The 72089-nt window shown below is 34.8% G+C and overlaps 3 protein-coding genes and 1 pseudogene across 3 annotated transcripts; all 4 read left to right on the top strand.

The window, feature by feature from the left end:
- Positions 1–10122: 10122 nt before the first annotated feature.
- On the top strand, positions 10123–13854 carry LOC120115737 (annotated as a pseudogene).
- A 16026-nt stretch (positions 13855–29880) lies between these two features.
- Positions 29881–31525, top strand: LOC120115747 (probable disease resistance protein At5g63020). Its single transcript, XM_039136360.1, has 2 exons — positions 29881–31432; positions 31509–31525. Exons 1-2 carry the CDS (start codon positions 29881–29883, stop codon positions 31523–31525), a joined length of 1569 nt encoding a protein of 522 aa, XP_038992291.1.
- A 19-nt stretch (positions 31526–31544) lies between these two features.
- LOC120115774 lies at positions 31545–34472 on the top strand. Its single transcript, XM_039136388.1, has 4 exons — positions 31545–32405; positions 32475–32954; positions 33300–33848; positions 33966–34472. The coding sequence occupies exons 1-4, from the start codon at positions 31584–31586 to the stop codon at positions 34263–34265; spliced, it is 2151 nt and encodes a 716-aa protein (XP_038992319.1). The 5' UTR covers positions 31545–31583; the 3' UTR covers positions 34266–34472.
- LOC120115748 lies at positions 34333–52145 on the top strand. The gene is made up of 5 exons (XM_039136361.1): positions 34333–34635; positions 50976–51137; positions 51240–51671; positions 51952–51980; positions 52067–52145. The coding sequence occupies exons 1-5, from the start codon at positions 34357–34359 to the stop codon at positions 52143–52145; spliced, it is 981 nt and encodes a 326-aa protein (XP_038992292.1). The 5' UTR covers positions 34333–34356.
- Positions 52146–72089: the final 19944 nt, after the last annotated feature.

Genomic DNA, 72089 nt, shown 5'->3' on the forward strand with positions numbered 1-72089 from the left:
TGGTTGCTGATGGTTATTACGAGTTGTTCAACAATAACGGGAAACCGTTTCTACTTTCTGAGGATGCACGAGGGAGGGCCTTTTAGCGACGTCGACAGAGACGTTCACCGACACAGCACCATCATCCCCCGACTTGTGGACGGAGAGTAGGTGCTTTCGGTTAATCTTCAGCTGCACCAGCAGGACCTTCACAGAAGCCACCGTTTACAGCGACTTACCTTCTGCAGCCATATGTGATGCCGCCATCGCCGTTCCCTTACCCGATGTCGTCGCCGCCACTGTCACCTGGTTTTATGACCCCGCCGCCGTCACAGAGTTTTATGACCCCTCCTAGAGGATATTATGGGTCTATGTTTGTAGATTCGACTTGGGGTTCATATGCCCATATTTTGGCGGGTTCAACCTCATCACCAATGGCCGCAGCACAGACGCCTCTTATACAGTTTTCATACTCAGCGATGTCTGGGTTTTATGAGTTTTCCCAGTTTTCGTAGGCCAGTGGGATAGTCAGTCATACACCTCCAGGGTCCTTATTCTATGGAGGTGCTTCATCGTCATCAGCTCATCATCAACCTAATGTAGCTGCTCACGACGACGACGACGACAACGATGGTGATGATGATGACAACGATGAGTCACAACCACTGATACAAAGAAATCCTCCTCGACATCGACAGCCACCGCCTTGCGGAACACATTCGTGTTGCAGGCATCTATAGATTTTATTATTTTATTATATTTGTATTTAGTTGTTTATTGGACTTTTTTATTGTAATTTTTTTATTATTTATCATTTAATACTTACTTTATTTCATTAATTTTGTTGGATTTATTTTAATTTATTTTGTTAAATTTGTTGAACTTTTTGTTAATGTATTTTGGTTAATTTTGTTTATTACTATTTAATATCATTTATTGTAATTTTGTTTATCATTTATCATTTAATACTCATTGTAAGTTTTTTGTATTTAAAATTATATTCAAATGCCAAATTGTTATTGTTATGATAAAACTTAATAATTGTGTTCGATAACTTTCTTTAGTTTGTCACTTATTGTAAGATCGAATGAAATTAACTTGAAGTAAATGCAAATTAAAGTACAAGAATTTTTATTTGATAAACAACTACATCAGTTCCTCATCAATTGTTACTTGATGACATCAGAAGTGGACATGTTTTTCTAGTGTGTCCTGGGTTTCTACAATGCCCACATCTTCTATCTTGTCTAGATTTTTCTCGAATATCCATATCACAATGAATTCGATTAGATTTTGGACGACCACGCTACCTCAATAAAGTTGGATTTGGTACAATCGGAAGCTAATCCTGAACCTCATCAGGGTCTTTGTCATTACCTATAGGGGGAACTCAAATTCGTATACCTTAAAAACTTCAAATAGTAGGCATACGAGATCCACAAAACAATTATAGTCTTGACGTGTATGCGAGCAAGCTGCTATCATATGAGAGCATGGATACTTCAGAGCTTGAAAAAACCCGTAGTCGCACGTTCTGTCCCGTAGATTTACTCTTAATGACATAACTTCAATCCCTTGAAGAGGTCGCGACAACTCTGTGACACGAAACATTTCATGTCTTCTAGAGAAGCTTGTTACAGACATTCCATTTGATGCATCAATTTTTTTTTGTAGATCTGCAACTAATCTAGGGTGATAGACATGACCGCCTTGCATCCAGGTTTGAGATTGTCCCCCGAGCTTCGCAAAAAGCACCCCCAAACGAAAATATGTAGTTAGCCACTACAGGTAAGTGGCATGCACCCTTTAAGGTTGAATTGATTGCCTCAGCCAAGTTGGTCGTCATATGTCCATATCGATATCCACCATCATATGCGTTCGTCAACATTTCTTTATCGATGAGGCTGATGTAATCGTATCGTTCCTCATTTTTCACCCACAAATCTTGAAGTATTGATTCAAACGTTTGAGGAAGTAGTTCATAACCTGATCAAAAAATGTATAACTTACTAACTATCTTTCTTTGCAAAATTAAAATGATCGAAAGAAAACAAACTACATCAGTTTCACTTACCCATGCGCACAATTAATTGACGTTCATCATTCTTCTTGTACCTTCCATGGTAGTTCGCAGCAATGTTTCAAAGATAATACCTATGTTGGATAAAGGGTGGTTGCCACATTGGACCCAAAGACTTCATTACTGCTTTGATCCCAGCTCCGCGATCTGAAATGACACAGATATTTCCCTCGTGATAGCATGTGCACGTAAGTTTCGGAGGAAAAAGCCCAAGAATCTATATCTTCTCCTTCAACAAAAGCAAAAGCAACTGGAAGAATGTTACAATTGCCATCTTGGACAACTGCCAATAATAATACTTTCTTGTATTTTCCATAAAAGAAAGTTCGTCGATCTGGACCATAAGCTTGCAATATTTGACAACATTAACGCACTGTGGGCAAGTCCAAAAAACCCGGTAGAATTGGCATCGATCGCGAAGAACTCGATCATTATGGTATGCATAGGAGTGTTTCGAAGTCCACAATTATCCCAAGATTCAAACTCCGCACCAGCCTAAACCAGCGTGGAAGTTCGTTGTAAGATGCATCCCATTCGCCATGAAGTTTGACGATGGCATTTTGTTTTGCCAACCAAGCTTTTTTATAGGAGATAGTGCACCCATACTGCGATTGAATAGTTGAAATCAACACAACAACAGCTATATGAGAGCTTGTTTTTACCATGGGCATGATGGCTTGGCATATCACTTCAGAGTCCAAGTTGGGACGATCTTGGTTGACCCCTCCAGCATAACATGTGTGAGGACCATTGTATATTGTTAGTTCTCATATGTTGTTTTTTTTCTTCCTCTTCGATACGCGAACCATCCAATTACATCCGTTTTTGCGTTGGGCACAGTAGCATACATATTTTTTTGTCGTGGAGCGGTCGACTCTCGATTGAACAAAATTACGAATGTTATAATTTTTATAGCCATCGTCGCTTTTTCTTTGTTTGAAAACTCCATACCTAAAGATAACTCACAATTATTTATTGATGAGTAATATCCATAGTTACCGAGATGAGGCATATCCGCAAATTCTAGCCTGTACATTACACTATAATCAGCTTCATACATGTGTGTTGGAGGGTCAGCTTGTTCCACATTTGAGGGAACTTCATTTACATCATCATCGGAGTTGAATTGCGGTGATTCTGGGTGAATGAATAGTCCAATCTCAGCACCATCCGCACTAGGCTCACGAAGCGGTTCTTCTGGTGGAGATGATGGTTCCTCTATGCTCTCCACATTTAGGTCGAAGAACCTACTACTTGCACGTCTTCCCCTTGAACTAGAAGGCATATCGACTTTGAGATCGAAAAAGCTCGCAGTGGAATGCCTCCCCCTCGAGCTTGAAGCCATCGTGTCAAATGAAAACTGCACAGATTGTTGCGTCAATGGCATCTCCATATTAAGGTCAAAGAAATTTGCAAATGAATGCCTTCCCCTTGAACTGGATGCGATGTTGCCATACGGATTGTTCGTGAACCCACCTCGGTACATATCGTAAGGAGTTACGGATGAATGTCTCCCCATTAAAGATGATGTGACGGAACCATGATGCGGATTTCCCATTATGGCATTAAAATCATTACACATTACTGTAGTCGGGCTGTCAACTTGGACTTGTTCAGCCAGCCCATAGTGGGAGCTTAATGAATGACCCCGAACAACACACACTTGAAGAAACTTTGCATACATCTCAATATTGACGTCTGAATAATTACTTTGAGAATCAGCCATCATTTCAACATCATCATTGTTTGATAGTTCGAACGTTGTATAAGTTAATGGAAACAATGATGTTGGAAATTTGTACTGCAACGAAAACATTCTTCTACTACTTCCAACATGAACCTTCCTCGAAATCTTCGTTATCAGCTCCTCAAGAGTTATGTTTCTCTTGAATGATATTTTAACACGCTCATTTGATACGAAAACAACGCCGGTTTCATCTTCTCGAATTTCTCCATCATAATAAACAATAGCTGAAAGTCGCGCCATTCTTAGAGTTTAAAAGTACGACAATATTATATCTACAAAAAAACAACTGAAACAAACCTGATTAAATAAATAATATATGAACGAAAATATAACACAATAAAATTTTTACACATGAACGTAAATAATTTAAATAATATAATTTTATATTATTACCTGCACCGCAAAAATATTTCGACGTATGCTCTCGCTTTCCAATTTTACAAACATAAAAATTAATTGAAAACAATTAGTATAATATTTTTTTTCAAATAATCATATATAATTATAAAAAAATAATATAACAAAATTACCTTATAACGAAAGATCGAACGAACTTTTGAATCAAATATAAGAGGATTGTTGGGGGTTATTTACTGGTTGAAAGGATTGTTGGTGAGAGAGTTTATGGGGATAGTGCTATTTATAGCCGAGAGAGGATGCTTTAAAGCCGATAAGTTCGGGTAAATTATGCACCGCGCCTTGCATTATACATGTCTGATAATTGAGCATGTGATAATTGAAAAGCGCGGCCCCTGCACCGCGCTATAGCCCTACGTGGAGCAAGGCGCGCCTAGGGGCCGCACTATAGCTACGTGTATCCAACTTAGCATAAAGTGCGCTGCTGGGGGCGCGCCTTACCCCACGTGGCACCATATTAGCGTAAAGCGCGCTGCAGGGGGCGCCTTACTGCAAAGGGTGTTAGATCGGGAAAAATAGTCTGAAGGGTGCATGATAGGGAAATATATAATATATAGGTGAAATATCGGGAAAAAAGCCATATTTTTATAAATAAATTTTCATTTATTTTCTTGTCATCCTTTTTAAAGATAATTACTTGTATAATATGAACAATGATATTCGTGAGGATCTTGATTCTTGAATGGTATGATAAAAAAAATCTTTGAAATAACATCTACTCATTTTCATCAATAAATTATAGTTTAACAATAAATAAAGTTTTTATGTCAACAAGATTCTTTAACAAAAATAAATTGTTTTAACGGACGAGGTTAGTTCAAGTGCAGGGGCGGAGTTAAAAAAATTATTTTAGGTGTCAAAATTAAAAAAATATATTTTCAGTGTCAAATTTATAAATTGTATGAATAATATTTTAAGTGGATGAAAATGATTAATGAATGTTCAAGTAGTAAGAATTTGATATCGTTTAAGCAATGTTCTAAGTTTGAGTTCTTATGTATGTGGAAAATTTTCATAGGAAGACTTACCCACCTACAAAAGTTAGATATGCGACACAAGTTGATTTAGATTAATTAAGATAAAACCCTGAAAGTCCAAAAGGTAAAAAACTATTTTAATATTTTATTATCTCAATAATTAGCATTGGGATAGTTTTGACATTATGTTGGATTAGATCTTGGAAAGGATTTGCTGAATAATTTATCCAAAAATATATTTATTAACGTAGTGTTATGAAAAATCAAGCTCAAAAGATCAAAGTGAGTGGTTCCATCTCATAATTATTTATTAACCCTATGCTTATATATACACAATTGTTATATTCAAGCAAACTATTTAAAACCAAAATAAGATAAACTACATCAATTATCACCTAATTATAATAGATTTATATAATTCAATGATCATATATAATTATTAATTTAAGATTTTTTTCATTTAACTAATATCGACATCGTTTTTTGTCCGGGCGGGGAAAAGACTGATACCGACTTGCGGCTTTTCCTTTGAAAAGAATTTTCGAGATGTGAGGAGTCACCACTAATCATTTAAGGTGCGATTGAGACATCATGAAAATCTGGTGATTTTAATAAAACATTTTATTTTTATTAAAATATCGAGTTTTAAGGTATGTAAAAATCAAGAAAACGGATTCGGGAGTCAGTTACGCGTGGGGAAGGATTAGCACCCCTACAAGCACCCAAAAATTGGTACCTAGCTGATTACCCTATATTTAAAATCAGAAATTTTGAGTTCGATCTTTATTTAATTTGAAAATCATTATGAATGCAAAGTTGAAAAGGTTATTCGTTTATTGAAACCGATTACATTCACTCCCAAGCGTAAATGTGGGAGATCAGCTATTGTGTCTAATAACCGAATATTGCCTCATTTTTAGAAATCATGATGCGGTCTTTGAAAAGAATGTCGACCTATTTCGGGAATCACAGGTAGTCACCCCATGAGAAATACTTGCGGGAGCTATACCATTAATTCTCTAATACGTGAACATTGCCATAGGTTTAAAAAAACAATGCAATCAAACAAAATATATTAATCCTAATTAAGCTAAGGTAAATTAAAGGCTTTTTATAGCTTAATGTGTCAAATTATGAAAATTAAGGAACCTAGGGAACGAAACCTAAATGTAGGCTCTAATATTTACCCTATTTGATTTTTAAATCAGTTATTGAATCGAATAACCGAGATGGTCCCTCGAGCATTTAGGCGAGGGCCAACTCGAATTATTCCCTAAATTTAAAGGACTAGATCTAAAAATACCGATTTTTAAAAGATCTAAAAGTTTAGGGACCTAAATCGATAATTATTAAGGTTGAAGACTAATTAATAACCCAAAAAAAACTAATTATCTAAATTACTAAAACTAAAGTATTTTTTAGACAATATTAATTATTAATAAATTTTAAAATTCGAGCAATCGATTCGAGTAATCAAGCATCTTATGAGAAAACTCAAGTCGAATTGCTCTCTAATTAAACTAGAGTGTCATCCTAATTTCTAGGTTTGATTCGAGTGTTAATCTAATTTAAAAATAAATCTAAAAATTAAACTATGAAAAATGAAACATTTGATAATAAACTTAAATTTAAAAAAATTAAAAAAATAAATAAAAAAACAAAACAAAATAAAAATAAAATAAACCTAAAATATGAGGACCTAATTGCATAAATATAAAATTACTAAATTAAAAGAGAATAAATTAAATATGAGGCTAAATCAAAATAAAGTAAAAAAATAGATTAGGGACTAAAATATAAAACATGCATAAACTATAGGGACCTAAATGAAATTATTCTATTTATTTAAGCCTAAAAATAAACTGTTAAATTAAAAGGGCAAAATTAAAAAATTAGTCCACACAATTTAAAAAAACTAAAGGTCACTACACATGACTAAAATGAAAAAACATAGGTAAATATAGGGGACTAAAAAGACATTTTACCAAAAATTATAAATCATGCTTAAAAGTGGGAAAATAATAAAATCGGTCCCTTTCGTGACCAAAATGCAAAAACACACTAAAGTTAGGGGGATTCAAACAGTGAATTTACCAAAAACATAAAACATACACGAGAAAGGGGAAAATAGCAGTTTTGGTCCCCTTAGGAACCAAACTGCAAAAACATGGCAAACCTGTATGGGGCTAAACACAATTAACCCATAAAGTTTGTCTATATATACCAAGTTTTGGTTTTTTTTTTCATTTGAGCCAAAACAGAAAAAAAAATTGGGAGAGTTCTCTCAACGCTCCCTCGACCGGCCCACTACCAACCGCTATGCCCCACCTTCGACCGTCGTCTGGAAAACCCAAAACGACCCAAAACTTCCCCGAGCCTAGATGTAGTCCCCTTAGACATATTTTAGGGCTAAAACCACCGAAAAACGCCTTAAAACTACACGAAAAACTCCCAAACCTTTCGGTTTCCCGGATTCCGGTAACCTCCGACGAGGCCACCTTCGGCTCAGGTAAGCCTCGATCTCTCCCCTTTTATTTTTTTGAACGCATTTTTACTGTAAATATCTTGGGATCATTGGTTGATTAGGCTAGATTATTATATTTTAAAAAAACCTATTTTATTTTATATTCGAGCTTGCCACTGTTTTTTTAGAAAAATTTTGTATATATTTTATGAAAACAAAAAAGATTGGGGTTTGATTCGAACTAAAAAATACTAATGCGTTTCGAAATGAATAGATCAGGAACATGTAAAAAAACATAAATAAACTTGGAACTAAGGAAAAGGAAAAAAAACATTCAGTAGTTTATTGATTTGGATTGGAGTACAATATCCTTTTTTTGGAGGGGTTGTTTTCCATCTCCACTACAGTTTCATTGCTTGGGTTAAATACCCATTTTTTACAAAAAAAAACATTGAAATCTTTGTTTTATCTTGCTTGTTTTTTGCAGGAGTGTGGAGTGTGAGTATGGTGGTGGCCTTATTCGGGTATTAAGGCAGAGAAAGGTGGTATCTGATTGGGAGGGGAAATGGTGGGATTTGATTGGGTATAGCGGGCGGTTGCCTAGCTGGGTTGGATTAGATTTTCGAGTCGGGTTTAGTTTGTCCCGGGTTGGGTTTTTGGTAGTTAGGTAGTTGGGCTTTGGGTATGGGTTTAATTTGGGGTTTGGTTTTGTTTAAGTTTTGGTGTTTGGGCTTGAGGTCTTTTTTTGTTTTGGGTCTTTAAGAAAAATGGTGCTCACAACTAATAATTATAATTTTTAATAAAAATTAAATGTATGATTTATTTATAGTTTAATTAATTTTATTGGATTGTGAAGTTTAAAATGTGTAATTTAAATTATAACATAATTAAGATTCAAATTATAAATATATCTTACTATTAATATGTACTTATGCTCGTAAGTTTGTGTTGTTAAATTTATTTTTAATATATAATCATAAATAATAAAATAATTTTATTTTAAAAATATAAAAATGTTAAACTTATTTTTCCTTTTTTGTATTACATTAACAACAATTTAAACATATATATGATATATCCAATTATAAACCAACAATTAAAATTGTTTTAGTGATTTAGGTACTCTCAAACTCTTTAGTTGTTGAGTTTGAAAATACTTTTTGCCACTTTTATTTTTTTCTTTTTCTAACCTTAACTATAATATAAGATATATGCATATAATGTTGTAATTCATATCACATTATGTCACTAGTGACATATGTTATGATTTAATTAGATGATTAAATTTATAGAATTAAATTAAAATTAAAATAAAATCGATAGATTGTATAAGTAATGAAATCAAAATGTATAATTATACCAATTTGATTAACCTCATGTCAGTTTCCACCAAATGTTAATACTTAATAGTAAGTAACTTGATTCACGTCATCTAATTAGTTAAGTGATATGATTAACTAGATTAAAGATCGATTATCAAATTAAAATCATCATGATTAATTGGTTGTGGTTTAGCTAATAAAATTTATGGATATGTTAGAATTTAGGCTGATGAAAAATTTAATGGTAAAGTACACAAATGGTATATTGACTATAGGATATTACTTTGTTGAGTCCCCTGATTATTAAAAGTTAGAAAATGGTCTTCCAACTATAGGGAGTTGCTTTGTTGAGTCCCTTGACTATTAAAAGTTACAAAATGATTACTCGACTTTTCATTATGTTCCAAACTCGTCCTTTTCCATTAAAAAATTAACGATCGTCTGAGTTAGACGTTAACATGCTGACTGAGATACGATAGTTGTTCGATATTTTAAGATCATATTTTATTATATTTTAATCAGCGTGTTAACGTCTAGCTCAGACGATTGTTAATTTTTTAACGGAAAAGGACGAGTTTGGAACATATTGAAAATTCGAGTAACTATTTTGTAATTTCTAATAGTTAAGGGGCTTAACAAAGTAACTCCTTATAATCAAGGGATCATTTTGTAACTTTTAGTAGTTGGAGGACTCAATAAAGGATTATCCTATAGTTGGGGGACCATTTGTGTACGTTACCCAAATTTTAAAACAAATTATTAACGTGTGTACAAGTAAGAAACGTGAATTCATATAAAAAGATATCCATTATTGTAATTATGGTCACTTTTGCAAATGTATACATAAAATATTGCTAAAAGAAATTAGGTGGGTATTTCTTTATTTATGTAGAAAAGGTTGAAAGTTCTATCATGGAAAAAAAAAGGCAGAGATATAGATTTAACGTTTGATTTGGTTCTTCAACAATTTCAGAAGTAGGAAAAATGGAGAGGGAAAGCCTGGAAGAAGGGCTGTTAATAGGCAGATATGGACCGCCAAAAGAAACAAAACCAAGCAGCAATGGCGCCGGCGATGACATGTCATCATCGCCGGCAGCTTCCTCGTTGACACCCGTTCTCGTCTTCAGTACGTTTGTTACTGTTTGTGGCTCTTTCTGTTATGGCTGCTCTGTAAGCTCTCCACTTTCATCTTCATATTTTCAACCTGATATAATATGTAAGTACTAAGTATTATGATTTTTTTTAACAAAAAGAACCTTAAATTTATGTTAATATGTAAGTATTATTAATTTATGATATAATGAAGATTGAATTGATTGAAGTAATGAACTAACTTTGAAAATGAAACCAGATGGGTTTTTCATCACCTGCGCAGAATGGGATCATGGAAGACTTGAGCCTCTCTATTTCAACAGTTTGTACTTTTTTTCCACTCAATTTTTACTTTCTTTAGAAACAGAAAAACACATGTATTGAATAAGCTTCTACTTACTTAAAGCACAAGAAAGCTGTAGGTGAGTTTATTTAACTATCTTACTCGGATTATGGTGAGTGATAAACACAGGTATACTTAATTTTTTCTAGGTTTATCTCATATTTATATTCGATTATGTATTGGACAGATATAGGTATAGTGCAGAAACAAAGAAGCCTAGTAATATAGATGTGTAATATTTGCTACCAATTTGCAGTACTCTGTTTTCGGTTCAATAATGACGATCGGAGGAAAGGTAGGAGCAATATTAACTGGGAAGGTATCAGATCTTATCGGTCGAAAACGGGTAAGTTATATTTGTTTGGTTAAGCCTTTACATATTCTTCTAAATGAATGTGTTAATATACTCTTGAGAAACAGAACGTGGTTCTCTGATGTCTTCTGCACTGCAGGGTGGCTATCAATAACATTCGCAAAGGTTAACTTCCACTTTCGATTATTTCCTTTCCGGTCAAGCTAAGCTTAGCTTTGAATTTTATAACGAAACAATTCGTAAGAAAGATCGTAAGAGGTTAATGTTCACTTTCTGTTGGAAGAATGCTTTGTGGCTGGACATAAGAAGGCTGTTGATCGGAATTGGGGTCGGCGTGATTTGTTATGTGGTAATGTACTAAAGTTTGCAGTTCATACATATTTCATCAGCTTGCAACAGTTTTGAAGTAACTTAACAATGATATATATAGCTGAACTTTCTATATGAAAACAGGCACCTGTTTACATAGCTGAAATAACACCTGAAAGTCACCGTGGATCATTTGCATCGGCAAATCAGGTAAACTATACTAAACCCATAATTGAAAATGAGATTTTTCAGCTTATCGTTATTTTGATTTAAGCTTCTTAATGGTGCAGTTGATGACTAGTTGTGGGTTTGTACTTATATTTTTCACTGGAACGATCATTTCGTGGCGCACACTGGCTATGATCGGTATATACTTCTATTTTCTTATTAACTTAAGCTAAAGGTAGTGTTAGTTTACTTTAATTTTTTATCCATTCCGTTTCCTTGTACAATCCCCTGTATAGTACAGATTATAGGCTTGTTTTTTATTCCGGAGTCCCCTAGATGGTTGATAAGCCTAACATAGTAGTCTGCCTGACAGGTCGTCGTTTAATTGTCAAAATAATTCCGGCTTCTCAAAAATAAATAAATAAAGTAGTGAAGAGAAGTAGGGTCGGTCCACAGGGACTGGAGTTTCTGATAGAGTGAAATTTTCTGATTTTGATGAGATGACATAAGATATAGTTTTGGATGAAGATAAGATTAAATAGGGGCTATAAAAATTGTTTTAAAATAAAAAGATGAGGATAAAATAAAAGATAAGGATAAAATAAATAAATAAATAAATAAATTTAAAGTAATTGAGATAAATAAAAACTTATGTTGAAATTTAAAGTGATTATTATTAGATAAAGCAAAAGATAGTGTTAGTTAAGTTTAGTGTTTCATTCCAGAGTCCCTAGATGGCTGTAAGTCTAACTCCATAGTATTCGGAAGCTTTTTAGGTCCGTAACATGTTAGAGAAAGATATAAGAGAAATTTTGCACTTGATTCTTTACTTTTGAGTTGACACAGTGTAAATGCAAGATTTGAGTGGCTTCTATAGGCAAAATATGGTCGAGAAAAAGAGTTTGAAGCTTCCTTGAAGCTTCTTAGGGGAGACTCGGATATTTCTGAAGAAGCAGCTATTATCAGAGTAGATTTTTGCTTCATATCTTTTAGTTTTTCCCCATGAAATTTGGGACGCTTATTTCCTCATGATATGTGCTATATTCTCTTGTAGGGTCATATGGAAACTCTTGAGCAACGGACAGGAGCAAGTATCCTTGAATTGTTCCCAAAGAGATATGCTAATTCACTCATTGTGAGCTGAGAATAAATATGCTAATTCGTTTTATTACTTGCCTGATCATTTTATAAATGGCTTCTTGGAATTTGCAGGCTGGAGTTGGCCTAATGTTATTGCAACAGCTTGTAGGAGCAGGTGCCATGGGATATTATGCTCGTAACATATTTGAAGAAGCAGGTAAATTTATATCTTCTATGTTTTGCCGCATAGATTATTTTTTGTTGTCGTACAAGTTTAAGACGGTATCGGAAAAAGAAAAAAAGAAGAAGATGAAGACACAAAGTTCTGTTTGCAACAGGCATATCAGGTAACCTTGGCCTTCAAGTTTTAGCTATTGTACAGGCACCTTCAAGTCTTCTTTTCTACTTGGACTTAAGGTAAAATTATGTTCCAAGCATTTCTGAGACATGCCTATTACATTGTTTTAGCAGATTCCAGTATCAATTTTAGGTTTAGTTTTAATGGATAGATCCCGTAGACGACCACTTCTATTGGTTAGTTTTGTAACCAATTCATTTTAAGATAGTAAAATTGTTGAACAAACAAGAAAAAAAGGCATTTCAATCAATTTTATGCAGCTTTCTGCAAGTGCAATGTGCTTCAGCTGCTTTCTCCAGGGACACTCATTCTGCTTTAAGGTATAACAAAGCTTAGTCTCTTCATCAAGAGGCTGTCATTTCTTATTTGGTTCTTTCCACTTATTTTCTTTATCCCACAATCAGGAAATCCCCAATCTGAAGGCACTTACTCCGTTTCTAGCACTTCCCGTCATTTTGGTACTTCAGTTTTACTGTCTTCTGCTTTGAAATGATTTTGCCAATGACCATAACCATGATTAGGATTAGACATCTCAAGAACACAATACACGGTTCTTTGTAGAATCTGCATGCATATTCACAACTATAAACTGGTTAATACATGATTAGGATTGAGCCAAACCTGTATAAACTGGTTAATACTGCAAACACAGATCGGTGGTACATCTTACACAATAGGCTTGGCAGGAATACCTTCGATTATAATGTAAGAGGTATGTGCCAATTCCGAGATCGAAATCTTCATCATTGCTTACATATCAAGCTTGCCCCAATAGTTGTAGGCAAGCGATTCATTTGAGTAAAACATGGGGCATATTCTTGGTCAGATAATTCCTATAAATGTTAAAGCTCAAGCTGGAAGCCTGGTGACTTCCGTCCACTGGTCAGCTGCTTGGATCGCTAGTTACAGTTTCAATTTTATGATGGAATGGAGCTCAGCAGGTCATCCTCATTTTCTTCTCTAACATAGTAAATTAACATTACATTTCTGAATTAAGAGGTATCGGCAAATATCATTGCAGGAATGCTTTTCGTTTTCACCGGAATCTCAGGCTTTGCTGTTGTATTCGTTGCAAGTTGGTTCCGGAGACAAAAGGGAGAACACCGGAGGAAATACAAGCTTCTATCACTCATTTTATGTAATATTAGATTTATTCCTGGCATGGCCATGTATGCACCAATATGTCTAAATAATATACGCCTATGCCTTACTTCCATTCTTATTTGTACTTACGATCATTTCCTGGGAGGAATGGTGCTGGTGTCTGGTGATCCCTTTTCCATTTACACCTATAGGTCTTAACAGACCCTATACACTCACAGGCGCACACAGACACACACACAGACACACACAGCCACGCACACGCATTTATCCAATACAAGCATTTAGATATCGAAGCACTTTATAATTACGGTTAAACATCTTAGTATTACACAAACAAATAACATTTAAAGGACTAAATATACACAGAAGAATTATAGCACACACAATCCTCCTGTTTCTCTGAATCTGCAATAGAAATGGGGCGTTTGAAACCTTCTAGAGTGTGTTCTTGTTGGTTTCCCCCACCCTGTGGTTGAGTCAAACTTATAATCACCATTTTCTACCCCTTTTTTTACAACCGGGCCTCAAGCCCAAATCAAACCAAACCCCAAAATAAAACCAAGGCCCATTACATTATAAAAACCAAAACCCAGACTAAGACCCAAAGCCAGACCCAAACCACACCTAACCAAATTCGACCCGGGGCCCCAAACTAGACCCGGCCCGGGTTTAACCCTAACGCTATGGTAGCCGCCCCATTCTCCCCATCCAATGACCACCTTTCTCTGACCCAATACCGACAAAATACCCCTGGCACGCCACCAAGCTCCACGCAACCCCTGCATCAGAGACAACCATCAAGCAAACAAAATAGCTATCATTTTAGTTTTCTTTGTAAATGAGTATAAAACCCGAACAAAAAACATGTAAAACTCTCTCGGGTTTTTATATAATCCAGAAGCAATAAACATCAATTTCAAAGTTATTTTTATTCTCTTTTTTTTATTTCGATTAGTAATTTTTTATCATTTCTTTAAGTTTCAAATCTCATTAGGATTTTTTTTTTAAAAATAAGAAACAAAAAAAAGTTCCCACTTTTCGAAAGCAATAAAAATAAAAAGGAACCCCATAATTTATAATAACGAGCAAACAAAGAAAAGGGAAACATTTTTTCAATTTCGGCATAAAGTAAAACCCGAGCCTTTTCTCAGTAAAAAGCATAAAATAAAAAGAAAATGTTAGATCCGATGTTTACCTGAGTCGGGGAGGCTTCATCGGAGTGAGTCGGAATCCGGGGAAACCAAAAGATTTAGAGGGATTTTCGAGGGGTTTAAGAGCGTTTTTATGTGGTTTTAGCCTTAAACGAGGACCTAGGCTAGTATATCTATATTTTGGGGTGTTTTGGGATATTTTGAGTTTTTTGATAACCGTGTGGGGCGGCCGAAGAGAGTTTGGGCTGACCGACAGTGGGCTGATCGAGGAGAGAGGGGAGAGCTTTTCCTTTTTTTGTGTGTTTTGGTTTAAAATGAAAAAAAATAAAGATGTGTTATTTATAGTGCTATTTTGGGGGGGAAATCACGTTGAGGTACCCCACTTTTAGCGTGTTTTTGCAAAGTGGTTACTTGTAGGGGTCGTTTATGTAATTTACCCATTTATATGTATGCTTTATAATTTTTGATATATTCATAGTTTAGTCCCTTTAACTTTAGCGTATTTTACATTTCAGTCATGTATAGGGACCAAAACTATTATTTTTCCTTTTTCTTTGCATGTTATGTATTTATTTTGGTAAATTTATTGTTTAATCCCTATAAGTTTAGCGTGTTTTTACACTTTGGTCATATATAGTGACCTTTTAAATTTTATTTTAATTTATCTGGATTAATTTTATAATTTTCCCATTTTGTTTAATAGGGTATTTTAGGCTTAAAATAATATGGATAATTAGTTTTTAGGTCCCCTAAACTTTGCCGAGTTTTACATTTTAGTCACCATGTACGCTCTTTTCATTTTTTTGATTTTGGTCCTCGATTTTTATTTTATTTTAATTTAATCAATGTTTTATTTTATCATTTATTTGAAATCGATCACTGGGTTTTATGCTTTTATATTTTAATCACTAATTAGTTTTTTTATCTTTATTTATTTTGGAATTAGATGTTATGCTTTCAATTTATGCATTTTGGTCACCGCCTATTTCCGATTTAGCTATTATTTTATTTTATTTTTATTACATTTTAGACCTTTACTCAATATTTTAATTTCAACCTTTCATTTTTGATTCGCTTTAATTTAGTCCTTTTAGATTCATTAATTATTTTTTCCTCCAATTTTAAATACCATTTAACTTAGTCCTTGTTAGATCATTTGTCTTTTAAATTAAACTTGTTTTGATTTATATTTTAATATTTTAGTCCCCATTTAGATTACTTTTATTTTAGGTTTAGTCCTTAATTTGAGAGAATTCTTAATTTGGTCATCACTTTTGCTCGAGGTTCTAATTTAATTATTCGAATCATAAAATTAATTTAAATTAATGTTAGAATCTCTACTTTAGTTACATATCAATCTAGTCCTTTTAATTTAGGGAATAATTCAAGTTGACCCTCGCTAAATGCTCAAGGGACCAACACAATTATTCAATTCAATTACTGATTTAAAAAACAAACAGGGTTAATATTAGAACCTACATTTCTAGTTTTGTGACTTTAGGTTCTTTAATTCTCATAATTCGACACTTTATGGTAGAGAGAGCCTTAAATCACACTTAGTTAATTAAGAAAAATAAAAATTTGTTTGATTACATTTTATTTTTAAACCTAAGGCAATGTTCACTTATAAGGGAATTGATGGTATATCTACCGCAAGTATGCTCAGGGGAGACTACTGGTGATTCCCGAAATAGGTCGACATCCTTTTCAAGACCGCACCATGATTTCTAAAATTAAGGCAATGTCTGGTTATTAGGCACAATAGTTGATATCCCGCATTTATACTAGGGGGAATGCTATCGACCTTAATAAACGAATATTCTTTTCAACTTTGCATCTGTAATGATTTTTAAATAAAATAAAGTTCGAACTCAAAATTTTTTATTCTAAATATAGGGTAATCAATTGGGTACCAATTTTTGGGCGCTTGTGGGGGTGCTAATCCTTCCCCACGCGTAACTGACTCCGGAACCTGATTTTTGGATTTTCTCAGACCTTAAAACTTGGTATTTCGATAAAAATAAAATGTTTTATTAAAATCACCCAGTTTTTAGGGTGTGCCAATCGCACCTTAAATTATTAGTAGCAATTCCTCAAATTTCAAAATTCTTTTCAAAGAAAAACTCCCCCAAGTTGGTACTGGTATTTCCTCGTCCGGGCGAAAAATGGTGTCAACAGCTTGGCGACTCCACTGGGGACATTTTGTTTTTTTAAACAACTTGAGAGTCGAGCCACGAGTTAGCTACCCTATATTTAGGATTCTAAAAATTATGAATTTGATCTTATTTAATTTACAGTTTGTCATGTTATGTCAAATAAAAAAAAATTCTCTCTAGTTAATGCTTACACTTTTATGAAGTTATTTAGGATTGTTGCATACCATAGCTCTAAACCCGAGCTCAATCCTGGTTTATCTAAGTTGGGAGAAACGTCACATCTCATGAGTAGCATTGGACTTCCTTGTGTGGATCTGACAAAGTACCTCTGGAAAGCAACCTAAGTTGCCTGTCCGGATATTAGTTCCGAGGCACGCTTTTAGCGGTAAGATCCCCTAAGTAGAATCTGATTCTCAAGTATGTAATGGGCCAGAGTTAGAGTCAACCTTAGCAGGTTATAAAGATGGCTTGGGAACCCTTTACTAGAATCCAACCTCATGTAGAGAATTTAGTAAACCTACCTCGCTAGAGCCATGAGGATAACCTAAGAGAACTAGAACGCACGCGGTTAGAACTCTTAATTACCTTTTTATGCTTATTTTTCATTCTCAACTTCGAGTTGTTTTTAATTTTTTTTTGCTAAGATTACTTTTCTTTGACTAACCATTTCAACTAACTTGATTCTTTTTTTCTTGTTTCTACTAACTTGATTTCCTTTTGTCTGGTATTGTGCTTTATTGCATTTTTGCATGAACATGACATATCTTTCAAAGGTATTAACTCCTGAAATAACTGATCTTTTAGAAGGTTCTTGAAAAACAATGCCTACAGCAATGCCTTTCATTGGGTTAGGTAGAATTTTGAAGATCCTCTATGTAGATCGAGTAGCGTCAGGAGAGAGTGTACCTACTAAGGAAACAAGCCAAACATCTACCTAGTGAGATAACAAGTTGGACTCAATAAGATTTGATGCTGAAGCCAACAGTTGAAGGTCACTAACCAACTCGAAAAATTTCTGAAAGTAGAAGATGAAGTAGAAGCTTTAAAGACGATGCAGTACCCAAACACTCGCAGGAGTTGGACAAGGTGAAGATGGACCATATTTGCACTTCCCAAATGTACCGAGACATTATCAATTTTTCAAGAATTATTTAAGGAACAATTGTTTTTGGGATCAATTCCTTTTACATTTACATGTTGTATTTTGCATTCTCATTTGCATATTTGCATTTTCATGTACATCTTTGCATCTTAGCATTAGTATCTATACATTTACATGATAATTTGTATCTCAACATGCATTAATCACATATCCTGGGAGTAACTCGCAGATAATCTTGTGATAGAATTTTTGAGATAAATTGAAGTTACCCCATTTGTACATAAAAAAGGATTGAGAGCTATGGACATAATGTTATTATTGTCTGAAGATTGAGGCACATCATTGAGATCTGTGGGGCACCAAAGAGCAAGGTCCAGAATTTGTTTGACCCAAGAGCATTGACCTTTAACGTGTAACGAGATATTATGGTGTCAACTAGGAAAAAAGAAGAAAAAGAAGAGAGAAAACAAATCAAGCACATTAAGATTGAAGATAAAAGACACATGAGGAATTTAAATCGAGAAAGACAAGATTGAAGATAGCAGAATGAATTAATCCTTGGTTCGATAACCCTTAAACACTTGTTTGGGCCTATTTATCCCTTTTTTTCATAACCGTGAGCTCCGACCTACATTACGTGCCTGAAAAATCCCTTTTAATCATAGATGGATTTCTAAGTGGAGAGACTATCTTTAGATTTCATTCTACCCCTCAGGGTTTTATTTACAGAAAAATGGTTTCTAAAATATTTAATGCATGATAGGAAAAATAATAAAAGGAGGGTTCAAGGCATAAAACTTTAGATGACGTCTTGAAACCAAAAGAGAATTCGAGTTGAAAACATGAAAATGCAGCTCGAATGTGAAGATTGTCAACCACTACATAGAAGATGATCTTATACAGTAATGCACAACCCAAAGGCGCCCGCGAGGGCTGGGAACCAGTGAACATTTTCAGAAGAGAAGCATAACGATTGCTTCATCAGATCAATGAACACCAGAATCAAGGACACAAGAAGGCAACCTGAAACACATTACCTCCACAAATGAACCTGCAACACATTACCTTCTCAAGTCATCCTAAGCTTTATATTAGCGTTAATTTTTATAATTTTCAAATGTATATAATTTTTTAATGATTAAAAGAAAATTTGACTTATTTGATATTCAATGAAATATTGTTTTACAATTTGTTTTGATTGTGAGCCGAAAGAAAATGACAACATTTTTGAAATTTTATTCAACAATTTTTTTTCATTTCTAAAATAGAAGGAAAAAAGCATTTTCAAACAGGACAATCTCTAGTGAAAAAAGGTCCTTGAAGTTGGTGAGGATCATTTTGCCTCTATCGGAGAAAAAAAACGATGTCAAAATAACGAAGCTTTTCTTGAAATCAAATAGTCCAAGAGATCAGAAAGACTGGAGTAAAGAACTTCTAACACTTCCTTGTGATGTTGTCAGTAATCCATTAAGAAGCATATGATCGCCTTGATTGAAAGTGACACATATCTCACCTCATTGCAAAGATTCAAGACATTTCTGTTAGAAGAATTGATCACGTCTTAAGTGTCTATCTAATTGAGGCATCATGAAGAGAAGCACTTAAACTATTCGATAACATTTATGTTGATGGCATATGATTGTTGATTGGTGACACTAGAGTGAAACCATTCGAGATCAAGATTTTGGCACGAAGAGAGCCATGAGTACCCACATTGGCGCATTACCAAAACCAGATCTCATTGAGATAACAAGATTCAAATCAAACAGACATGGTGAATGAGCCTCACCTTTTAGAGTGGCAAGGGAAAAAGATGAAAAAAAAAGAGCTTACATCAAGAAATAAATCATTCATTCTTCAATTGGAAGATCTATCCTAAGAAATAAATAGAGCGGCCGAGTCAGAGACAGAAGTGGCGTCAAGGCCATACACCTGGCCATAACAAGAGTTCGAGAGAGAAAACATTTCCTCCGAACTGAAAACAGAAAATAAATACCATAAGATGATCAGGCTGATCCTCAAAAGATTACAAAATAAGTTGGCAATTTGTTACCTTGATATTGAGGTATGATCTATTAAAAGATGATCAATTGAAAAAAGACTGAGATGTCCACATGACCAACTTTTCTGCATTCAAGAACCTCATGAATTACATATAGATACATATCTATTGCATTCATATTTCATGCATCAAGATAGATTTTACGGATTGCCTTAAGAGAGAAGAGAGCGAAGAAATAACATAATTCGAGCCTTGAATGGAGGGGATTTTATTTTAAGTGGCTAAGCCTTAAGGATCAAAGAGCCCAATCAAGAAGAATCATTACTTTGATGTGAGGCACGTTACCCAAACAATGTGATTTCTTTAAATGAATTTTGAAAAAAACTATGCCTGGTTTTCATGGGTTTCTTGATGTCTCCAAATGAATGTTTAAGAAGCTAAGCCTATTTTTTTAGGGGTTTCTTAATGTTTTTAGATGAATTTTTAAAGAAGCTAAGCCTAATTTTTAGGGGTTTATTGATGATAACTATAAACGAAAGTTTTCAAAAACTAAGCTTGATATTTAAGGGTTTCTTGATGAGTACGGCTTTCGGGCCATCAGTAAGTCTTTCGAGCATGATGCTTAAATTTTTCGGGTCATCTATAAGTCTTTCGAGCAAGATGATAAGTCCTTCGAGCGATCCATAAGACCTTCAGGCAGGATGTTTTCACATGGTTATCAAAAAATGAGAAAGTGATTTCCAAAGTTTCTCATATAAATCTTTTTTGAAAATTGATTTTTTTAAAAAGTAAGAAAACGATTTCCAAAGTCTCTTACTTAGTAAGTCCTTCGGGCCATCAGTATGGCTTTCGAGCATGATGCTTAAGTCCTTCGGGCCATCCACATGACTTTCAAGCAGGATGCATTTAAAATGGGCAGCATAATTTGCAACACTAAAATGCCATCATGCATATATATTCAGGCATTTGCAGAATATGAGCACACACATTCTTCCTATCAAGTTTTGAATATCTGAAAGGAATTCAAAGAGCCAAAAAAGATTTCATTTCACGAATTTAGCAAAGAATCAATCCATATTTATCACCACTGAAAGGAATGAATCTCAGCAAAATTCAAGGACCTTTGGGTCAATACCTTTGGGTACTTTAAACACAATTATTACTGACAAATAATAATCTTTTGTAGGTTTAAAACTCTTCAAAGAGAGGGTAAACCAATCAATATTTTAAATGGAGAGTTCATAATGAGAAGAACTCATCCGATATAGGGAGAATAAGTTCATAATGAGAAGAACTTGTTTGACTTATTGCTCGGTTCACAACATTTCGAATCAGCAATGCGACGCTTGAAGGATTAACATTTCCAATGGAGAGTTCATAATGAGAATAACTCATCCGAAAGAGGGAGAAGAAGTTCATAATGAGAAGAACTTGTTTGACCTATTTCTCAATTCACGGTATTTTGAATCAGCAATACCTCGCTTGAGGGATTAACATTTCTAATGGAGAGTTCATAATGAGAAAAACTCATCCGATAGAAGGAGAAAAAGTTCATAATGAGAAAACTTGTTCAACCTATTGCTCGGATCACGACATTTTGAATCATTAACACCTCTTTTGAGGGATTAACATTTCCAATGGATAGTTCATAATGAGAAGAACTCATTTGACAGAGGGAGAAGAAGCTCATAATAAGAAGAACTTGTTTGACCTATTGCTCGATTCACGACATTTCTAATCTGTAACGCATCACTTGAGGGATTAACATTTCCAATGGAGAGTTCATAATGAGAAGAACTCATCTGAAAGAGGGAGAAGAAGTTCATAAAGAGAAGAACTTGTTCAACCTATTGCTCGATTCATGTCATTTCGAATCAACAACGCCTCGCGTGAGGGATCAACATTTCTAGTAGAAAGATCATGATGAGAAGAACCCGTAGCTTGAAGAACAAATATTGAGCTAGAAAATGGAACTTTATTGTCTTTGCTTCATTCTTGTTTCACAACAATTAGCAAAGATGAACATCTATAATCACCATTTTCTACCCTCTTTTTTTTATAACGGGCCTCAAGCCTAAATCAAACCAAACCCCAAAATAAAACCAAGCCCTTTACAAAATAAAAACCAAAACCCAGACTAAGACCCAAAGCTAGACCCAAACCAGACCTAACCAAACTCGACCCAGGGCCCCAAACTCGACCCGACCCAGGTCTAACCCTAACCCTAGGGTAGCTACTTTATTCTCCCCAACCAATGACCACCTTTCTTTGCCTCAATACTGGCAAAATACCCCATGCATGCCACTAAGCTCCACACAACCCCTGTATCAGAGACAACCAACAAGCAAACAAGATAGCTATCATTTCAATTTTCTTTGTAAATAGGTATAAAACCCGAACAAAAATCATGTAAAACTCTCTCGATTTTTAGACAATCCAAAAGCAATAAACATCAATTTCAAGGTTATTTTAATTCTTCTTTTTTCGATTAGTAATTTTTTTATCATTTCTTTTAGTTTCAAATCTCATTAGGGAAAAAACCCCTTTTTAAGTTTTTGAAATAACCAACGTAAAATGTTTCTAGTTTTCCAAAGCAGTAACAATAAAAAGGAACCCCTAGTTTCTAATAACGAGCAAACAAAGAAAAGGAAAACCTTTTTCCAGTTTCGACATAAAACAAAACCCGAGCCTTTTCATAGTAAAAAGCATAAAATAAAAAGAAAATGTTAGATCCGATGTTTACCTAAGTCGGGGAGGCTTCGTCAAAGGTCGCCAAAATCCAGGGAAACCGAAATGTTTAGGGGGATTTTCGAGGGGTTTAAGAGCGTATTTTTATGGTTTTATCCCTAAAAGAGGTCCTAAACTAGTAGATCTACATTTTTTTGTGTTTTGGGTTTTTTTGACCACTGTGTACGGTGGCCAGACGACGGTCGGAAAGAGTTAGGGGTGACCGACAGTGGGCCGATCGAGGAGAGAGGGGAGAGCTTTTTCCTTTTTTTAAGTGTGTTTTTGTTTCAAATGAATAAAAAAAGAAAATTGTTATTTATAATGCTAATTTGGAGGGAAATCACAGTGAGGTCCCCCCACTTTTAGCGTGGTTTTGCAAAGTGGTCACCTATAGGGGCCATTTCTGTAATTTACCCATTTACATGTATGCTTTATAATTTTGGTATATTCACTGTTTTGTCCCTCTAGCTTTAACGTGTTTTTACATTTCGATCATATGTAGGGACCAAAATTGTTATTTTTTTCTTTGCTTGTTATATTTTTTGGTAAATTTATTGTTTAGTCCCTATAAGTTTAGCGAGTTTTTACACTTTGGTCATATTTAGTCACCTTTTAAATTTTATTTTAATTTTTCTGGATTAATTTTGTAATTTTCCTATTTTTGTTTAATAGGGCATTTTAGGCTTAAATAATGCGAATAATTAGTTTTTAGGTCCCCTAAACTTTGCCAAGTTTTACATTTTAGTCACCAAGTACGTTCTTTTCATTTTTTTTGATTTTGACACTCGCTTTTTATTTTATTTTAATTTAATCACTGTTTTATTTTATCATTTATTTGAAATCGATCACGGAGTTTTATGCTGTTATATTTTAATCACTAATTAGTTTTGTTATCTTTATTTATTTTGCAATTAGATGTGATGCTTTCAATTTATACATTTTGGTCACTGCCTATTTTCAATTTAGCTACTATTTTTTATTTTGTTACATTTTAGTCCTTTACTCAATATTTCAATTTCAGCGTTTCATTTTTTATTCGCTTCAATTTAGTCCTTTTTGATTCATTATTTCCTTCAATTTTAAATTCCATTTAACTTAGTCCTTGTTGGATCATTTATCTTTTAAATTAAACTCATTTTGATTTATATTTTAATATTTTAGTCCCTATCTAGATTACTTTTAGTTTAGGTTTAGTCTTTAATTTGAGAGAATTCTTAATTTGGTCCTAGCATTTTCTCGAGGTTCCAATCTTAAAATTAATGTTAGAACCTCTACTATAGTTATATTTCAATCTAGTCCTTTTAATTTATGGAATAATTCGAATTGGCCCTCACTTAATTGCTCAAGGGACCATCTCGGTTATTTGATTCAATAACTGATTTATAAATCAAATAGGGTTAATATTAGAACCTACATTTCAATGTTTGTGCCTTTAGGTTCTTTTATTCTTATAATTCAACACTTTAGGATAGAGAGAGCCTTAAATCACCCTTAGTTAATTAGGTCAAATAAAAATTTGTTTGATTACATTTTATTTTTAAACCCAAGGCAGTGTTCACTTATTAGGGAATTAATGGTATATCTCCCGCAAATATGCTCAGGGGACTACTGGTGATTCCCGAAATAGGTCGACATCTTTTTCAAGACCGCATCATGATTTTTAAAATTAAGGCAATGTCCAGTTATTAGGCACAATAGCTGATCTCCCGAATTTATGTTGGGGGAATGCTATCGGCCTTAATAAATGAATACCCTTTTCAACTTTGCATCCGTAATGATTTTTAAATTAAATAAAGTTCGAACTCAAAATTTACGATTCTAAAGATAGGGTAGTGAACTGGGTACCAATTTCTGGGCACTTGTAAGGGTCATAATCCTTCCCTACTCTTAACTGACTCCCGAACTTGATTTGTGAATTTTCGCAAACCTTAAAACTTGGTATTTTTATAAAAATAAAATGTTTTATTAAAATCACTCGATTTTTAGGGTGTCCCAATCGTACCTTAAATGATTGGTAGTGACTCTTCACATTTCAAAATTCTTTTCGAAGAAAATATCCCCCAAGTCGGTACTGATCTTTCCCTGCCTGACGAAAAATGGTGTCGACAAAACTCAATCGATGCTACTGTTAAAAGGTAATCAATGGTTGGCAAGTTGAGGTGGGGTTTTTAGGGATGATGTTGACAGCAAATGATATAATTAAAGAAGATCATTAACGTTGAGATACATTTATTAGTCAAGTGATAAGGTTACTTATATTATCTCATCTTATGTGGATTCGAATAACAACATTTACCTCAAATTTAATATATCTTTACTTAATAAACAAATCATTGATTTTGACATTATTACAAACCATCACAAGTAGGACATACTTGAACACCCAAAAAGAAAGCAATATCTTTTTCAAAATCCATGAGACAAAACATCAATTATATGTGAAATGGTATAGACTTGCTTTTCTTTAATTTTTGATTGATTTTCCTTTTAGGAAATTTAATTTTCTTTTCAAATATGTATTTCAAATATTAATTTAAAATATATTATCCATATTTTAAAATTACTTAATTGATGGAAAATATTATTTACAATATTAAAAATTTAAGGATCTTAAAACAATTTGATGTTCATAATTAGAATAAATAATCAAGAAAAACATACATTAATCTATCAAGATGATTTTGAAAAAAAAAACCTTTTATTGAAAAGAACCGATTAAGAAGAGTTCGATTTCTCTCACATAATCCATGAGTATTTTGCACTTTTTATGAAAAAAAATAATTTTTTAATTACATTATGAATAGAGAAAGATATAATTGTTGTATATAGGGATGGCAATGGGTCGGGTCGGGTCGGGTTTTTGGGCCACCCGACCCGACCCGAGAAGAAAGGGTTTTTCACCCGTGACCCGACCCGACCCGACGAAATTAAAGTTTCACCCGACCCGACCCGACCCGAATATATGACTTAGAAACTCGACCCGACCCGACCCGAAATAATAATAATAAAAATTTTATTCAATGAAAACAGTGACTTAATTGAAAAAAATTATATATGGAGGGACATTATTGTAATTATCCCTAAATATATAGGATAAAATTATATATATTTTCGGGTCGGATCGGGTCGGATTTTTTTCACCCTAAACCCGACCCGACCCAAACCCGAAATTTTTTTAAAAAAATCCGACCCGATCGAATCGGATCGGGTCGGAACCCGTCGGATTCGAGTTGAGTTGCCATCCCTAGTTGTAAAGTTTCATCTATTCATATTAACATCACATCTCTTCACGCTAACATAGAAAATTCTTTTATGTGGACGTCACATCTCTTCACGCAATGGTGAGTTAATTATTTTTATAGTATAGATTTAATTATAATCTTTTAAAAAATAGATTTGAACAATTAAAATTATTTGATATATTTTTGAGATTCTGAGTTCATATTTTATCATATCTTAGTTAACATCAAGCTTACATTGTTTAAAAAATGAAGAGTTTGGAACATACTAAATAGTCAAGTGATTATTTTGTAACTTTTAATAGTCGAGGGTCTCAGCAAAACAACATTCTATAGTCTGATGATCATTTTGTAACTTTTAATAGTCGAGAGACTCAACAAAGTATCACTCTATAATCGGGGATTATTTGTGTACTTTAATATATAACGATCGAATACGAATCAGTTCATAACCTACAAAGGAATGCCACTTATTCGACGAAATGCCTCTTAGGCTGTTGCTTATAAAAATGTGCACAGGATGCATTAATTTTGCGTTTCCTATTCTAACATTGTACATAGTAAAAGAAGATGTATGTGTTGTAATTTCAGCATTAATCAATTTGCATATGATCCATATGCATTATCCCATTAGCTATCCTGTTATGACTTCAAATAGTATGCATTTTCTTTATACCTTTTATCTAAATTCATTCTTGCTTCGGTTTAACTCCTTGTTTAGAACAACCAGGGATGGATAGACTTAAGCGAGAAGGTTACTCACCTAAAATTTTTGAAATTATCATATATTTTAGATTTTTTTCTATTATTTTTTTTATTGAAAATATATTTTCATCCCTAGAAATTTTATAAGTTCAAGTACCTAATTAGATAAGAAAAATACCAAATATTAAAATCATGAATAGTATTTAAATTTTAAGCATAATTAAATATCATAAATTAAAAGTACAATATTTAATATGTTTTAAAAAATCTAACGACTAATTCACAAATGAAAAAGGGCCTTATAAATTGTGATTCAAATTTTAAGAAGGACTTATGCTCTCTGAACCTAAACTAAAATCAAAGAAAGATAGTAAGAATAATCGATAAAGACTTGAGTGATCCTTAAGTCTTTCTTTCCTTATTTATACTTTCAATTTTTTTATTAAACTAAAATCAAAGAAAGATAATAATAATTGATTTAAGACTTGAGAAGTCCTTGATCTTTCTTTCCTTATTTATATTTTTCAATTTTTGATGATAACTGATTTTTATTTTTCATACATTACATGCACATATAGAATTATTATTACTTGAAACCCATGCATCTTATGGGTAGAAGTGAGCAAAACTCGTCTAGATTCGAAAAATCAATTTTTTTTAATTTCGAGTTATTCGAGTCAACTCAAATTATCAACTCAATTTTCGAGTTCGATTTGAAATTTCAAAATTTCAAGTAACTCGAAAAACCAAAATTTTGAATGAGTATTTTGACAGATTTGCGGTTTGGTCCCTTATATCTTATTCATTCAATTCCTCCTTCATTTTAAGTTAAAATTTCATCAAATTTGAACCATTTGCTTCTAAACCATCATAAAATACATATGTACTTTCATTTTCACTTTTGATAACAATTTTTTTATTTTTTCAATTAAGTCCCTTAATTTTGCATGATTTCCATATTTCTTCAAATAATTCTTCATTTTAAGTACCTTTTTGACCAAATTTAACCCACATGCTTCCCTACCACTATAGAATACCTATGTAACTTAAATTCTTATATTTTTACTAAAAATATACTCTCTTTTTGAATTTAGTTATTTAACTTTGCATTTTACTCAATTTAATCTTTTGACTACAATTGTTTACAAATTCTTTTTTCACATCAATTCTTTGACTCCTTTATACTCCCATTAATCTTTTATCCACAAAATACCTTCTTTGAAATATAATATTGTAAATATATTTTTAAATTTTAGATTGTATGTGATATATTAAATAACATTGTAATGTGAAAAGAATATGAAATATATATATACACACACACATCGTATATGGTTAGAGAAAGTCAAAAAATTGAAACAAAAGTGTACTATAATACTATAGATAATTACAATTAAGTTTGTATAGAAACTCGAATAACTCGACTCGACTCGGAAAAATTTCAAGTTAAGTTTGAATTATAAAATAAGACTCGTCAATTCGAATAACTTGAAATTTTTGGACTCCACTCAATCGAATGCTCACCCCCCTACTTATGGAAAAAAACCTACAACCAACGAAGCTATTCCTTGGGTTCAATTGATAATAAATTTAGAAGTTCTTTATGTTTCAATATTTTTTAATAGTTTAAGATAATTAAGATAATATTTATTTAGAATATTTTTTTAGTAATTGATAACACATATATTGATACACGCCTTGCAGACACAGCCAGAGACAGAGTCAAAATTCTATTTCAACGAGACAATATGTAACTAACAATAGAAAATAAAAGGGGTAAAATCAAAATAAACCAAAATTTGAAGATCTAAATACATATTTCTCCTTGTATAATTTTTAATAATAAAAAACTAGGGGGAAGTGCCCAACCTTACACATAGCTTTGTCCCTAGAAATAGTTGCTCAAACAAAGAACTTCTAAATAAAACCACTCCTTTTAACCACAAAATAATAATTTATTTTTAAAATTTTAATCATTTTAATCTTTCAATAATTTATTTCATTATTAATAAAAAATAAAATGGCAGAGATCAATTTAATAAATGTTATTTTTATGTTAGTTAATTCAATTTGTACATTTATATAAATTTAAAGTTTAGTAATTACATATAACAATATAATTACATTTATACATTTTTTTAATTTAATATAATTACATTTATACATTTTGTTAATTTACTTGATATATCTATTATATTGATTAAACATATAATTTTTATTATTATATATTTATAATTATATATTTTTTAAAAATAATTAGGTAAAATATTGAAAAAGTCATTACATATAATATACATTTTGGAATAGTATTTAATATACAATCTAAGAAAAGTAATTCCACAAACACTTATTAAATAACGATAAATATTTTATTTATTTCTAAAAATTTTAACATATATTTTTAAAAATACATATCATAATTTTAAAAATATTTATAAATTTATTTTCTCCCAACTTTCCACCAAGTAATAATGCATAAAGTTCCTCCCATTCTCACTCTTCCACATGCGAAATTATCGAATGAAAATAAACAAATCTATCAAAGAATCTGACAATTTTATATACCAAACAAAGCAAGAAAGATAAAAAATTTATATCAAATAGACGTGAGCTGTGGTATTCTCAAGACTTTTGGTAAATGACTGGCATGTGAGCTGTGGTATTTTCAAGACTTTTGGTAAATGCAAACAAACATCCACTGGACAATAAAACAAACATTAAACATATCTAAAACATACTTAGTGCTTAGTCTTTTTTTAATCATCTCTCTACCTCATTTGATTCAATATTATGAAAGAAATCATCCAGCCCAAGGGTTACTAAATTTGATTGCAAATTCAGTTTTTCCGAGTGAGTGTTCAGCACAATTTTCATTTCATCGTTAAGTTTTACCTATTAACCATCGTCTCATTCATTCCCTGTTTTTAAGGTTGTTCTTTCTTGCCTGCTTCTTCTCAGTATTTTCTTTCTTGATTCTCCTTTATTGTATCCATTGTTCATTTTGCTTTCCATTCGGACCCCCCAAAGAAAAAGAAAAAAAAAGAAATGGATCCAATTGCTGCTGGTGCTGCTGCCAATATCTCTTCTGAAACTGCAATGGGTATCTTTCATGAAGCAAAACGTCATATCAGATATTTAGTTTTCTACCAGAGATACGTCAAGAATTTCGAGGACAAACTTCAGAAGTTGATTGAGAAAAGATTAAGCGTGCAGCAAGATATTGTTGTTGCAGAAAGGAACGTGCAGAAGATTAAAGCGGATGTTCAGGGTTGGGGCGATAGAGTGGACAAGGTTATCCGTGAAGAGAAGGATAAAGTGAAGAATCTTCAAGACAAAGCAAACAACAAGAGCTTCTTTGGATTCTGTCCTAACATCAAGTCTCGACACAAACTTAGCAGGAAAGCGGAAGAAGATGCCGCAACTTTTGATGAGCTTATCAAAGAATGTCAATTTAACAGCGTGGGCTACCTTGATCTTCCACAACTCATAGTGGATACAGATTTTGAGGCCTTTAAATCAAGGGAAAGGGTTTTCAATGATATCGTGGAATCCCTGAAAGATTTTATTGTGAGCATGATTGGAGTGTACGGGATGCCTGGTGTGGGGAAAACATCACTAGTTAAAGAAGTTGAAAGACAACTCCAGGAGGCTAAGTTGTTCAATTCAGTGGTTATGGTCACTGTATCTCAGACACCTGACATTCAGAAAATCCGAGACGAAATAGCAGAATCGTCGGGCTTGAGGATTGAAGAAAAGAGTACAGTTGTAAGAGCCACTAGATTACGTGAAAGGCTAATTCAAGGGAAGGATCAGACCGAGAGGGTTCTTATTATTCTGGATGATATTTGGAAGAAACTGGATCTAGCGGAAGTCGGAATTCCATTTGGAAGTCAACACAAAGGATGCAAGATACTCTTAACGTCAAGAAATAAAACTGTTCTAAGCAATGGGATGGGCGCTACCAAGACTTTCCAGCTTGGTGATTTAGAGGACGAAGAAGCATGGGAGTTTTTCAAGAAGATGGCAGGGGATAGTTTTGAAAGCGATAGAGAGCTGAAATCTACAGCAATTGAGGTAGCCAAAAGATGTGCAGGATTGTCGATTGCCATTGCAACAGTTGCTAGGGCGTTGCAAAAACAAAGTTTATTTGTTTGGAATGAGGCTTTACGACAGCTACAAAGGCCTTACTCAGAAAACCCTAGCGAGATATCTGCTGAGGTATATTCTGCTATTGAATTGAGTATCAATCATTTACGGGGTGAAGACCTCAAGCAGGTTTTCCTTCTTTGCAGTCTATTGCGTCGTGATACTACCATTGAAGATTTGTTGAGATATAAAATTGGTTTGGGTTTAATTAATGGAGTCGACACTGTGAAAGAAGCACGGGATTCGTTGTTAACAATGATGAGTACCCTGAAGGCATCTTGTTTGTTGCTTGATAGTAACACTAATGATGAATTCTTTGATGTGCACGATCTTACTTATATTGTGGCCAAATCAATGGCTTCCAAGGACAATCAGGTGTTTGCCTTAAGAGAGGAGGATGTTCTAATAGATTGGCCAGATGCGGAGTCAATGAAGAAGTGCAGCAAGATTTGTTTGCAACATCCTACTATCATCAGGCTTCCTGACAATTTGAATTGTCCACAACTTTCTCTATTCCTTTTGTATAGCAATGATCTTTCCCTAACATTACCGGATGACTTCTTCAAGGAAGCAACAAATCTTAAAGTCTTAGATTTGCTAGTATGCAATTTTCTTCTTTACCTTCATCAATTTGTCAACTAACAAGCCTCAGCACGTTGTGCCTAGATTATTGCAAGCTGGGAGATAATATTACCATTATTGGAGAGCTAAAGAGCTTGGAAATTCTTAGCCTTTCGGAATCTGATATTAGATTTCTACCAAAAGAAATTGGGCAACTGGTGATGCTAAAGTTGTTAGACGTGAGTCACTGTGCTAAGCTCAAAACAATTTCAGACGGTGTGTTGTCAAGTTTGCCAAGATTAGAAGAATTATATATGGGTGGGACTTCTATTCATTGGAGACAAAGAAGTGCAACTCTTGCTGATCTACATGCACTCTCTCGTTTATCCACTTTAGAAGTTCAAATCCCAGATGCTAAGGCGGCACCACACGACTTCTTTCATGAGTTGCAGAAGTTGAAAAGATACAAGATTTTCATAGGAGAGGAATGGGAGTGGGAGCGGTTTCGCAAGTACCAATATTCAGGAACCCTAAAACTCAGGCTAACCACAGGCATGGATGATTTGGATCTTGGAATTAAGAAGTTGTTGAAAAAAACTGAAGATTTACATTTGGGTGAACTCAAAGGTGTGAAGATAGCATTGCAGGAGTTAACAGATGAGAAAAGCATACCGTATTTGAAGAATCTACATATCCAAAATGGTTTTGATACTGAATACATTATTAATGATGAATATGAATTTCCTCAACTACAGTCCCTAACACTACATGATCTTCCTAAGCTCATTAGCTTTTGCGCTCAACATGAAACCGGTGCTACCAGCTCATTACCTCAACATGAGTTGCCACTTTTCAATGAAAAGGTATTTACAATTCAATGTCCTTTAAATTTTTATTTCAAATATTTCCTGAAATCATTTGTATGGCTGTAGATATCGTTCCCTTACTTGGAGAATTTGTGGCTGAAGTCGATTAATGTTACAAGGGTATGGCACAACCAACTTTCGAGTTCATCTTTCAGCACTTATCAGAAGTTGACAACATTGAAAATCGAGGTTTGTGGAAGCTTAAAACACCTGTTCTCATTTTCTATGGCTAAATGTCTAGTGCATCTCACAAACTTTGAGATCATTGGGTGCTATTGTTTAAGAGAGATCATTTTCATGGCGGAAATAGAACAAGAAGCTCAAGCTACTATGACTTTATCATTATTTCCTCGGTTAAAGTCTTTAGAGCTAAAGGGTCTTACGCATTTGATTGGATTTTGTTCCGACTACCAAACTCAAGTTATTGAATTTTCGACCTTGAAATCACTGAGGATATACAACTGTCCAGAATTGGAGGGTTTCATATACAGATCTTCAATGAAAGCCAACCAATGCTTCTCTAATCATGTTCTGTTCGACAATAAGGTAGCTTAATTATTATTTTTAGCATTCTTAAATTCCTGATTTTTATGTATTATCAAATCATGATAGAGTAAACTGATTTAATATTTTTATAAGATATCATTAAAATATTTTCATATATTACATTATATAAAATTTAAATTAAATACAAAATATAAATAAATATAACATATTATTTAATACATAATTGAAGATGATCCGGTCCACAAAAGAACTTCCACGAAAGTTTGTATCATGTATATATATTATATATATATATATATATACACAATTGCAAACACACGCGCACTCATATATGTATTTGTAGCGCTAGCACTTAATTTCATTATTTTGACATGTTGAGTGCAGGTTTCATTTCCCAGTTTGGAGAGAGTGTGGGCTCGCGATTTGGAAAAGTTGAAGATGATATGGGAGAACCCATTTCCACCAAATTCATTTCCCAAACTAAGAGTAATCAGCATTACAAAATTATCAAGCTTGAAATATATTTGGAAAAACGGTCCCAAAGACATTTTTTCATTTAAAAATCTACATCAAATACATGTGGGGTTTTGTAAGAGTCTGAAGAATGTATTTCCGGCCTCCGTAGCCAGAGACCTCCCACAACTCAGTGATCTTGCAATATTTAACTGTGGAGTGGAGGAGATTGTTTCCAAAGTAGAGGAAGGATTGGATTCGGAAACTACTGTCACTTTCGAGCTTGATAAGCTGTCCTACCTTAGGCTTTGGTGGCTACAAGAATGCAAATGTTTCTACCCGGGTAGGCATACCACAAAGTGGCCAATGTTAAAAGAGGTAACAGCAGCCGAGTGTGGGGAAATGAAGATATTTGGTACACAACTCATCACTCACAACCAACAACTTGACTCCCAACCACCACTTTTCGTGGTTGAAAAGGTATAAACCCTCTCGATCCCACCCTATATGTTCTGCTTTATTTTAAATTAAAATATTAAATCTCAATATAGGAAGATGAACATAATGACTCCAAAATTGTTTTTGATTGGTTTTCAGGTCATCCCTAAACTACAACGTCTGCAAATCGGTGCTGATTACATTGCAATGATAAGTGGTGGTCAATTGCCAAACAACCTTTTCCATCAAATAAAAGCTTTTAGGGTGGAAGGCAACTGTGCTAAATTAGTTAATGATTTCCAAATTTCTTTCCTTGAAAGATTTTACAATCTAGAAGAGCTTTGTATCTCTGTTTGTGAAATCAAAGAGTTATTCTATACCGAAGGAGATACTGGTAATAAGGGGACGTATGATAGGACACTGTCAACAATTAGAAAAATAGAACTGACAGCTTCATAAACTAAAACATTACTTATGGAAGCAAGGCGTACAAGTGGACTGCATTCTACCCAACCTTGAAACTCTTGAAGTTAACAATTGTTGGAATCTGATGAGCCTAGGATCATCCTTAGCATCGTTTCAAAATCTCACCACCTTGAAGGTGTGGAAATGCAAAGGAATGAAATGCTTAGATACATGTCTAGCAGTGCAGGGTCTGTCTACACTCAAACAATTGATCATAAAAGAATGCATTTCAATGAAGGAAATAGTTGGAAGTGAGGAAGATGAAGCAACGTGCGATATTATATTCAGCAGGTTGAAAAGTTTGGAACTTGTGAGTCTACCACGACTTAAGAGATTTTTTTCAGGCAACCACACATTTGGATTCCCATTGTAGAAATCAATTTTTTCATTTTAAATTATTATTATTAAAATTATTATTATTATTATTATTATTATTATTATTATTATTATTATTAATAGTAATATTATTTATTATTTAAATATTACAAAGCCCAAATCACAGCCCAATTACATTCAAATCCCAAACCCAAATGGAAACCCTGAATCAATTTGGGGTTTCAGCTAGGGTTTTCAAACCCTAACCCCCAGCCGCCGTCAACATCATCAGCCGTTGGATCTGGCAAGATCCAACGGCCCAAAAGGGTTCCAGATGGAAAACCCTAGGGTTTCTAACCCTAGCAGCCAGTCGTTTCCAGATGCGGCGCCACCCCTGAAGCCACCCCGACGACCGACTCTCTGATGACAGATGGTCCAACCAGTTGCTGCCGACGCTGTTGCTTCCACGACGCCGACCTCGTCGAGCTTTCCAGAAGCCAGCTGCCTCACCAAATCAGTGCTCTATGGTGAGTCACAGCCATAGCTTGGTGACTCACCAAAGATGCTAGATCGGACCGGTCCGAGGAGTACACTGTGGTGGCTATAAAAGCCACCACTGAACCTGCAAAACAAAAAAAAAAAGCAAGGACAGAGAGCAACGGAGAACACGAGAGAAACGAGAGATCCAGCAAAGAAAAAGAAAAAAAAAAGGGAAGACAGAAAGCTACCAACGAACCCACAACCAACATAAAACCAAAACAGAAAGCAAAGAAAGAAGAAAGAAACTTACCCTTGGAGCCTTGACCACCGTCGGAAGCACTATACATCGCCGGAGAACAGAAAATACCGAAGGTATTTTCGTAGATTTACTCCGATTAGGAGTCTTTTAGGGAAAACAAAGACCGGAATCGGTCTTAGGGCGTTTAGATCTACGCTTTGGGGGTGTTTTTGGTGAATTCCGACCACCGTTACGGTGGCCGGCGGCGGTGGTCGGCGACGAAGTACGGTGGCCTATGGCTGCCGGTTTCCCTCCGGCGAGGGAAACTAGAGAGAAACCAGAGAGAACTCTGGTTCTCTCGTTTTGAGAGAGAATGGAAATAGTCAAATGAGAAGCTTGGCCCTTCGGGCCAGGCGTTTAGGGTATTTAAAACCCTCCCCAAACGACGTCGTTCTGGGGAGGGTATCTGTGTAATTTCCATCATGGGTAAACCCTTTCCGCAGTCACTCCGAGTTTATAACATTACAAATTAGTCACTGGAAGCAAATTTTGATTCTTTTAATTATGTCATTCAATTTTATTTTATTACATTTTAGTCATTATCAATTTATATATATATATTTAGGGTAAATAACTGATTTAGTACCTTATAATTTTATTAACATTTATTTTAATCCGATTAATTAAATAAGGCTAAATTACATTTTTAGCACTTAAAGTTTTTATTTATTCGAGATAGAGCCTTTAAACTTTGATAAATTTTATTTTAATCAATGATTAATTAATTAAGGATTAATTACACTATTAGTAATTTTATTTTATGATGATTCAAGTTATGTTCATTATTTTAAATAATTTTACATTTATTATTATTTTATTTATTTATAGTCATTGTTTAGTTATTTTTTTACTTAATTTTTATTATTTTAATATATTTTAAATCATTACTTTAATTATTGTTTTACTATATTATAAATATATATATTATTTATTTAATAATGTTTATTTATTTTCCATATTAAAGAAAAGGGCAATCTTAATACAACTGGATGTCCTATTTTGGTATTTTAAAACTAATTATTATAAAAATTATAATTTAGTTTTATTACGTTTTTATTTATTAATATAAAAGGAAAGAGCTGTCTTAAGGTACCTAGAAGCCCTTTTCTGATATTTCTAAATAAATAAATATCTTATTTATATATTAATATATTTTCTTAAAATTATAAATTTGAAATAAAAAGATTATGAATTAAATATATTCGAAATTTTTTCTTCTAATAATAGAGACAATTTATAATTAAAAAGTACCAATTTTGGGCGTTGTAGGGGTGCTAATCCTTCCCTAAACGTAACCGACCACGAATCCCTTTTTATTATTAAAAAGAATGAATTTTTGGTTAAAACGCAGATCAGTTTATCTTTTAATTGATGTTTTCTTAAAAACTCTTTTAAAAGATATTTTTTAGGTATTCGACCTACCTGACCCAAAAGGCCGATGGCGACTCCCAAATTATTTTCAAAACCATTTATTCACATCAATTTCCCCGCCAAAATAAATATTTCGTGCCCGGACGAAAACCGGTTACGACAGCTTGGCGACTCCGCTGGGGACCAAGTCATGCTTTGAAATCAATTATAAATTGTCTTTATTAATTAAAAATTAAAAATTCATACATTTAATTTTTAATTCTTTCTTTTCAAAATTTTTATATATACTTATTATTTTCATAATATTTATATGTTATTTAATGCTTTATATTCAAATATTAAATTTTATTATTTATTTGTTAGAGGTTTGAACATTTCTCCTCACACACAACACTTGCATTGCATAACATAAAGCTCTATAATTGAGTTTGTCCCTTTTAAGTGAGAGTGAAAGCGACGTCTTCGTGAGAATTTATTCTCCGTGTCAGACCTAGCAAGTAACTTTCGGGGTTCATATGCTCTATGTCTTCGTGAGAATTTATTCTCCGTGTCAGGTATAGAGAAATGTGTCCTCTCGAATTGAACTCGATCCATTTAAGTCTGTAATGGATTAGGATTGAGGGTTGATAGCCCAAAGGGGCATCAACAAGGACAATTCGAGTACCTTTACTCCTAGAACTGAAACCATGCATGTAATAAACCTTAGAACTTCTCCTGATCTAAACCTCTGTCCTTAGGTGTACACAAAGGAGAAATAAGCTTTAGCTTTTAATTTTTTAATTTATTATTTTTTCTGAATAAATGCCTGCGAACTAAAAATCATGCGGTTAGGTTAAATTTTCCAAACAAAGCATGGAACTAGAAAGCATGAGGTTAAGATTTATACCTTGATAGATAGATTTTTTTTCATTAGTTGGTACTAACTATTTTATTCTCATTTCTTTTGTTTGCATTGCATGATCATAGCATAACCAAAAGGTGTTTACTTGAAAGACTGTTCATCATATTGGAAAGAAATCGTAAATGGACAAAAAGTTTTATGATCAAACAAAATATGATGCGGCCAAAGAAAGACATTCTGAGGAAACTCCGAGGATAGAAGCAAGCTATGCACCCAAAGATCGTATGACCATTAAGGAGCAAGAGGAGATACGAGAAATAAGAGAGCAGATGTCCAAGATGATGGATAGAATATCTGTGTTGGCCAAAGGAAAAGAGATTCTAGCACAGAAAGAGAGAGAGCTCAATGAACCTAACTCTGCAGTTTCAGATACGCAAGGGATTTCGATTCCTAACCAATTAGAGAAATTACAGACAGTCATCATTCGTATTCACAAATCGTATGGAGATACCAAAGAAATGGTGACAACCGTACAAGCTCCCAGAGAAGAGAAGAAATCATGTAATCAGAAATCATCAAAGTTTGGTCTGCTCCCGATGTCTAAAACTCAGGTTCAATCCAAGACAAAAGGTGGCTCTCATCTTGATACTATCCCCATATCATATAAAGAGTTGTATGATAAGCTATTTGAAGCACAAGAAGTGGATCCATATTATATAAAACTGTTCCAACCTCCGTATCCAAATTGGTATGACATCAACGTTCATTGTGAATATCATGCCGGAGCTCAAGGACATACCATCGAGAATTGTCTTGCCTTCAAACGCCGAGTCCAAAGTCTTTTGGATCATAGAACCTTACAATTTATGGTAAATGATCGACCTAGTTTGGTAACTAAGGGTCCTGATAGATTAATACCAAAAGTCTTCAAAGGTAAGAATATCAGTAGGGGCGCCCAGAGAGATTGATTTGCTGAGGTTTGAAGCTCAAATACGTCATTTGAAGATTGAAAATGATAAATTGAGCACCAAAATGGAAACCATACATGAAGACTTCCAGAAGGTCAGTCAAGCTTTTCAAAATGCTGGTATAGGAAACACCCCAGAAGAGTGGATATCAGGGGTCACTAAACTGAAAAAGAGTTGCAGCATACATGAAGATCTTCTCCAAAAACTTTTTGAACACAAATGTTCTCTCGCAAAGGAAAATGATCAACTCCAAGAATTAACATAGGAGATGAAAGAACCCCAGAATGTCATGAAAGAAGCTGCAGTCCAGACAAGCAATATGGCCCATAAGCTGATAATCTAACTTGGTTTTAGAGAAGAAAATGGGAAAGTTATTCCCTATATGTAAAGTTTTGTTGAAGTTAGGATTAAAAGTTGTCCCCTACATGTAAAAGTTTTGTTTGATGTACTGAAGCTTTTGTGTTCAATGAAATCTATTATAAGATGATCACTCTTAAGTAACACCTTTTTATACATGCATTTACATTTTGTATTTGTGCATTTTCATTTTGTATTTTTATATCTTTGAATTGCACATTTTGCATTCTTATTTTTCCATTTATGCAATTTTCACATTTTTATTTAAGTACTGTCATGTACTTTAATTATAAAAACATATAAATAATTCATGAAAGGTTTCTGTAACAGTAAAAACCAAGATCATTCATTTATTTTACTGTACCATCATCATGAAAACAATGGAGCAATCTTATGAAGGACTACAAGACCATTGGCCAGAATCATTGACAGGGTTACCTCGGGATACAAGGAAAGAAGTTTCAGATTCAGTACCAGATGGATCAGATCAAATTATCCAGGGAATGGAATCTGATAAAGAAGATACAACTGCTATAGAGAAATCGTGCTATCAGATTGAAGAGTCGAGAAAGATAACATACCCTGGGGCATCCCACTCAAACCCAAAGAATAGCCTCATTAATTATTCACAATATGAGGAGAAAGTCAAGAGGACAGAGAAAGCAATCAGAAACATGAAAGATGTTAGTGCCTACCACAAAGAATTAGAAGCAAGAGAGCTTAGCTTAGTTCCAGATTTGATTATTCCCCATGAATTCAAAATGCCTGATTTTGAGAAATATGATGGCACCAGTTGTCCCTTAATCCATTTGAGAATGTTTTGCAGAAAAATGGGAGGATATTTAAATTCTGATGACCTGTTAATTCACTCTTTCCATAATAGTCTTGTTGGCCCAACAGTAGTCTGGTTTAATCAGTTGACCCAAGAACAGATCAAGAGATGGGTAGATCTAGCTGATGCATTTTTGAGACAATATCGGTATATTAAAGGCTTAGCTCCAACACGTATGGATCTTCGAAGAGTAAAGAAGAAAACCAATGAAAGATTTCAAGAATATGCCCTAAGATGGAGAGGAGTGGCAGCACAAGTTCAACCTCCCATGTTAGAAGAAGAAATATCACGTATGTTTCGTGATTCCCTTCCAGCGCCTTTCTTCGAGTTAATGCAAGCAAATCCGACAAACGAATTCAAGAATCTTGTGACAAGTGGAGATTTAATTGAGAATGTAATCAGTGAAGAAAACTCAAAAGTCACATCCAAGAGCCCGACTGATCAGAAAACAAAAGCTGATGATATGAATGTATGTCGCATCCAGAATCCCCGCAACTGCAAAAGAAAAAGAGCAAGTAACTGTTCAGATCGACCAAAGAAAGTCATACGATCAAGAAAAACTTTGGAAGTGTTCCAAACTTCCATTTCAGACTTGTATCCTCATTTGGTTAAAGGTCAATACATCACACCAAGACCAACTAAAATGACATCAAACCCTTATGCTCATAGCTATGATCAAAATAGTGTTTGTAATTTCCACTTGGGGGTAAAGGGGCATTCTACAGGCAATTGTAGGCCATTGTTAAAAGAAATTGAGATTCTTGTTGACAAAAGGGTTTTGACACAAGAAATGATCAAGAAATGGGGGGCAAATAGAGAAAAGAACCCTGATCCTATTACATACCCAACATTATAGGAATAATGAGGCATGATGCATAAACAAGTGGAAGTGTTATCTACCACTGTAGTACTTTCTATTTTCAGCATCTTGTTTGAACTTGTTTTTTGTTCCTTTCTCCACCTGTTGTGCAATAAATAAAGGTGTGTTACTTTTATGGTTATGAGCAAGGAATCAAGTTTTAACCTTGAGATTATTGAGTATCAAGTAGATTAAATATTCTTTTAATTTTTCAAGAGTTATAGATCTTTGGCAAGTGGTAAAATTATATCTTCCATATCCAATGCCAATTACTCGACCCTTACCAAAAATAAATCTTGACACTACAAAGTTTCCGAAGTAATGTCTCCACCTGTTTTTGAGACACCTACTCCAGATGTTTACCTTTTCGGGTAGAGTTGATTGATGATACTACATTCCACCATATACATGACTTTATAAGTCACACATTTGTCCTTCCAAATACAAAACCATCATAAACCAAAAGACCTCAAAAGAACCAAACTTTCAAATATCCGTGAATCTTACTACAAGAAGAGACGAGATGAGGCATCAGGGACCAACTCATTGATGATAATTTCGAGTGATTAGGGCATACTCAAAGAAGAAGGGGAAAGTGATTGATTGAAATAAATATATCATGCATTAATTATATTTTTTTCATGTAAATAAAGTTAATCTTGAATTTTCATCCCCCTGTGGATACCTCTTTTTACAAAGGTTTCTGTGTTTGAGATGATGAATGGCATTGTTTCATTTATCCTTTAATATATATATATATCCTTTGTTGTCCCCATTTGAGCCTGAATAATGTTTCTTCTAATTCAACCCTAACCAAGGATCACCCTCTACATTGGGGGGCAAAGTAAAGGATATTGGCTCACAAGAATAAATATTGTCAATACAGTTTTATTACGAAGACAAGTTTCCATGAAGTCATGAAAGCTTTGAACTACAAAGTATGTCAAATACAGAGTCCTTGAAGATCAATCCAATCAAGAATAATGGAAAACCTTCAAAATACAAAAGGAAAAGGAGGTGCTCAAAGCAATTGAAGTATTATACTCATCCAACAAAGAAAGAAGAAAAAAAAAAGAAGAAAAAGGAAAATTGAATCAAGATGGGTGACTTATTAAGCCTCAAGTTACAAGGTTGATCAAGTACGAACAAGAAGAGCAAGAAATGCTGAAGATATGAGAAATTGGAAATGAATCCAAAATTTGGCAGTCTAGAGGGATCCAAATGATGGAAAAATCCCCAACAAAGTAAATCCAAGTTAAGCAAGGCAAGATTGATGGCATTAGAATGAATTGATCCTTGGTTTGATTACCCTTAAACACTTATTTTGGGCCTTTTTATCCCTTTCTTTCGTAACCATAAGCCATGGCATACGTTACGTACCTGAAAAGTCCATTTTAATCATACATGGATTTCTAATTAAAAGAGAATATCATCAGAATTCATTCTGCTTCTCAAGATTGATTTTTATTTGCAAAAATTGGTTTTTAAAATCTTTAATGCATGATATGAAAACTGATAAAAGGAGGGTTCAAGATATAAATTTTTAAATAACATCTTAGAACCAAAGGAGGATTCGAGTTGAAAACCTGAAAAGGCAGCTCGAATATTGAATGGTGCAACAACGACATAAGAGACGATCTTAAGCTCTTAATTGAAGCACCGCACATCTCAAAAACGTTCCTGAGATTCTGGAAACGAGAAGCATCTCTACAAGATGAACATAACAACCATTTCTTCAAGTTAGTGTAAGCTGAAGCGACATACTGAACCAACTTGAAAGAACCTACTTTACCAAAATCAACCTACACCTCAAATCAGTCAATAATTTTGACACTTGCCATAGGATTATGATTTTTGAATGATTTAAAAGTGTAGTTGATTTATTTGATAGTCACTAAACTCATTGTTTATGTTTCGATTATATTGTGAACCTAAGAAGGGCAATACTTTGTAAAAGTCTTTCATTCTTCAATAAACAAAGGAGGAAAAAACATTTTCAAACAGGACAGTCTCAAATGAGAAAGGTCCTTGAAGCAATTGTTGTTTATTCTACCTCTGTAGTAGAAAAAGAATGAATGAGGCCAGAATAATGAAGCACTTCACATTTCTGAAGGCAAGTGGTCCAAGAAGCCAGAAAGTCTGGATAATTGAACTTGTGACACTCCCCTATGACATTATTATCAACTCATCAAGAAAGATTATCTCATGCTGAGGGCGATAAGCATCACCAGACATATTATTTTCCCAAACCATCAATTCATGTTCTCTAGAAGATTACATCATAAAGCCAGGAACAAGTCACTACATGCACTCTGAAGATTGCTGAATTTGAATTTGAGGACTTAGGGCACAGAACAAGACATTGGAACAGAATCTATCCTTATAGGCCTTTTATATAAGTAAGGTTGTTACATTGGATGTCACCAACAACAAGGTCGAATTCGACAAATCTACTCATCAATTGCTCCAACCGATACCATTCAGTTCTTGCACATATGTTTTCAAAAATATGCCAAGACAGTAGAAGACAGCCTCTGCATTATTGATCACAGAAGAAAAAAGAGACAGGACATTGATATCACCAGAGAACATGTCTCTAGCAGCTCCTTATGTATGGTTTTTAAGGAAACCTAGAAGCATTTCTACCTCATCAGGTTCAAGTGGAACAATTTTATTTCTTCCAACCCATACCAGATTCCATTTTCAGCACTCATCAAGAACATACTTCTGGACACTCGAAGGGGGCTCATTGTCATAAGCTTCAAGAGCTTTACAGATTCTTGTACATGTTTGTAAGCAGTTTAACTTTGTTCTTGGATCCCATGAAGACTATCATTTCTTTGTCAATGGAAAAATATCATGTATAGTGCATGGAGAAAACAAGATAAGAGGAAATATGTTCTCAATTGGCAGATTATGAATATAGCCTATTTTCAGTGTAACAGCATGAAAATGCTTCGAATCTACAAATTCTGGCTATACATCGAATAAGTACTGTGATATTCCAGTCCAAACATTAACTGGAACAAGTGGCACGTTCTTATAGCAGAAATAAGGAGACCCATAGCATCTTCTGGAAGTGTTCTTTGAATTATCTGATATGGTTTGGTATGAAACCACAGAATCAATCATTGAATTTGGAAGATGGATGTGCTCATAGCATCTTCTGGAAGTGTTCTTTGAATTATCTGATATGGTTTGGTATGAAACCACAGAATCAATCATTGAATTTGGAAGATGGATGTGCTCATAGCATCTTCTGGAAGTGTTCTTTGAATTATCTGATATGGTTTGGTATGAACTCTAAAGTCAATCATTGGATTTGAAAGATGAATTTTGCTCATAGTAGAAATAAGGAGACCCAATAGCATCTTCTGGAAGTGTTCTTTGAGTTATTTGATATGATTCAGTAGGAAGCCCAGAACCGATTATTGGAATTGAAAGATAAATTGCATGATCATCTTCATTAAGAAGCTTCTTTTCAAGCTTCCTCTGCTTCTTCCTTTTCCACAAATCATAGCCCAAGTTTCGCCTTTGCTTGTAATTGGGATCATTGCATAATGGCTTCCTATCTTCTACCATAAGAAGTGCGTCAGTAACCTTAGCCATTTGATCAGCACATATAAAATCTGTCAATTCTGCAATTGATGAATCTGAACCACATCTCTCCATGGTTATTGAAGCTTCAGCCTTTGAGAATCCCATTTTTGTCAAGTATAACAGTTTACTCTCCTCATCAAAATCAGAATTCATGATTTCCTCGATATCAGAAGAACTATCAATATATATGAAATCATCCTGAAAGATCGCTTCATAATCAGATGAGTTGTTATCAGAATCAACATGTTGCATGGGTGCGGATTTTTGATGAGATTATACCACTGTATATGTAGTCTTGTTATTGCATCAGATTACTGTTTGCATAAATTGGTTTCTCTCCCACAGAAAAATATATTTCAGATATGACCTTCATTGAAAGATGATAAGCCACTGTGTCAACCTGGAATGAATGATTGAGTACTTCTTAAGTTTGTGACAACATGAAGAGAATTCCTCCAGTTACTTGACAACACTGCTGTTTATTGACACCAGAATGAGAGTATTCAAGATAAATAGATTTGGGGCACGAATAAAGCTACAAGTACCTACAACAATTCATTGTCAAAATTGGACCTCGTGGGGATCATGACATTCCAGTCAAACAGAGATTGAGAGTGAATCAGATAAATCTAGAGGGACATCTTGAGGGCCCATTTCAACCAGAAATAGAATATTGGGGCATTTTGAAGGCTCACAGTAATATGAATATTTGGGCATTCTTGGAGGCTCATCTCAACAAGAAGTAATGTTGAGCACACTTTTAACATCTGTATCAGTAAATATTGGGGCATTTTAAAGCTCACTTCAGACAGATCCATGTGGGGTATTTTGAAGACTCAGATTAATAAGAAGCAAATATAGGGGCATGCTGAAAACCCATTCAGAATCAGAACTGTTGATGCGTTTTGAACACTTGTATTAGCCAATGTTGGGGCATGTTGAAGGCCCATATCACCCTGTGTCAAGATCATTGATTTAAGAAAATGATTCCAATGAGACAGAAAGATATGAAGAATAAAAATGGTAAAACAGTGACAGTCGAGCTGACTATACATAATTGCTTCGTTCATCAGGCAATTACATTATGATCATGATGTTGAATAAATGTTTACTCAGCAAGTATGTTTTCAAATACCTAATCTTCTTAACTGTATGTCACATGACAGTGTGTTCTTTGATAAACTACATTACGGTTGCATGAATAAAGATGATCCCCAGGTAGACTACTTGATCCAGGGTTCAGTTCCTTAAGATCTCAGCATTGAATTTGGCCTTCTGTGTGTCGGTGATAATTGAAAATATTTCTTTGAGATTCCTAGCAAATAGTTTTAACCATATTATTGAGATTATAAAACTGTTTTTCACATCAGTTTTTGCTTCCTTGATGACATTGAAAAGGGAGACTCGACTCTCACTGTTATTCCCGTTGTTATTTGGGATCATCATTGCTAGCCAAGATGAACTGAGTTTTCATCTATTTTGGTTTTATCATTTGTATTTCATCCCCAGCTGCAAAAATTCCACGGATAGCTTTCTGTACATTGATCCTACAGTTGATGTGTTTCTACTTCCTACAAAGGTCATTATAGAAGAAAATGTGATCAGTATTACATTTGTCTTTGCCCGAGATGATATCAAGATCAGTTAATGTCTCCTATTCAATTCGACACTAGCATATATCATGAATTTGACCAACTTTTGGGTCGTACCAACATTACACTTGAATCCCCACTGAGTTTTGTTCTCAAGTGGTCTTGTGACGTTATTCAAAAGCTTTGAACATTAGGCAAAGAGCTTACATGATTGAGAAATCTTGGCAGAAGCCACAGTAAAGGATGAATGTGTTGTCAAATGTTTTACGAACATCTGAGCAGAAGCCACAGGAAAGGATGAATGCACTGTCCAATGTTTTACGAACCTGCTATTCTGATGCTGAACCAATGTTACGATCATATGGTTTTCATTTATTGATCTAAGATGAAGTTTGTCTTTTTCAACCCCAAGATTAAAAGTGAGATATAATGAAGATTTCTTTCCAAGGAAAGTTGAAATTTTAAACAAGAAACTAATGGGGTCAACTAAGGTTGAACTACATGTTGTTGTTAAGTATCTCGACATGATATTAGTCCAAGTTGCCTTATTCGAGATCTGATTATATGTGGAGACATGAAAGGAATTGGAATAAATCTTCCTTGTGATGTTTCAAGAGTTAAATAAGAACATACTCTACTCTCCTAATTAATCCCTGCTGAGTCAGGCATATCTACATCTACACTCTTCAAAGATGATAGATTCTCTTTTTAAAGATGAAAGCTTTATGGGATTTACACACAAATCCAAGCAAATAAAGTTGGTTTTATCCAAGACAAAAGGGGGCATTAAGGTCATAATTCTGACTACGACAAGAGTTCCACAAATAAAACAATTCTTCTGAGACTTTCATGAAGCAAAGAATACATAAAGATACAAGTTGATCAGATAGTTCTTCAGAAATGCAAGCTTGATAGCATAAGTTGCTACACTGATATCCAGAGGTGACCCTGGCAATAAATGATGAAGTGGAGGAAAATCGAGTTCACCATTTTGAAGTCAAATGAAGATTGCATCAACATTCATGCATCATATTTAGACATTTGCAAAATAGGAGCATTTTCATTCATTTTATCCATGTTGAATATTTGACAGGAATTTCAAAATTTTAGCAAAGATTCAAATCCATCATCTGATGGATCAGCTTTTCCAGAAAAAGTTCATAATTAGAAGAGCTCATCTGAAGAAGGAAGAAGAAATTCATAATGAGAAGAATTTGTTCAACCTTTTGCTCAAATCCATCATCTAATGGATCAGCTTTTCCAGAAAAAGTTCATAATGAGAAGAACTCATCTGAAGAAAGAAGAAGAAGTTCATAATGAGAAGAACTTGTTCAACCTTTTGGTTTGAATTCATCATTTGATGGATCAACATTGCCAGGAAGAGTTCATAATGAGAAGAACTCGTCATCTGAAGAAGGAAGAAGAAATTCATAATGAGAAGAATTTGTTCAACCTTTTGCTCAAATCCATCTTCTGATGGATCAGCTTTTCCAAAAAAAAAAAAAAAAAAAGTTCATAATGAGAAGAACTCATCTGAAGAAGGAAGAAAAAGTTCATAATGAGAAGAGCTTGTTCAACCTTTGCTCAAATCCATCACTTGATGGATCAGTTTTTCCAGAGAAAGTTCATAATGAGAAGAACTCATCTGAAGAAGGAAGAAGAAGTTCATAATAAGAAGAATTTGTTCAACCTTTTGCTCAAATCCATCACTTGATGGAGCAGCTTTTCCAGAGAAGTTCATAATGAGAAGAACTCATCTGAAGAAGTAAGAAGAAGTTCATAATAAGAAGAATTTGTTCAACTTTTTGCATAATTCTATCACAGAAGGAGATAGATTAGCATCAGCCTTTCTAGAGAAAGTTCATAATGAGAAGAACTCATCAAGAGCTTATTCAACCTTTTGAATGACTCTATCACAGGAAATAGGTCAACATCATCCCCAGCGGAAAGTTCATAATGAGAAGAACTCTTCTGAAGAAAGAGAAGAATTTATTCAACATCTCCATATTAATCAAGTGAAGAAGAGATGGATGCAATCCACAAGAATGAAAATTATCTTGAAATTGGGGCATGTTACCCAATCAACATGTTATTTCAAAAAAATAATGAGAAAACGATTTCCATAGTTTCTCATTCAATCTTTTCTGAAAATGAAATTGTTGAATAGTAAAAAAAAAACAATTTTCATAGTTTCTTACTTAGTAAACTATTTCCCACATCTGTAAGTCCTTCAGTGCATGATGTTTCCAAAAAGCCTTCGGGATCTTTTTGATGTTTTAAATCCTTAGGGTCATCTGTAAGTCCTTCAGTGCATGATGTTTCCAAAAAGCCTTCGGGATCTTTTTGATGTTTTAAAGCCTTAGGGTCATCTGTAAGTCCTTCAGTGCATGATGTTTCCAAAAAGCCTTCGGGATCTTTTTGATGTTTTAAAGCCTTAGGGTCATCTGTAAGTCCTTCAGTGCATGATGTTTCCAAAAAGCCTTCGGGAGCTTTTTGATGTTTTCAAATCCTTCGGGTCATCTGTAAGCCCTTCAGTGCATGATGTTTCCAAAAAGCCTTCGGGAGCTTTTTGATGTTTTCAAATCCTTCGGGTCATCTGTAAGCCCTTCAGTGCATGATGTTTTCAAAAAGCCTTCGGGATCTTTTTGATGTTTTAAAGCCTTAGGGTCATCTGTAAGTCCTTCAGTGCATGATGTTTCCAAAAAGCCTTCGGGAGCTTTTTGATGTTTTCAAATCCTTCGGGTCATCTGTAAGCCCTTCAGTGCATGATGTTTTCAAAAAGCCTTCGGGAGCTTTTTGATGTTTTCAAAGCCTTCGGGTCATCTGTAAGTCCTTCAGTGCATGATGTTTTCAAACATTTCCATCCTACTCAAAATAAGCTAAATGAAAAAATTATTGTCTTTTTCGTCTTTGCTCTATTCTTGTTAACACAAGAATGAGCAAAGAGGGGCAGCTGTAGAAATCAATTTTTTCATTTTAAATTATTATTATTAAAATTATTATTATTATTATTATTATTATTATTAATAGTAATATTATTTATTATTTAAATATTACAAAGCCCAAATCACAGCCCAATTACATTCAAATCCCAAACCCAAATGGAAACCCTGAATCAATTTGGGGTTTCAGCTAGGGTTTTCAAACCCTAACCCCCAGCCGCCGTCAACATCATCAGCCGTTGGATCTGGCAAGATCCAACGGCCCAAAAGGGTTCCAGATGGAAAACCCTAGGGTTTCTAACCCTAGCAGCCAGTCGTTTCCAGATGCGGCGCCACCCCTGAAGCCACCCCGACGACCGACTCTCTGATGACAGATGGTCCAACCAGTTGCTGCCGACGCTGCTGCTTCCACGACGCCGACCTCGTCGAGCTTTCCAGAAGCCAGCTGCCTCACCAAATCAGTGCTCTATGGTGAGTCACAGCCATAGCTTGGTGACTCACCAAAGATGCTAGATCGGACCGGTCCGAGGAGTACACTGTGGTGGCTATAAAAGCCACCACTGAACCTGCAAAACAAAAAAAAAAGCAAGGACAGAGAGCAACGGAGAACACGAGAGAAACGAGAGATCCAGCAAAGAAAATGAAAAAAAAAGGGAAGACAGAAAGCTACCAACGAACCCACAACCAACATAAAACCAAAACAGAAAGCAAAGAAAGAAGAAAGAAACTTACCCTTGGAGCCTTGACCACCGTCGGAAGCACTATACATCGCCGGAGAACAGAAAATACCGAAGGTATTTTCGTAGATTTACTCCGATTAGGAGTCTTTTAGGGAAAACAAAGACCGGAATCGGTCTTAGGGCGTTTAGATCTACGCTTTGGGGGTGTTTTTGGTGAATTCCGACCACCGTTACGGTGGCCGGCGGCGGTGGTCGGCGGCGAAGTACGGTGGCCTATGGCTGCCGGTTTCCCTCCGGCGAGGGAAACTAGAGAGAAACCAGAGAGAACTCTGGTTCTCTCGTTTTGAGAGAGAATGGAAATAGGCAAATGAGAAGCTTGGCCCTTCGGGCCAGGCGTTTAGGGTATTTAAAACCCTCCCCAAACGACGTCGTTCTGGGGAGGGTATCTGTGTAATTTCCATCATGGGTAAACCCTTTCCGCAGTCACTCCGAGTTTATAACATTACAAATTAGTCACTGGAAGCAAATTTTGATTCTTTTAATTATGTCATTCAATTTTATTTTATTACATTTTAGTCATTATCAGTTTATATATATATTTAGGGTAAATAACTGATTTAGTACCTTATAATTTTATTAACATTTATTTTAATCCGATTAATTAAATAAGGCTAAATTACATTTTTAGCACTTAAAGTTTTTATTTATTCGAGATAGAGCCTTTAAACTTTGATAAATTTTATTTTAATCAACGATTAATTAATTAAGGATTAATTACACTATTAGTAATTTTATTTTATGATGATTCAAGTTATGTTCATTATTTTAAATAATTTTACATTTATTATTATTTTATTTATTTATAGTCATTGTTTAGTTATTTTTTTACTTAATTTTTATTATTTTAATATATTTAAATCATTACTTTAATTATTGTTTTACTATATTATAAATATATATTATTTATTTAATAATGTTTATTTATTTTCCATATTAAAGAAAAGGGCAGTCTTAATACAACTGGATGTCCTATTTTGGTATTTTAAAACTAATTATTATAAAAATTATAATTTAGTTTTATTACGTTTTTATTTATTAATATAAAAGGAAAGAGCTGTCTTAAGGTACCTAGAAGCCCTTTTCTGATATTTCTAAATAAATAAATATCTTATTTATATATTAATATATTTTCTTAAAATTATAAATTTGAAATAAAAAGATTATGAATTAAATATATTCGAAATTTTTTCTTCTAATAATAGAGACAATTTATAATTAAAAAGTACCAATTTTGGGCGTTGTAGGGGTGCTAATCCTTCCCTAAACGTAACCGACCACGAATCCCTTTTTATTATTAAAAAGAATGAATTTTTGGTTAAAACGCAGATCAGTTTATCTTTTAATTGATGTTTTCTTAAAAACTCTTTTAAAAGATATTTTTTAGGTATTCGACCTACCTGACCCAAAAGGCCGATGGCGACTCCCAAATTATTTTCAAAACCATTTATTCACATCAATTTCCCCGCCAAAATAAATATTTCGTGCCCGGACGAAAACCGGTTACGACACCCATGTTTAGAGGAAGTGATAGTGAGTGGCTGTCCTGAGCTGGAGATATTTTGTAAGGGAGTTTTAAATGCGCCGTTGTTGCAAAGTGTAGAATATGGAGAAGGTAAAGAACATTGGAGTGGTGACCTTGACAGCACTGTCCAACAATTGCATTCAAAAAAGGTATTCATAATTTCTTGCTTTCTTTCTTTCGTCTTGTTTTAGGTGACCTTTAATCCTTTATGAACTTTAACCCTTGTTTCTCTGTTTGATTACTTTATGAAGGTTGGGTACCAAGGCAACGGGTATTTGATCCTATCCGAATTTTCCAAGTCAATGGAAATATGGAAGGAGAAAAGTGTAGATTTCAAGAACCTACAAGATTTAGAAGTCGAGGAATGTAATAGCTTGAAATACATATTTACCGTTTCCATGGCCTTGGAACTTGTGCAATTGGAACATATAACAGTGAAAAGATGTCCCATGATGGAGTACATTATCAAGAAAGAAGCAGAGGAAAATGCGATGGATACAGTCTGGCTACCAAATCTTAAGATGATAAGACTGGAGTCATGTTCAGAGTTGAAGAGTTTTTGCATGGGAAATATAACTCTGCAATGTCCATCATTGCATACAATTAAAGTAGATGATTGTCCAAAGATGTATGCAATGACATGTACAAGAGATGGCGAAAACACACCCTTTTTCAATGATAATGTCACTCTCTTCTCTTCTCTTCTCTTCTTTTCCGTTTAGTGTTTTAATCTCTTAAATTGATTTGGGATAAGTTTGGAATTAGCATTTTGAAAATTGTGTAGTCAAATCACTATTTTAATTTCTAGTTTTTTTTTAAATAGAAAGAAAATTATCCCAGGGTATGGGCTTTAAGATATAAGTATGCCAGTAATTAATTAAAACTCAGTTCCTTGAATTGAACCTTTTTAAAAAATTAATTACTTTATAGTTTAAATTGTTTTGTTTCCTGCTGTGGTTGCAGGTTTTGTGTGCCAATTTGGAAGGGTTGGAGCTATCGTCCACTAACATCCAAAATTTATGGCCAGATGAACAACACAGTGCTATATCCTCTAGTGTTCATAAGTTGACATCGCTAGTTGTGAAGGGTTGCCACAATTTGGAATATATAGTTCCATCCTTTTTAATCAAAATTTTGTTGGGACTCGCTCAACTTAGCCTTTTCGATTGCGACAACTTAGAAGAAGTGATCTTTACAGGTGAAGCAACAGCAGAAGAAGAAGGGATAACTGAGGCTTACTGGTTCACTAAACTAAATCTATTGGAGCTCATTAAGCTTCCAAAATTAGGGGCATTCTGTCATGGAGAAAACTCAGAGACTGATTCACCAACCCAAGAGGTGATTTTCTTTGTTTTTTTTATCCTTTTATATTGTCTACAAATTGAGGTACTCTTTTTCTCCTTCCGCTAACTACTACTTTCTATTGTGAAAAGAGGCAACTATGAAGGGTTTTAATGAATCCTCCTACTTCTATAAAAAATATATATATATCCTCTACAAATTATTTATTAACTTACATAATTTACGCAGGTTGTGTTCCCTAACTTGATCCATTTGACCATTGAAGGCATGGTTTTCAGAATCGGACCGGTTAGTGAACCGGTCATGCTATCGGTTCACTGGTTCAACCGATCGAACCGATTCAATTGGTCGGAAGAATTTGACGACGTCATAATTATTTAAAAAATTAAATAAAAATACCAAAAATATTTAATAAAAAATAATTTTGTATATCACAAGTCATATTCAAAGCAAGTCATAACATATATGAGTTAAAAACCATAAAATCAAGTGAAACAAAATGATTCAAATTAACTACAACATAATATTTAAGGTAAAACATATTAAATAATAAATATAATTATATAACTATAATTAAAAAATAAATTTGGGGCTAAAAAAATCATAACAAAATAATATTGTTTGGTTTAATTTTTTTAAAAAAACAATCTCACATGGCTAAGAAACATAGAAGAACATCCCAAAAGTCTAAAGAGTAAAAATATGAGAACAAAACAATCCCACATGGCTAAGAAACATAGAAGAGCATCCCAACTAACTTCTATAAATAATAGAGGTAATTTGACATTCAAAATCATGGAGCCTTTTGGTGAGCATAGATTGAACTATTCTTTCACTTCAATCAAGCTCGAATTTTAGGCTTCAATCGAGCTTTTAAATTTTTTTTAGTTCAAGCCTTTTCGAGTTTAAGTTTCAATATTATATTTCGAGTTCGAGTTGAACTTGATAATTTTTAGTTCGTGAGTTTGAGTCGAGTTGAGCTTACTTTTAAAGTTTGAGTCGAGCTCAGCAATAATCTAGTTCGACTTGGCTCGTTTAACAAACGACGTCGTTTGGTTTAATTTTTTTTAAAAAAAAAACAAAATTGGCGGTTTTTTCCGTTTTTTCCGGTTTTTCCCGGTTTTTCCCGGTTTTCAGCCGGTCTGGTTATAAAGGTTCAACGGTTCTGGCCGGTTCACTAGTAGCGGTTCAACGGTTCTGGCCGGTTCACTAGTAGCGGTTCAACCGATTTAGTTTGAACCGGACTAGACAACGATTCCCGGTTGAACCGGTTGAACCGGCCGATCCGGTCCGGTTTTCAAAACAATGATTGAAGGCATTGGGAAGTGCAGAAAGATATGGCACGATAAAGCCACTATGAATTCATTTAATGAATTGACCTTCCTCTGGGTGAAGGACTGAAATACTTTCAAATATTTTACCTTTTAGTATGGTGAAAAGACTTGAAAAAGCTAGAAACTCTGGCAATAGATGAATGTAAGTCGGTTGAAGAAATAATTGGACCTGATGACTGTTGAAGTATGGTGACTAGCATTCACTGGTCCACTTGTTCATAGCAGCTTCTTCTAACGTTTGTGGAACGTTCTGGTCCAGTGTGCAACTGATCACTGTCTGTGTAGTTACAACAGTCGGTTATTGCTGTTAAGCAGTTATAATTTTGTTAGAGCAGTTGTAGTTCAGTTAGTCTCTACATTCTTGTTGAACTTTGTAATTTGCTAGCTATATAAGTCATGTAAGATTGAAAGAATAAATATAAGAGAGTATTACCTGTCACCAGCTTTATCCTCTTTCTCACGGTTGTTGAGCTCTCTCAACATGGTATCATTCGCTGATATATCCTAGGGTGTGCTTCCGCTGTTCCTTTTCCATGGATCACAGTACCTCGCCTACAGCCACTTCAATGGAGTTCTCGTCAAGGAACACTAAAGTCTTCACCAATAAAAGAGTGAACGTCGTGTTTGATGAAACTAATTTTCTGTCGTGGAAACAACAGATTCTGCTCACTGCAAGAAGCCATCGCCTTGAAAGAATGCTTAATGGTACGATGCTCCCACCTCCAGAAATAGTGGTTGGTGAAGATGGAGTTGTAACCGCCAATGAAGAACATGAAGAATTCTTGGCTCAAGATAGTGCATTAGCTTCTTGGCTGCTTTCAACAATTAGCCCTCATCTTCTTCCACAGTTTGTTGGTGCCGAAACGTCTGCCCAGGTATGGAACAAGGTCTTTCAATTCTTTGTCAATCGCTCTACCACTGCAGTCATGAGCCTACACTACATGCTCCAATCCCTCAAGAAAAGAGGAGATAGCATGCGATCTTATCTCACAAAAGTGAAAGAAGTCACTGATGCCTTGTACTCTTGTGGAAGCCCAGTGGCAGCATCTGAGCACATTGCGAGTATTCTCAAGGGCCTCACAAGGGAGTACCAACCCTTTATCGCGGTTATATCTGCTATGTGTGACACTCTGTCACTCGACAATATATGCACAATGCTTATTGACGCTGAAACTCAGCTTGAAGGCTTTGATTATCAACCTGACTCCTTACCTGTTAGTGCCAATCTTGCACAAGGAAAAGGCAAGGTTGAATCATACAAAAACCAAGAAAAGCAGCAGTCTCGGTCGAATCACTCGTCCTACTCGCGTGGTAGGTCTCGTGGCAGAGGCAGGACACGATCGAGAGTTCAATGCCAACTGTGTGGCAAAATTGGTCATCTAGTAAGCCAATGTTGGCACAGGTTCGATGAAGACTTTTCTGGTATTTCGATTGATGATCACACGGCTGGCTCTGACTCCTCTAGAGCATACTATACTGCAACCAGTAACAATGAAAGCACTTGTGCTTGTTGTAATCATAGCAGCGCAAATCGTGGTGACAACATGAGTACTACGAAAAGCCAAGATCATGTAGTATCTGCTGGCCATGATCAGTGGATAATTGATTCTGGTGCTACACACCATGTCACGCCCAATGAAGCCTCCTTAACGCCTCACTCGAGCTATGCTAATCCTGGTAAGTTGATCGTAGGAAGTGGAGACTACCTACCAGTTCACTTGGTTGGTAAGGCTGAGTTGAATACTTCTTCTAGAACTTTGGCCTTAAGCAACATTTTGCATGTTCCATCAATAACGAAAAACTTACTTTCTGTTTCTAAGCTTGCTAAGGAAAACAGTGTGTTCCTCGAATTTCATGCAAAGACATGTTATGTTCGAGATGAGGCCTCCAAGATGGTTTTGCTGTAAGGAGAAGAGTGCAATGGATTATATACGTTCAAAGCAAGTAGACATCAATGCCAAAACAGTGTAGTTAAAGCACAAACTGCGATAGCTTCCTCTACAATCTCAGAAATATGGAACAGAAGACTGGGCCATCCAGCTCATGACACACTTGCTAAAGTGTGTAAACAATTCAATGTAAAAGCATTAGATGATATTAATAAAAACTGCATTGCTTGCCATCTTGGTAAAAGCCACAAGTTACCATTTCCTTGCTCGGACAGTGTTTATGACAAACCGTTTGAACTCGTTTATTCAGATTTGTGGGGACCTCCACATGTCTCATCCAATGGCTTTAGATTCTATATTTCATTTGTTGATGCTGCCACACGGTTCACATGGCTGTATCTTCTGAGGACAAAGGATGAAGCCTTAATTGCATTCAATCTATTTCAAAAGTTGATTGCCACACAATTTGGTGTGTCAGTCAAAGCTCTCCAAACTGACTGGGGAGGTGAATTTCGACTCTTGACCAATGAGCTGAGCAAAGCGGGTGTGGTTCACCACGTCACCTGTCCCTACACGTCCGAGCAGAACGGAGTAGTGGAACGAAAGCACAAACATCTTGTCGAGATGGCCTTGGTGTTACTTGCACAAGCATCCATGCCTATCAAGTACTGGTCCTATGCCATTCAAACCACTGCATATCTTGTAAACAGGCTTCCTTCAAAAGTGCTTTTGCACAAGTCACCGTTTGAGATGCTATATGGCAAGCCACCAGACTACAGTAGCCTGCGAATGTTTGGGTGCAAGTGCTTCCCATACTTAAGACCGTTTCTACAACACAAGTTAGAGTTTCGATCCCAGCCATGTACATTCTTGGGATACAACGCGTAACACAAAGGTTTTCAGTGCATGGCAAGCAATAGGTGAATCTATATTTCCAGACATGTTGTCTTTAATGAAAGTGTCTTTCCTTTTGCAGGAAACTCTGATGGAGCCTCGCTTACCACTCCAATTGGGAACACCTCTCGGTTGCTCAAACTGGTCACTAATGTCACCAGATTAGAGCCTCCACGAGCTGATCATAACAGACTGTCTTTAAGTGCTACCAGGAGCAGCTCAGTAAGCAGTCCACAAAGCCCAATTACCAGTTAAGATGAGTTGGAAGCTGTGATTGCCCCTGCGGTTCCTGCTGATGATACTCATGAAGGTTATCAAGATGAGTTATGTTCTGAACAAAATGTGCATAACTCTCTCGATGACACTAAAGATGAAGTACAAAATCCAGTAGTAAATGATGGCACTGAAAATGAGGTTGCTCAGGCCAATAACCACCCAATGATGACTCAAAGTAAATGCGGTGTGTATAAACCCAAAACTTACCTAGGAACTGTTGTTGATGATGTTCCATGCAGTGTACATGAGGCACTTAAGTCTCCAGAATAGAAGACTGTTGTTCTTGAAGAATACAGTGCGTTACAACGCAATGGGACTTGGGAACTAACCAAGCCACCTGAAGGAAGGAAGTTGATAGGCTGTAAGTGGCTCTTTAAGGTTAAGAAAAATCCTGATGGCACTGTCCATCGCTACAAGGCACGACTAGTGGCGAAGGGGTTTTCTCAGATCCTGGCTATGATTTTCGGGACACATTCAGCCCTGTAGTCAGGTTCAACACACTGAATGTCATACTATCATTGGCTGTAACCAACAACTGGACCCTAAGGCAGGTCGACGTGAATAATGCATTTTTGAACGGTTACCTGCAAGAGGTGGTCTTCATGCAGCAGCCGCCTGGGTTCGAACAAAATGCCCCCGATGGAAGCAAACTGGTGTGCTGCCTGAAGAAGGCGTTGTATGGGTTAAGGCAAGCACCAAGGAGCTGGCATACTAAGCTTCGAGATAGCTTGTTGAGCATTGGATTCAAAGAATCGAAAGCAGACGTGTCTTTGTTCATTAAGAAGGATGACCAGCACTATGTGTACCTACTAGTTTATGTTGATGATATCATTATCACAGGCCACTTGAGTGACCAAGTCAATGAAGTAGTTCGGTTACTGAGTGACAAATTCTCCCTAAAAGACTTGGGACAGCTCACATACTTTCTTAGAATTGAAGTCAAACGAGCTAATGGCTACCTTGCACTCTCACAAAAGAAGTTCATCTTGGAGCTCCTTGAGAAAGATGATATGCTGAAAGCATCCTCAACACCAACTCCGATGGTGGCATCTACCAAACTACGTTGTGACGATGGAGAACTCATCCTCGATGCTCAGTTCTATCACAACATTATTGGAGGGCTGTTGTACGTGTGTCATACAGGACCTGACATTGCTTTCTGTGTTAACAAAGTCGCCCAATTCATGCACGCTCCACGTCAATCCCACTTGGTTGCAGTTAAGCGAATCCTGCGGTACTTGGCTGGCACATTGGATTTTGGCCTAACTTTCACTGCTGCTGGAACTGGTATGAAGGTGGCTGCCTTTGCTGATGCCGACTGGGGAGGCAACCTCGATGATAGGAGGTCAGTTTCTGGGCACAGTGTGTTTGTTGGAAACAATCTAGTTGCATGGAGCTCAAAGAAACAAAAGTCTGTGTCGAGATCCACCATGGAGGCAGAGTACAAGAGTGTTACTGATACAACCGCTGATGTGGTATGGGTTGGAGCCCTGTTGTCTGAACTTGGTATATATCAGAAAGAGGAGCCTGTCATATGGTGTGACAACACTAGTGTAGTAGCTCTCAGCGCCAATCCAGTCTACCATGCTCACACCAAACACGTTGACCTGGATATACATTTCGTTCGTGAGAAGGTTGCTGCCAAACTGATGAAGGTCAATTATGTTCCAGCTGCTCATCAGATTGCTGATGGATTAACAAAGCCTCTAGCACGCAATGCCTTTGAAGAATTTCGTGCGAAGTTATGTGTAAAGCTGTGTTGAGAAGAAGGAGAGGAGAGAAAGCAGAAAGAATGTTGAAGTATGGTGACTAGCATTCGCTGGCCCACTTGTTCATAGCAGCTTCTCCTAACGTTTGTGGAACGTTCTGGTCCAGTGTGCAACAGATCACTGTCTGTGTAGTTACAACAGTCGGTTATTGCTGTTAAGCAGTTAGAATTTTGTTAGAGCAGTTGTAGTTCAGTTAGTCTCTACATTCTTGTTGAACTTTGTAATTTGCTAGCTATATAAGTCATGTAAGATTGAAAGAATAAATATAAGAGAGTATTACCTGTCACCAGCTTTATCCTCTTTCTCACGGTTGTTGAGCTCTCTCAACAATGACGATCACTTACGCAATTCCAATGAGTCACACGCAGTGACATCCGCCCAATTGATCGAACTCGAATCAATCACCAAGTTTGTGTTTCCTAAAATGAGAGAGTTGTATCTTCGAGTGCTACCCAAGTTGAAGGGTTTCTACTCCAAGGTGCATACTACGGAATGGCCATCCTTAAAACTATTGGCGGTGAGTGATTGCAGCAAGGTAGAGAATTTGGCTAGGGAGTATATCAACTTTGGAGAAATACAAGGAGAGGGCCAACCTCTAATCTCTGTTCAACAACCCCTATTTTGGGTCACAGAGGTAACAGTTCACAAAACTAACTAAATACATATGCATCTATTAGAATTTGTGACATAAATTCAGTCTTGATAAAGTTTGCGATTGGACCCAATTGACGAACCTATAAAATTGAGGTAAAATAGGGGATATGGAATCATTTTAGACAATTTTTTATTGAACATACATTTTTCCTAATTTCTCAGGAAGCATTCCCCAATTTAGAAGAATTACATGTGATTCGGAACACCAATATGAAGGAGATATGGCATGGAGCACTTCCAAACCTATATTTTCCCCAACTCACAAGAATGTGTGTTATATATTGCCAAATGTTAGAAGAAATCATAGTTTTAACAACTGATAAAATAACGAATGACATTGTTTTCTCCCAACTCAAGTCTTTAGAACTTGTTAATCTACCGATCCTATCAAGTTTCTGCTCAGGGAAGTATACCTTCGCATTTCCTTCCTTAGAAGAAGTAATCATCAAATTGTGTCCAAAGATAGAAATTTTCACAAAGGGGAAGTTAAGCACACCGATGCTGCATGGACTACAATCAACTAAAGGCAAATATGTAGGGCACTGGGAAGACGACCTTAATGTTATCCTTCAACAATTGTTCGTAAAAAAGGTATGAATCAGTTCAACATTTTTTATATCTCATTTTAAAAGTCCATCAATCCCTTTGCATACAAGTAACTTTTGGTCCTTTTAGCCTTTACAGATTAACATTCTTGGAGTAGTTAACTGTATTGAATAGTTAGCTTCAATCATTGATGTACATTCATTAAAAATTGAAATGTTTGTTTATGCATTCAAGACTATATATACTTGATAGGTGGTTTATTAGTTATTATTTTGCCTTTAAATCGCTCCTTAGTTGTTGGTTTTTGTGGCTGATTTATTCGTTTTGATTCATTTTCTGTACAAGACACTAGTTGTTGGTTTTCGTGGCTGATTTGTTTGTTGATTTTAGTGGGTATGGCTTCTGGCATGACGCATCTGACGAGGTGATGGCAGAACCACAACACTCCTTCACTTTCCCCTTTCGTTATAATCAATCAATCACCCATTTGTCACTTGTGCCCGAAATCTTTGCAAGTTTTGACTTGAAGGATGGCCCTTTTATTGATCTGGAATAGATCTTGTCCACTTTAACTTTCGGCAAATTCAATAAAAAGTGGTGATCTTCCATGGTCGGGGTCAAGTCCTTTCGATTAAATGTAAAGCAACTATAGGCTGGATTTCAAAATTGTATCATGCTTCGAATCAGGATCGGGTCTACAATGATGTACATCAGATGGAATATGTCTCTATAAATCTATTGGAACGCTTTTCTCAGTAGAATTCCAACTTTCCCATATCTCTTTCAACCCTTGAAGCTCATTTTACTTGATGGAGGCCGGTGTGTAATTACATAGTTCTGACACATCGTGCCTTGGTAGACTATCCCCTTGCTCTTTTTCCTTGGTTTCAGACCAATTTCACACATTTGTAGTATTCTCTTCTTTGTTTAGGAAAATTTTCTCCATCGTGAAAGTCTTTCAACCTTACGGATCAATTGCCTTTTTCTAATGTTATGTACATGCAGTATGTAGAAAGAAAAACAACAAAAGCAAAACAAATAAAACAGTTATTCAAGATAAATGCGTAAGGTATCAAGCAAATTAAGCTTCAAGGGTTGAAAGAGATCTGGGAAAGTTGGAATTTTGCTGAGAAGCAAACAAATAGGAATTGAGTCATCGCCTTAGCCCTTGGCTTATGGTGAAATTAGCTAAGTATGCCAATCATACTTAGCATCTATAAAAATAAAAGTAAAAATAAAGAAAACTTTGAAAAAGAAAATAAAACTTTTATAAAACCTAGATGAAGAATAAGAATGAATTATGAACGTGTTTTTAGGCTTCTAAAATTGGAAGTCGGTTACGCACGGGGAAGAAAAATTACACCACTGCATCTAAAATTAGTACCAAATCGCTTATACATTGTCGATGAAGTAAAATTATGAAATTGAATATAAAATTAGAATATGATCCTTTTATCAAAGTTTAATTAATTTACTTCGAACTACTTTATTAGAGAAAATCCTTTAATTTGAAAAGAAATATCTAGATTCGCACATCCTAAAATGAGAAGGCTATCTCTTCTATTTCTTGTATACAAAAGAACATTCCCTCATCGATTTAAAATAAATAATCGAATAGAAATCGAATACCAATAATAACAAAAAATAATTTACCATTTAGAGACAAATATGCCAACATTTAAATTAGAGTCAAAGAAACAAATTTATTAATTTTACTTTTATAAAATACTAGATTTATTTTGTGTTCATATTTTGTTAGAATGTCGCTTTGAATCACACTACTTCTTTAAAGTAATGTTTTTCAGGCCCATTCTACGACCAACGTTCTCAAAAAGGTTCAAGTAAACCGCTAAAAACATATTAATATCAAATAAGAAATACACACAAGATTGATAAAAAATCCATAAATCAAAACAACATAAGTATAGAATAAAATATAAGAAGATTAGCATATAAATATACACGGTTGAGAAGTATTAAACAAATTATATAAATGTATAATATAATGTTTCGTAGTCTAATGTACCTAGTAATAATTAAACATCTAAAAATTACCTACACCGTAAAATGGAAAGACATTAAACAAAATTGTGATTAATCAAGTTATTTATTATTTTAAAAAAAGGAATGATAAGAATTAAAATAAAGTAAATGAAAGAAATACTAAATCACAAGGACATGATGATAATATCTAATTATGTGACAAAACATGTAACTTCATATTTAAAAGTAATACAATGATTAAAATGAATACTAAAAATATAAAAGATCATAAATCATGAATGAACATACATTTTAAATCAGAGAACATAAAAGGATTAAAATGAATTAAAACGTAAATTATCAGCTAGAATAAGAGATTAGACCATTGCATATGACAAAAAGCAATTGTGGACTAAAATGTATTAAATTGTGAATTTAGTAGTTATGATAGGAATTTATCCAAAATAAACAATAGACAGATAGTGACTAAAACATAGACATGAAACAATTCAAAGCATGAAACATAACATGCAATAATTTTTATTTAATGACCAAAATGGAAAATTACAAAACACGAGGGCTCCGAATATGGTTAACCCAAATGCCAAAATGCGCGTTTACCCTCCCCCAAGAAGAACGTCGTTCCACGCGTGACATTTATGGTCGAAAACAAGGCAAAAAATCGGCCATACTCTCTTAACTGTTACATTCATTCCTTTGGCCTAAAAGGGAAAAAGCCAAAAGCTCTCAACTTTTCTTCTTTCCTTCTCGCTTTTCGGTTAAGAAGACAACCCAAGACTCCCCGGCCACCGCAAATCGGTGGCCACGGGGAGTAAAACTCTTGAAACCCTCCCCAGAAAATGAGACCTTTCACACCCGATCCCTCCCACAATTAAACACCCAAAAACCCCTAACATAAAAAACTGAGAGCAAACCCTAAAGGTAGAAGATTTATATTTGATTATGGGGTTTGCTTGCTCCGATAAGATAAAGACAACCTTGGGTGTAGAGAAAGGTAAGGAATTTTCGCTTTTTTTCTTTTCAATTTCTTTTTTCGCTGTTGCCAAATATCTTGCTGATAAAGTCCTCTTTTTTATTGATTATTCTACTATTGATGATTATGTTTAGGGGTTTATAGCTTCCTTTTAATCTGACTCTTTCCCTTGTTTTCTTTACGTGCACGAGACGGGTTCGTGGCTAGTACTCGTAAAGTGAATGAGTCATCTCCCTGTTGTGATAGGGGAAAGGATGTTTGTTCTCTATCTTAACAGTGACAAAGGACAAACAAGGGAGTGTGGCATTGGAGAGGATGATGACCTAGTGTGTACATGGGAGCTGGATGTGAGACATGCGTGCATCAAACATCAGATTCGATGGTTTACCTTCTTTCATAGTGACGACGGGCTCTCCTTAGGGTAACCCTGATTATAACATTGATCTAGACCGTTGAATGGGTCTAGATCGTGTGGCTACAGATTCTGCAACGTTGGGGATTTCAGTAGAAACTCTAGAGAGTCAACCGTGTGAGCCATTGGATCTTCAACATATCCAATGTGTGAGGATTAGCGGCGAATGGGCTTGAGATGAAACCCTAATCAAGTTTGGGTCTTCTAGTGGGCTTCATTCATGGGCCAAGTGGACAATTGTATCGGGCTTGGGGTGTTTGTATTTTGGGCATGCATACTTAGTCTGTAAAATAACAAAATATAAACATTTTATTAATATTTGATACATATTTAATCATTCACAACTAAACTGAGATTTATTGACAATTAGTGCCCCTCTAATTGGATGAACATAATTAATCATTAATCATACACTAAATATATAAATAATACTTAAATATTTAGAACATACGTAAAAACCTAAACACTTATGTAAAATTAATGTAACTTGTACCTAATTAATAACAACCTCTATCTAATGTTAATAAATGATCATAAATAATAGAGCTAACTATTAAACAACGAATAAAATAAACAATAATAATTTGTGATAGTAATAGCAATATATAGGATTATGAAAATCGATTTCAGACTAAATTGAGTGTCTACAACTGCCCCTCTTTATCCATTGTTGTATGAAGAGAATGAGACAAAGAATAAATACACTAATTTTATCCTATCATGAAATACATCTCGCTTTTGGAGGTTGAATTCATCGTCTGAAGATGAAAAAGCTGAACATGATACTGGTCCTTCGTGTTGAGGACATCTTTTTCATATTTTAATAATTTTTTCTCTTGTTCGAGGAAAAGAATTATGAAAATGACACCATTCCTTCATGTTGAGGACGTCTGGTTATATTTTGACGATTTGATTTGACATGGTTCCTTCTTGATGAGGATGACTAGTCGTTCTTAAAAATGTGAATCTGAAGGCAACGTTGTTCCTTCTTGCTGAGGAAGTCTAATTTTCTGAAGATAGTTTGACTTTGAAAATGACATTGCGTCTTCATGTTGAGGATAGCTAATCATTGCTAGAGTCAAATTTAATGATGACATTGCTCCTTCTCGTTGAGGAGGTATAATTATAGTTGCCACTGATTGATTCGAGATAAATCTTTAAGACCTGTTTAAAAGGGTTATATGCCATGATTTCATGTTTGTAATTATTCCCTAAAGATGAACTAAATGCAATTTGATATGGTATATATGAAATGCCCAGTATGATTATGTGTGGTAAAATATTGGCACTTGAGACCTTATCTGACTTTAGTGAATGGATAAATCTTGATCGTGACATGCGAGACTTTTGTGTTACCATTGTTACGCTGACTGTGGTTACCTTCCTAACCTTCTATCAAACATTACTCAACTTGGTTTCCTTGATCTACCCCGAGGAATAGTTTATCTTTCCTGGTTGGATTTTTTGACCAAAAGTTGATTTTCTTTTTGAGAGAATTCTATGTAATCTCATCTGGTGCATCCCCAGATTGGGATTTCTTTTGGCTTCTTCGTTATGGAAGATAGAGTTAGGCTAATATTGATTTTTTTGATTTGGAAAAACTTCTTTTTCAATGGTATGCTCAATGATTTAGGAGAACGTTCTTTTTGTATGTGCTTCTTGGTAAATACCTGCTTTGAAATCCTCATAATCTAAGACTTTTCAGACTAAGGCATGATAATCGATACTATTATTAATCAGTATTTTGATGCTTATGTAAAGGGGAAATGAAACATATTTAACGATTTCATTCAAGAATGATAAAGAGAAATACAATCTTTTGGGACAAGTGTTTTTCTTAAGAAAAAGGCAAACATTACAGAAATAATAAAGGCTGAGTACACTTGATATCAAATGTTCAGTCCTTCTATATTCTCACCCCAAGTCTTTTCTGAAAATTAACATGTGTCTAAAAGATTCAGATCGTACTAAGGATGTCTGAGTATGAGAGTATCTCTTTTAACTGTTATGCTTCCAAGGGAATTTACCATTTCCAATCCTGAATATTCAAGTCGTTCATTATGAATTTTCAACTCGAATCCTCCTTTGGTTTCAAAACGCCCATTTTTAGTTTTCATCTTGAACCCCCTTTTATTTTATTCAGTTCTCATTTTTCATTTCATTTCATTCATTTTCATTTTTCTTGGTTTTTTTCTTTTTTCTCTTTCAGGTGTAATATCGCTTGACTAAATCATAATTTACAGGATTATGCAATTTTTCTCCATCAATTTCAGTCAAAACCAAAGCTCTTATTGAGAAGGCTTTTTTCACAACATATGAGCCTTCTCAATTTGGCATCCACTTCCCTAGGGAGTCTTTTTGCATAGGGAGGATACTTTTCAGCACTAGATCCCCTTCATGAAATTCTTGAGGTCTGACCTTATTTCCATAGGCTCATATCATCATCTTTTGAAACATCTGGCCATGGCAGAAAGCTCTCAGCATTTTTTCTTCAATCAAATTCAATTGATCAAACCTATTCTGAATCTAATCAGCTTCATTTAGTTTCAGCTCCATCAACACTCTCAGAGAAGGGATTTCAACCTAAACAGGCAAAACCACTTCCATTCCATATATTAAAGAGAATGGTGTTACCCTAGTCGATGTACGAACAGATGTGCGATAAACAAGCAAGGCGAAAGATAATTTCTCATCGCAGTCTCTATATGTTTCAGTTATTTTTGTGATGATCTTTTTGTTATATTTATTCACTACCTCCACTGCCCTATTCGTTTTTGGGAGATAAAGAGCCGAGTTGTGATATTTGATATTAAACTTTATGCAGACTTCCTTTATTAAATAATTGTTTAGATTCAAGGCATTATCTGAAATGATTATTTCTGGTGTTCCATATCTACAAATGATTTCTTTCTTTAGGAATGTACAAACTACTCCTTTTGTTATATTAGTGTATGAGGCAGTTTGAACCAATTTGTTGAAGTAGTCAATGGCCACTAGAATGAAACGTTGTCCATTTGAAGCCTTTGGTGAAATTGCCCCAATGACATCGATGCCCCACATAGAAAACAACCAAGGTGCTATCATTACATGGAGTGGTGAGAGAGGAACATGTATTTGGTTACCATGGATCTGGCATTTATGACATTTTCGAGCAAAGCTAATGCAATCTCCTTTGATGGTTGACCAATAGTAACCAATCCTCATGATTTGTTTGACCATTGTGAAGCCATTAGCATGCTCTCCATAAATCCTTTAATGGACTTCTTCAAGTATATTTTTGGCCTCAACCTTGTCTACACATCTTAAGAGCATTTGATTTTTTCCCCTTTTATATAAAATATCTCCATCTAGGACGTATCTTATAACTAATATTTTTAAAGTTCGTTTATCATTTTTAGTTGCTTCAGTAGGGTAAGGTCGATACTTCACATAATAGAGAATGTCATAATACCACGAGAGACCATAATATTCCTCTTCCTCAATATTGCAACAATAAGCCATCATTTCTCTTATACTCATTCGGTTGGGCACCATTCAAGCATGCTCATTGGCTTTGAACATGGAAGCCAATGTAGCTAAGGCATCTGTCATTTGATTTTATTCGCATGAAAGATAAGTAAAAGTGATATCTTCAAACTCCTTTATCAAATCCATCATTAAATTCTTGTATTCTACCAACTTGGAATCTCGAGTCATCCATTCTTCGTGAAGTTAGTAAACAACCAGAGCAGAATCACCAAATACTTATAGGATTTTAATTTTGCACTCTATTGCAGCTCGAATACCCAGGATACATGCTTCATACTCAGCCATATTGTTTGTACATTCAAAAATGAGTCGACTAGTACAGGGATAATGATCTTCTTCAGGTGAAACTAGTATTGCCCCAATTCCATGTCTCACAACATTTGAGGCACCATCAAAATTCATTTTCCAAACTTTATCCCTTGGAACCTCTTCTTCTACAGCAAATATGCACATTAAGTCCTCATTTGGAAAATCAAATTGTACTAGTTCGTAGTCTTCCAATGCTCTACTTGCTAGAAAATCAACAATGACGCTTCCTTTTATCGCTTTTTGATTCATATAGACTGTATCAAATTCAAACAACAACATTTTCCATCTCGCTATTCTTCCAGTTAGAGCTGATGATTACATCATATACTTTATCCATCCTTGATATTAACCAAGTAGCATGGTACAACACGTATTGCCTCAACCTCTTAGTGGCTCATACCACAACATAGTTTCTCGATCGAAGAATATCGAGTCTCACAGTCCGTGAATTTTTTACCGAGGTAATAGAATGGTTGTTCTCTTCTCCCAGTTTCATCATGTTGTGCCAATACACATCCTATCGAATTTTCAGAGTCATTCAAGTATAAGATCAATGGCTTATATGGGATTGATCGCATTAAGGCTGGAGCGTTTGTAAAGTAATGCTTGATTTTATCAAAACCTTCTTGACAGTTGTCATCCCATAACCCAAGATTTTGCTTTCTTAATAGACAAAAGATTAGATCATATTTCTCTGTTAATTGAGAGATGAATCTGATAATATAGTTTAACCTCCCCAGAAATCCTCGTACTTCTTTTTGTGTTCTAGGTGGTGGTAGTTCCAAGATTTCTTTGACTTCTGTTTCTATTCTATTTTCACTGACTACGAACACTAATAGCTTCCATTAATTAGCTCCGAAAGTGGATTTGGCTGGGTTAAGTTTTAGCTGACATTTTCTCAATCTTTGAAACAACTTCCTTAAGACCGCCACATGTTCTTCTTTAGTTTGTGATTTGGCAATCATATCATTCACATATACCTCTATATCTTTATACATCATATCGTGGAACAAGATAACCATGGCTTACTGATACGTTGCCCCATAATTCTTTAATCCGAATGTCATCACCTTGAAACAAAATATGCCCTATATTCTTACAAATGACGTCTTCTCCATATCTTCGGGATCCATCTTGATTTGGTTGTACCCTGAAAACCCATTCATGAAGGAGAAAAGAGCATGTCTAGTTGTATTGTCGACTAGGGTATCAATATGTGGGAACGAGAAATTATCTTTGGTACTTACTCGATTAAGATCTCTGTAGTCAACACATATCCAAACCTTGTTATCTTTTTTCGGAACTGGCACTATGTTTGCTACCCATTCAGGGTATTTTGCTACCTGTAGGAATTCGGTATCAAACTGTTTCTTCACCTCTTCCTTTATTTTTAACAGCATATCTGGTCTCATCCTTCGAAGCTTCTATTGCACAGGCTTGTATTCTGGCTTTATTGGCAACTTGTGTACCATAATGTCAGTGTCCAACCCCGACATGTCAATACAACAAATTTGTTAATTTATGACAAAATTTCTATATGACATTACGTATATTGTCACAAAACATACTATAATGTGACGGTTTTTATTTTCCTCATATTTATTGATTAATGGTATATCTTTTATGACAATTTTAAAAATGATCATTGATTTTTGTCACTATATGTTTGGCGCCAAAATCTTCCAATCAAATTCTTTGGTGGGAAGCCTTTTAATGACATTTAGATAAAATAATGACGTTGTAAAATCATCTCCAATGAAAAAAAAGTATTAGTGACGATTTATTATAATGACGATTGAATTTGAATTAGTGGCGAATAAGTTTTATTCGTGACAATTTAATTTGTCATATTTTATAAGACACTAAAAGTGACATTTTATTATTGTCACAAAATATAGTTTTTACACGACGAAATCAATTATTTGTCACTTGTTTTAGATTAGACATCTGACAGACTCACGTGACCTATTAAGACAAACAGACTTGACTAATTTGTCAGCCTATGAATAGTTATTACTATCTTATGCTTGACACTGTCAGCTAGGATTATTATAAATACTTCCGTGCTATAATTGAAAATAGGGATATCTTCTCTCCAAGTTATCACAAAGAAAGGGACGCCTTCTTCTTTTTCTCCATGTCACCTTCATTGTAACATAGAAAAACATTGATAAACAATCAATTCTCTCATCAACTACGATTTTTTGTCTAAATTAAAAGGGATAATTCACCAATTATCGACGAAACTAAATTTATTTTCATCGACGTATAATATAATATCATTAATATCGAGAGAATTTTCTGATTATATGACATACCAATTATAACATACATAACTGTTATAAATGCACCAAACATTAATTTCTTCCTTGTTTCTCCTCCTCAAAATATCAAATGTAAATCAACTTATTCATTAAGTTCTGGTTTTCACGTAGGAAAGAAAGAAGAAGCCTTTACTTAGCATCAACTTTCTAATAGATTGTAAATATTTTGATTTGATCAGATTGAATAATTCAACTTTAACTATCAACTTATAAGTGATTTTAACTTTTTTAATGATATAATTTGATTAAATTAAAAGTTTATATTCTATTAAAAATTAAAATTAAAATAATATAAAGTACTAGTTTAAAAACTAAAAAATGACTATATTTTTGGATTTTGATTTTTACATACCAGTATAAAACAAGCATTTTACCCTAATTACTTTGGATGAAAACGATCAACTTATTATTATTTTAAAAAAATTGGATAATTATTATATAATACTATGGTTTAATATATAATCGGGTGACTATTTAAAATATTTTTTAATATTTTAAAGAGAAAATAACCTCAGTGACCAAAAATGCCTTATAATATACGATTTTAACCAACTTTTTTTGGATTTGCCAAAATGACCAACTAAATCGCAATGCGATCGATAATTCGCAACGCGATCTCCGGTATCGCAAATCAGTTTCCAGATTCGCAATGCGATTACATAAATCGCAATGCGATTACATAAATCGCAATGCGATTACATAAATCGCAATGCGAATACGTAAATCGCAATGCGAATCTGACTATTGCAATGCGATTTACATAGCGCCATTCGTATTAACGCGTATTTTTTTTCAAATTCCAAACACGAATATATTAATATATCGGAACACTGAACCGTCCACAGTATATCCCGTAATCGTAACTCATAACCTAAAACCCTAAATCACAACTCAGTCTCATCTCCATCTCTCACTCTCTAAGGCGACATCCGTCCCCATCTCCGACGAAATCAGTCCCCACGACGATATCAGTCTCCATCTCCGGCGAAATCATTCACGGTCAGAAATGGAAAATCAACCAAATCAACCATCGAGGGTTAGTTTTTTTAATTATTTTTATTTTGAAATTTTTGCATTATTATTAGGTTTTTCATATTGAAATTGATGATAAGTTTACTGGTGTTTTCAATAATAGATTAACCATTTCACTTAGATTGCTTATTATATTCATTCGATTACTGCCAATACTGCTAAACTGTTTAGTCTTTAACCCTGTGAAGTTAATATTTGTCTTTGTTTTGTCTTTTGGTTGAAGTAATGCAATCCATTCAAGTTTCTTTCAATTTTAGTATTTGAAACCGAGAATGACTACCGCAATGCGATTCTGTCGTTGCGATTTTAATTTCGCGTTGCGATTCTTGCGTTGCGATAGTCAAATTCACGTTGCGATAGTCATTTTCGTGTTGCGATTTTCATTTTCGTGTTGCGATTTAAAGTTTCAGAAACTATTCTTCTTCTGCAAATTGAAACTTGAATGAATTGCATTACTTCAACCAAAAAACAAATACTAAATTCACAGTGTTGCAAATTTAAGTTTGAAGAATAAACTACTACTCTTTATGTTTATTGTTCATATCTTCACAGTGTAGTTTTTGGTATATCGTAATTGGTATGTTTATTATTTTTGCAGAACTTTTATTCGGCTCAATTAACCTTAAGAAATAAAGTAAGACTGGCCAAAACAATTGCGTCGAAGCTTTCACCTACACAAAGAAAAATATTTGAGGATACTTGCTTCGGGCCATGGCTAAAAGTACAACATCCGGGTAGAGATGCTATGTTGACCCATCTGTTTCTTCAAACCATGACTAGCGATCTACCAGAGACTATACAACGTCGTGATGAAGAGATATGGTTTGATTTTCCACCGGCGTATACGTGTTTTGGGCGGGAGAAGTTTTGCTTAATCACCAGTCTACGCTTCGAACACGATGATGTAGATCGGTACACTAGACATATTACCTGCCTATCATGGTTTTCCCGGGTTTTTCCTGAGCTGTCAACAGAGAAGCCCAATTTACACGTGGAAGCCTTGACGAGATTATTGAATAAGAAAGATGGTTTTACTCGGATGGATGACGTCGATGTTGTCCGAGTATGCCTTCTAATACTTTTGCAAGCCGGCTTTTTAGGCAGAGAGGCCCAACAACCTATTCCTAATGATCTAATTAAATTGGTAGAGGACCTAAATGCATGGAACCTATTTCCGTGGGGTTCGTATCTATGGAGAGCTACATGGAATAAGTTGTCGTCTGCCTTTGATGATCGAAAAAGTTTTACGTGGCAATGGTTCCAAATACACTTTGTCAGGCTTTATTTGGGCCTTTAAGGTAATAATTTTTATATAATGTTTCCAAAATTATAATTAATTCTTTAACAATTACTAATGTTTGTTATTATATTGTTTGTAGATTTGGATATTTGAGGCCTTTCCCGCCATGCAGACTTATGCATTAAAAACTTCTAATGATATTCCTAGGGCTATTTCCTGGAAGAGGAAACGGTCCTTGCAGCAATGGGAAGATTTACTACCGTATACTACAATAAATAATGTAAGTTAACACAAATACTACTATATGTTTATAAACAAGTTATTACTAGTACACGTTTAACTTTGTTTGAGCTTTTATATTGTTAGGATGCCAACACTCCATTGCAGAGGCTGACATCCACGGAAGCTGAGCTTGCCACTGATTGGTGGCAAGCTAGTAAGTGTTTTCTTGATAGCACGGATGATGAGCAACCACCACTTCGAGAGCCATCACCTCACCCAGAGCCATCACCTGATCGACCCGAATATACACCTCCACAACGAGAGTCATCACCTATTCTGTCACATCATCGAGCCTCTTCTCCACCATCACCTCATGATAGGCGACCGGCAAAG

The sequence above is a fragment of the Hibiscus syriacus genome, unplaced genomic scaffold (genome assembly GCF_006381635.1).
Source record: "Hibiscus syriacus cultivar Baekdansim isolate YM2019G1 unplaced genomic scaffold, ASM638163v2 tig00110271_pilon, whole genome shotgun sequence".
Taxonomy (NCBI): Eukaryota; Viridiplantae; Streptophyta; class Magnoliopsida; order Malvales; family Malvaceae; genus Hibiscus; species Hibiscus syriacus.

Excerpts from the sequence above, each read along its gene's own strand:
- LOC120115774 (XM_039136388.1), top strand. The coding sequence starts at position 31,584 with ATGCAATTTTCTTCTTTACCTTCATCAATTTGTCAACTAACAAGCCTC. Across the intron at positions 32,406-32,474 it reads TGCCACTTTTCAATGAAAAG|ATATCGTTCCCTTACTTGGA; the intron begins GTATTTACAATT and ends GTATGGCTGTAG. Across the intron at positions 32,955-33,299 it reads ATGTTCTGTTCGACAATAAG|GTTTCATTTCCCAGTTTGGA; the intron begins GTAGCTTAATTA and ends TGTTGAGTGCAG.
- LOC120115748 (XM_039136361.1), top strand. The coding sequence starts at position 34,357 with ATGAGCCTAGGATCATCCTTAGCATCGTTTCAAAATCTCACCACCTTG. Across the intron at positions 34,636-50,975 it reads GCAACCACACATTTGGATTC|CCATGTTTAGAGGAAGTGAT; the intron begins CCATTGTAGAAA and ends CGGTTACGACAC. Across the intron at positions 51,138-51,239 it reads AACAATTGCATTCAAAAAAG|GTTGGGTACCAAGGCAACGG; the intron begins GTATTCATAATT and ends TACTTTATGAAG.
- LOC120115747 (XM_039136360.1), top strand. The coding sequence starts at position 29,881 with ATGGATCCAATTGCTGCTGGTGCTGCTGCCAATATCTCTTCTGAAACT.